Here is a 60,948-nt window from a genome sequence, read left to right on the forward strand (position 1 = left end):
TTCAGAATGCACCATGCATTTCATTAGCTGTGGATGAATCAACAGATAACACTGATAATGCACAGCTTCTGGTGTTTGTCAGATTTTATAATGAAACAAAGGAATTATGTGAGGAGCTGTTGGGCTTAACACATCCAGAAGCACACACGCGGGGAGAGGATATCCATGAGGTCATCAAAGGGATGCTGACAAAAAGGGGGAGAGATCTGAAGTCAGGAGTCTCCATCACCACAGATGGCACTCCAGCCATGACAGGAAGAGGGAGGGGACTGGTTGCACATTTGAAAGAGGACCACTCTGACCTGACATCATATATCAGCATCATCCATCAATCTGTCCTGGGTGCCAGTCTGGGAAAATTGTATTCTGAGGTCATGACAATGATGATGAAACTGACCAACCTTTTGAGAGCTACATCATCCCCACAACCCCGGCTGCTACGATGCATTCTCACAGAGGCCAATGATGATGAAACTGACCAACCTTTTGAGAGCTACATCATCCCCACAACCCCGGCTGCTACGATGCATTCTCACAGAGTCCAATGATGATGAAACTGACCAACCTTTTGAGAGCTACATCATCCCCACAACCCCGGCTGCTACGATGCATTCTCACAGAGTCCAATGATGATGAAACTGACCAACCTTTTGAGAGCTACATCATCCCCACAACCCCGGCTGCTACGATGCATTCTCACAGAGTCCAATGATGATGAAACTGACCAACCTTTTGAGAGCTACATCATCCCCACAACCCCGGCTGCTACGATGCATTCTCACAGAGTCCAATACCAGTTTTGCTGAGTTACTACTGCACAACAACGTCAGATGGCTCAGCAAAGGCAGGGTTTTGGAACGCTTTTCGGCCATTCAGAAGCAAATCAAAGCTTTCTTATCAGAGCAAAAGAGTGACAAGGCAACTCGGTTTTCTGAGTTTTTGGAAGATGAGAAGATGGAAACAGTTGCATTATTGACATACATTCCATCACACCTTAATCAACTGAATGTTAAGCTGCAGGGACAGGACAAAATGATAACAGCAGTCCAGGCTTTCCAGAATACATTTTCGCTTTTCAAGAATGATCTCCAGGGAGAACTTGTCCACCTCCCCGATCTTCTGGTGCAAACGCAGGGAAACAAAGATGACAAAGTATTAAATACCAAAATATAGTTTTGGGTGGAATTTTCCTTTAAGTAATGCTATTAAATTAGATTGTTAGAGAGAGCATGGAGCATGCCTCTGTGTGTGGCTCTCTGCAAGAATGTGTGTTTGTGTCTCTTTACGTGTGAATGAGTTGGAGGCATGTTGTGTTTATAGTGTGATGAGCTATCAGTGCCTTATGACTATCAGACTGTGTATTTTGGCTTGTGGCTAGTCCCTTCCCTCCAGTCCCATGGGACGCTCTCCCTCCTGCTCATGCTTTCTGTCTCTCTGGCACTCTATGACATACAGTTGAAGTCCGAAGTTTACATACACCTTAGCTTAATACATTTAAACTCAGTTTTTCACAACTCCTGACATTTAGTAAAAATTCCCTGTCTTAGGTCAGTTAGGATCACTACTTTATTTTAAGAATGTGAAATTTCAGAATAATAGTAGAGAGAATGATTTATTTCAGCTTTTATTTCTTTCATTCAATTCCCAGTGGATCAGAAGTTTACATACACTCAATTAGTATTTGGTAGCATTGCCTTTAAATTGTTTAACTTGGGTCAAATGTTTCGGGTAGCCTTCCACAAGCTTCCCACAATAAGTTGGGTGAATTTTGGCCCATTCCTCCTGACAGAGCTGGTGCAACTGAATCAGGTTTGTAGGCCTCCTTGCTCACACACGCTTTTTCAGTTCTGCCCACACATTTTCTATAGGAATGAGGTCAGGGCTTTGTGGGCCACTCCAATACCTTGACTTTGTTGTCCTTAACTTGGGGTCATTGTCCATGTGGAAGACCCATTTACAACCAAGCTTTAATTTCCTGACTGATGTCTTGAGATGTTGCTTCAATATACCCACATAATTTTCCATCCTCATCATGCCATCTATTTTGTGAAGTACACCGGTCCCTCCTGCAGCAAAGCACCCCCACAACATGATGCTGCTTCACGGTTGGGATGGTGTTCTTCGGCTAACAAGCCTCCCCCTTTTTCCTCAAAACATAACGATGGTCATTATGGCCAAACAGTTATATTTTTGTTTCATCAGACCAGAGGACATTTCTCCAAAAAGTACGATCTTTGTCCCCATGTGCAGTTGCAAACCTTAGTCGGGCTTTTTTATGGCGGTTTTGGAGCATTGGCTTCTTCCTTGCTGAGCAGCCTTTCAGGTTATGTCGATATAGGACTCGTTTTACTGTGGTTAAAGATACTTTTGTACCTGTTTCCTCCAGCATCTTCACAAGGTCCTTTGCTGTTGTTCTGGGATTGATTTGCACTTTTCGCACCAAAGTACGTTCGTCTCTAGGAGACAAAACGCGTCTCCTTCCTGAGCGCTATGACAGCTGCGTGGTCCCAAGGTGTTTATACTTGCGTACTATTGTTTGTACAGATGAACGTGGTACCTTCAGGTCTTTGGAAATTGCTTATTTCTTTTGATTTTCCCATGAGGTCAAGCAAAGAGGCACTGAGTTTGAAGGTAGGCCTTGAAATACATCCACAGGTACACCTCCAATTGACTCAAATTATGTCAATTAGCCTATCAGGAGCTTCTAAAGCCATGACATAATATTCTGGAATTTTCCAAGCTGTTTAAAGGCTCAGTCAACTTAGTGTATGTCAACTTCTGACCCACTGGAATTGCGATACAGTGGATTATAAGTGAAATAATCTGTCTGTAAACAATTGTTGTAAAAATTACTTGTGTCATGCACAAAGTAGATGTCCTAACCGACTTGCCAAAACTGTAGTTTGTTAACATGAAATTTGTGCAGTGGTTGAAAAATGAGTTTTAATGACTCCAACCTAAGTGTATGTAAACTTCCGACTTCAACTGTATTTGGGGAAAGTATTGACTTATCGTCTCTGTAAAACTTTAGCCCAGAGGATGTGAAAGCTAAAAGGATGTTGAAACAAAATAAAAGATGCAGAATTCACCAACACAGACACCTATATATAGTACCCTGATAGAGCCTCCCATCACACACACACAGAGAGAGAGAGAGAGAGAGAGAGAGAGAGAGAGAGAGAGAGAGAGAGAGAGAGAGAGAGAGAGAGAGAGAGAGAGAGAGAGAGGATTGCAGATCTGAGTTAAAAGTCTGATTTTCTTTCATAATGTGTTCAAATACCAATACAAGTCTCAGTTAGTTTAACCACCAATCACGTTTCTGGTTCCTGACAGCTAAAAGTGAAATATCAGAACACTTTACATGTAAACCCTGAGCTAGCAGCCTTTAATATACTCCCCCAGAATCCTCAGCAGGCTGAGGGCAATCTGGGAGGTGAGTGGGAGAATCCTGATGAAGCTGTACTTGACTGAATCAATATGGAATGGAGAGAAGGAGGAGGAGCTTAAAGTGTGTGCGTGTGTTCGTGCGGGCATGTTCACAAAGATTGAACACGCTTAGAAAAACCTCATTGATTGTGGTCATGGCTGGCAGAGTTCTCCTATTTGGTTACTAATCTATTTCTGCTGTGTGCTGGGATCAAGAGTTTCTCTCCCTCCTTTCTCCTCCTTTTCTTTCAAATCTCATTGATGGCCGAGCCAGCTGCTGGAAACCCAACTCTCTACTGAGCCAGTGAACTAAGAAGTTCATGGAAACGTATAATTGCTCAGTTAGAACTTGTACAAGCAATGATCTGAATGTGCTCATACAAGAAACATCTTCAAGCCGCACAAAGTATAAACAGTAGAAGTATAAACAACGAAACATCACTATATCACTTTTGATTATCAGAAGCCCATTGAAGGAGGGGAGAAGTATAACATGATTAAACAGCTAGGAATGTGTTTCTGAGTGAAACTAGCCATTGAAGGAACATAGTAATTGATTCCACTCATCATTCAAAGTAAGTATACAAAGTTGAAGTGCACTAAAGTAAGAGGGCCTGGCTGATGTTTACTGTATGGCTTCCTAAAGTCATTCATCCAAAGCCCTGTATCCCTGTGTCAATGCCCTTACAGAAAAAACACATGATTTCACATGTGGAAAATCACATGATTTCACTTGTGGAATAATGTGAAAACATGTGTTTTGGAACACTTTCTCAGGTGTAGTTTCATGTTATCACATGTTGCTTTACATGTTGTCAGAGCTGAGGGAGACAGGGGGGAGGGAGACAGGGGGAGGGAGACAGGAAGGAGGGAGACGGATGAGGGAGACAGGGGGGAGGGAGACAGGGGGGAGGGAGACAGGAAGGAGTGAGACGGAGGAGGGAGACAGGGGGGAGGGAGACAGGAAGGAGGGAGACAGGAAGGAGGGAGACGAATGAGGGAGACATGGATGAGGGAGACAGAGCTGAGGAGGACAGGGCTGAGGGAGACAGGGAGGAGGGAGACAGGGAGGAGGGAGACAGGAAGGAGGGAGACAGGAAGGAGGGAGACGGATGAGGGAGACATGGATGAGGGAGACAGAGCTGAGGAGGACAGGGCTGAGGGAGACAGGGAGGAGGGAGACAGGGAGGAGGGAGACAGGGGGGAGGGAGACAGGAAGGAGGGAGACAGGAAGGAGGGAGACGGATGAGGGAGACATGGATGAGGGAGACAGAGCTGAGGAGGACAGGGCTGAGGGAGACAGGGAGGAGGGAGACAGGGAGGAGGGAGACAGGGGGGAGGGAGACAGGAAGGAGGGAGACAGGAAGGAGGGAGACGAATGAGGGAGACATGGATGAGGGAGACAGAGCTGAGGAGGACAGGGCTGAGGGAGACAGGGAGGAGGGAGACAGGGAGGAGGGAGACGGAGGAGGGAGACAGCAGGGAGGGAGACAGGGCGGAGGGAGACAGGGCGGAGGGAGACATGGAAGGATAAACAAAGACAGAAAAGAAAGAGATAGAAAGATAGACAGCGAGAGAGTGAAATGTATTGGCTGACAAGCTTGTGAACCATGTCAAAATCCAATACTGCAATTTCAGTTGAGGTATGTGAGAGATGAGAAAAAGTAGATTTAGGTTTTATTGCAAAAGAAAATTGAAGTGGCAGCTATTGAGCTCCATCAATTATAGATACCATCACGGCTTGTCAAGGTTGAGTTATCACTGTTATATAGACACGCACACACATGCACAACACACACAACTCACCCTTGTTACTCAACCGCTTCCCTTTCCCTCTATCCCCCCTTTCATTCTCTTTGGGTAAAAGGTATTTGATGCTAACTGAATGGATGTTTACAGTGAATTTGGAAAGTTTTCAGACCCCTTGACTTTTTCAATTTTTGTTACGTTACAGCCTTATTCTAAAATTGATTACATATTTTTTCCCCTCATCAATCTACACACAATACCCAACAATGACAAAGCGAAAACAGGTTTTTGATATTATTTACATAAGTATTGCTATGAGTATTGAAATTGAGCTCAGGTGCGTCCTGTTTCCATTGATCATCCTTGAGATGTTTTTACAACTTCATTGGAGTCCACCTGTGGTTAATTCAACTGATTGGACAGTGCCTTCAGAAAGTGTTCAGATCCCTTGACTTTTCCACATTTTGTTACGTTACAGCCTTATTCTAAAATTGATTTAATAGAAATCCTCAGCAATCTACACACAATATCCCATAATGACAAAGCGAAAACAGGTTTTTAGAAATCTTTGCAACTTTATTAAAAATCTAAATCAGAAATACCTTATTTACATAAGTATTCAGACCCTTTGCTATAAGACTCGAAATTGAGCTCAGGTGCATCCTGTTTCCATTTATCCTCCTTAAGATGTTTCTACAACTTCATTGTAGTCCACCTTGGTAAATTCAATTGATTGGACATGATTTGGAATGGCATACAGCTGTCTATATAAGATCCCACAGTTCACATTGCATGTCAGAGCAACATCCAAGCCATGAGGTTGAAGGAATTGTCCGTAGAGCTCCGATACAGGATTGTGTCGAGGCACAGATCTGGGGAAGGGTACCAAAAAATGTCTGCAGTAGAACACTGTGGCTTCCATCATTCTTAAATGGAAGAAGTTTGGAACCACCAAGACTCTGGCCGCCCGGCCAAACTGCGCAATCGGTGGAGAAGGGCCTTGGTCAGGGAACTGACCAAGAACCAATGTTCACTCTGACAGAGCTCTAGAGTTCCTCTGTGGAGATGGGAGAACCTTCCAGAAGGACAACCATCTCTGCAGCACTCTACCAATCAGGTCTTTAAGGTAGAGTGGCCATATTGAAGACACTCCTCAGTAAAAGGCACATGACAGCCCGCTTGGAGTTTGCCAAAAGGCACCTAAAGACTCTCATACCATGAGAAACAAGATTCTCTGGTCTGGTGAAACCAAGATTGAATTCTTTGGCCTGAATGCCAAGTATCACGTCTGGAGGACACCTTGCACCATCCCTACGGTGAAGCATGGTGGTGGAAGCATCATGCTGTGGGGATGTTTTTCATCTAGTCAGGGTGGAGGAAAAGATGAACGGAGCAAAGTACAGAGAGATCCTTGATGAAAACCTGCTACAGAGCACCTCAGACTGGGGCGAAGGTTCACCTTCCAACAGGACAACAACCCTAAGCACACAGCCAAGATAACACAGGAGTGGCTTTGGGACAAGTCTCTGAATGTCCTTGAATGGTCCAGCCAGAGCTTGGACTTGAACCCGATCGAACATATCTCAAGAGACCTGAAAATAGCTGTGCAGCAACGCTCCCCATCCAACCTGACAGAGCTTGAGGATCTGCAGAGAAGAATGTAAATGTCATATTTCAGTTTCTTTGCTTTGTCATTATGGGGTATTGTGTGTAGAGTGATGAGGGAAAAAAACAATGTAATACATTTTAGAATAAGGCTCTATCGTAACAACGAAAAGGTCAAGGGGTCTGAATATTTTCCGAATGCAACAGCAAATGCTAGTTGGGTTCTGAAAATCATCATCCTATTTTGAAATGTTCAGCGTTTGTATTTCTTTTGATTGGTATTGCCAACCTGTTCTACTCATCACCCCTGTCACTGTGAACTGGCCACATGGTGGAGTGTGTGCCGGTAAATTCATGGCTTTAACACGATTGCATGCGTGCCTCTCATTAGGGCAAGTCCTTTTTAGGATGTCCGTTCTCCTCATTTAGGAAGTGCTGTTGTGAGGCAATTTTATAATTTGTTCAAGTGAAGTATTTTTGCCTTCATTTTTCATCATGTGTACATTTGGTAAATGTACGGTCCCGTGTGGCTCAGTTGGTAAAGCATGGTGTTTGCAACGCCAGGGTTGTGGGTTTGATTCCCACGGGGGACCAATACGGAAAAAAAAAAATATATATGTATGAAATGTATGCATTCACTACTGTAAGTCGCTCTGGATAAGAGCATCTGCTAAATGACTAAAATGTAAAAATGTAAATAACCTCTTGATCCTATCTTCTTATCACCTGTACTGTTTATAATAAATAAGACCTACTGCTGCCTCAGTCTCAACAGTTGCTTCTCTACTCCATCTAACTAGGCTGCTGGGTCATCTATCTCCACACTCTCTCAGATGCTGCCTCATAACTGTGGAGAAAGTGCAGGCCTGTGGAAGTGTGTCTATGTGCATGCTTGTAGAACATTGGTTGCAGCGCTGACCTGGGTGTGTTTGCACTGGTCATACAGAGGTTTCAAAGGTTTTTATCGCAGCACATTAGCAGAGCTTGTAGCAGTTATCACTGCACTGACTGCAGTGGGTCCACCATTAAGTGTCGATAAGAGACAATACAGCTAGTATGTGTTTATGTACTGTGACATACCAGTGTACAGCCGACAGTTAGGAAAGGGGGAGGGCGGAGGGGTGAGGGAGAGGGCGTCAAAATTCCCTATCCCAGCAATGTCAACTATTTCATTCAATTCTCTAGAGAGCTGAGCCATCTGTCAAATGGAGTACTCAGCTGTCTCCTTCCTCAGGCATTCCCACAGCCGTATCACAGAGCCCCGCTTAACACTAATGCAACACTATCACTTACACCCACACACGCAAGCTCGCACACACGTCCCTACACACACAGAACATGTTTATAGTATGGGAGTGATGTAAGGTTAGATGGATATTTCACTATTAGGACCTAGAGTCTAGGTGTTCCTAACGGCAGCAGCACCAGATGTGCAGTATTATCTGCTAGTCATGTTTAGACATGCATGTCCAACATCACCTCATGTGTAATCCCAATTCATCAGTGATATTGCTGTGCTGTGTATAACTATGTGAAGGGTGTTATGTCTCATAATGCTGATTTGTTATGATGTGACAGTAAACTTTAAGAGGACAGAAGGGGTGGATGGGAGATGGGTGAGACGAGGGGGCCTCCTTGGGGAAGACAGAGGGGAGAGAGAGAGAGCGAGAGAGAGAGAGAGAGAGTGTGTGCGTGTGTGCTCGCGTACGTGTGTACGTGCGTGCGTGTGTGTGTGGGCGCATGTGTTCGTGCGTGTGCGTGCGTGTGTGTGTGTGTGTGTGTGTGTGTGTGTGACTCATTATCAGCAGACCTGGGTGGAGACTCCTCCAGGAGATTTGTGAGTGAGCCACGGGAGGTGATGACTTCATTACCACCGGAAAGGTAGATGAAAACATTGAATCCTCCCTCCCTCCTCCTCTCATCCCTCCTCCTCTCATCTCTCCATCCGTAAAACAACCTTAAAGTCAAGCCCCAAATCTCTCCAGAGGCAGAGAAGAAAAACAAGGTAAAGAACATTCAATAATAGCAATCATAAAACAACATTATTTGGCCTGCTCCCTAGCCTCTCTAGCCTTCACCTCATTCTTTGTTTTGCTGCACCTTTGATTTACTTTCATTATTCTTCTTCCCCTTGGCAGCGAGAGAGCATGAGGAATAACACAGAAACATATTCATAATCATAATTTAAAATAGCACTATGGATTTCTGGTGTGAAGCTAGACAAGGCCTAGGTGGTGTATCGATTTTAACTCCAGTACTCCTGTATTCCCTGCTGCCTGGCTGCTGTCACAACAGAAACACAGCCACAGACGTTATTTACTGTTGAGACCGCCATGTCATGCTGAGCCACTTCTCCCTCTGTTGTTCTCTTCTTACTTCTCCCTCTCTCGCTCCGCAAACCCCCCACCCCCCAACCGCTCTTTCATTCTACATCTCTTCCTCCCTCCTGTTCCCCACCTGGTCCTGCTGTCCTTGTGTCTCCATAGAAGAATGAAATCAAGGTGTCTCCCAGCTGGCTTTCTGTGTTTCTCCTCTGCATGATAAAGGTTACCCACAGTAGGAGCTGAGAGAGATTCAATTTGCAATCTGTACCTCTGACAGGGGAGCACCAGTCGTGTGTGTTTGTGTGTGTGTCCTAGTCATCCAAACAGAGAGACACACACACATGCACACACAAACCCTGAATGGCGACACATGTCACTGTACACTGAGATCATATCATAGTTGCAGGCTAACATAACCACACCAATACATTCAATATACATAACGACCTGAATCAACACACACAAACACACCCAGGACACCGAGTGGCGCCATGCTAGACCAGGTAGCGCCCAGAGAGAGCCGTGTTAAGACCATTTTATGTTCGGTCCCTGGGCCTGCAGGGATTCTCTTCCCCAGCCAGGAACCCGCTGACAAAGACAGGAAGTGGAACCCTGCCGCCTTGCAGAGCCCCAGGGGAATAATTTCAGCGTGACCCACGTGATGGATAAGCTGCTATTCCAGAACTGCTGTTGACCTTCGCTCAATCAGTGGCCATGCAGGCAGGTAGATAGACGGTCTGGTGGGGACTCAGGTCCACACAATGGAACAGAACAAACAAGGTAATGGAGCCAAGCAAGGCCACACTTCAGGAAGACTGCATGGCTTCTAGAGAAAGTTGTGTTCTACAGAAGGAACGTGAGGACGTGAGTTAAAAAGTCATCATTCACGAGATGTGGTTACAGGTGACATACTGAGAAGAACCCTTTCCTCTCCTCAAAGAGGACCATGCACGCTACTGTACATGCCTCTTTCCATCTCAGACGGATTCATATGAATCAGAAAAGCCTGTATCTTTCATTCCAATCCATTCCATTCTGTGGGAGATTCTCAATTGCATTCTCCTCACATCCCCTCTCCTCGCCTCCTTCTCAAACCCCATTGGAGGAGACGATCAGAGGGGAGGGGATGGGAGGAGTATACAATTTGGATTCTCCATCTGTCTACGTGACTGCTCCAGAACTGCTCTCTCACACAATGTCTACTTCTCTCTCTTTCACTCTCTACCTCCCTTCTTGATCTCTCCCTTCTCTCTCCCTCTCTCTCAGCCCTATGCTGTACAGTGTAGAGGTCTCTCCAGGGAGTAGTGATTGTGTCCTAGGGATCAGAGACTCACAGACAGACCTGACCTATTTTACCACTGAGGCAGACTCTTCTCCATCTCTCTCTGCTTCTCTCCCTCTCTATATCTGCCTCTTCCTCTCTGTCTGTCTCTGTCCGTCTCTCTCTCTAGAAGGATAGCTTCTATAATTTGCATTCTGAGTTCATCACACACACACAGAGAGAGAGAGACAGAAATGCTCAGAAACAGACACACATATTCAATAAATATTTGTAGCAGAGAGTGCTGCTGTGTGTGTTGTGATGGATCGCTAGCTGAATTAGCTCTTGACAGAGCAACGCAGCAGTAATGACCAAACTCAATTAGCTCAGCTCTGTCTCTCTGGGATAAGACTGTCCCTTAAAGCAGATAGACACCCATAAATCCAGATTATTTTAGCTAACAAGCACCCACACCAGCCCCAATAAATCACACACATACACACACACACACAAATGGATGCATGGATCCATGTATAGCGCACACACACACACACACACACACACACACACACACACACACACACACACACACACACACACACACACACACACACACACACTCACACACACACATTGTCCAGTAGCGAGCTCTCACAGGGTCCCTCATCTCGGGGTGTTTGTTTAAGTAAAAGTTTAATAACGACTCACATCTGAGAAAACACAGCAGGGTTTGGTCTAGACACTGACAGACTGGACACACAGAGTCTTTGGTTCTGAATTAGCTGACCCTTAGTCTGACACACACACACTTCTAGGCCCAATCCTTCACTGATGTCCCCTTGAGCTCTCTAAGAATATCACATTTCTTTGTTTGGCAGACAGGTTTGTGTTTTCTACATCACGGTACTGCTAAATACTGTAAATGCAGATACAGTGCATTCAGAAAGTATTCAGACCTCTAGACTTTTTCAACATTTTGTTAAGTTACAGCCTTATTCTAAAATTGATTAAATGTTTTTTTTCCTCATCAATCTACACACAATACCCATTAATGACAAAGGAAAAACAGGTTTTTATAAATGTATGCAAATGTATTAAAAACAAAAAACGTAAATATTACATTTACATAAGTATTCAGACCCTTTACTCAGTACTTTGTTGAAGCACCTTTGGCAGCGATTACAGCCTCCGTTCATCTTTTCCTCGATCCTGACTAGTCTCCCAGTCCCTGCCGCTGAAAAACATCCCCACAGCATGATGCTTCCACAACCATGCTTCACCGTAGGGATGGTGTAAGGTGTCCCTCAGACGTGATGCTTGGCATTGAGGCCAATGTGTTCAATCTTGGTTTCATCAGACCAGAGAATCTTGTTTCTCATGGTATGAGAGATCTTAGGTGCCTTTTGGCAAACTCCAAGCAGTCTGTCATGTGCCTTTTACTGAGGAGTGGCTTCAATCTGGCCACTCTACCTTAAAGGCCTGATTGGTGGAGTGCTGCAGAGATGGTTGTTCTTCTGGAAGGTTCTCCCATCTCCACAGAGGAACTCTAGAGCTCTGTCAAAGTGAACATTGGGTCCCTAATGAAAATCTGTCAGTTTAAACTGGAGATATCGTTTTTTTTGCTTTGGAAGTTGGCCGAGCTACAGCAATGTTTGTCTGACTATGAGACATCCAGAAAATCAGTCTTCTCACAAAAACATCTGTAGTGTCCGGTTTGGCCTACAAAATGGTCGATGGCCCCAACAAGTGTCACGGGACTAGTCTGAAGTTAACAAATACAAACTAATGGGAGTATTGAGGTAGTTTTGTGCTCCAAAGCATAAGGGGTTAAATATGTGTGTGTGTGTGTGTGTGTGTGTGTGTGTGTGTGTGTGTGTGTGTCCCAAAAATATATACAGTTGAAGTCGGAAGTTTACATACACTTTGGTTGGAGTCATTAAAACTTGTTTTTCAACCACTCCACAAATTTCTTGTTAACAAACTACAGTTCTGGAAAGTCGGTTAGGACATCTACTTAGTGCATGACACAAGTAATTTTTCAAACAATTCTTTACAGACACATTATTTCAATTCTTATTATTCACAGTATCACAATTACAATGGGTCAGAAGTTTACATACACTAAGTTGACTGTGCCTTTAAACTGCTTGGAAAAATCCAGAAAATTATGCAATGGCTTTAGAAGCTTCTGGTAAACTAATTGACATAATTTGAGTCAATTGGAGGTGTACCTGTGGATGTATTTCAAGGCCTACCTTCAAACTCAGTGCCTCTTTGCTTGACATCATGGGAAAGTCAAAAGAAATCAGCCAAGACCTCAGTAAAAAATTGTAGACCTCCACAAGTCTGGTTCATCCTTGGGAGCAATTTCCAAAGACCTGAAGGTACCACGTTCATCTGTACAAACAATAGTACGCAAGTGTAAACACCATGGGACCACGCAGCCGTCATACCGCTCAGGAAGGAAACGCGTTCTGTCTCTTAGAGATTAATGTGCTTTGGTGTGAAAAGTGCAAATCAATCCCAGAACAACAGCAAAGGACATTGTGAAGATGCTGGAGGAAACAGGTACAAAAGTATCTATATCCACAGTAAAACGAGTCCTCTATTGACATAACCTGAAAGGCCACTCGGCAAGGAAGAAGCCACTGATCCAAAACCACCATAAAAAAGCCTGACTACAGTTTGCAACTGCACATGGGGACAAAGGTCATACTTTTTTGAGAAATGTCCTGTGGTCTGATGAAACAAAAATAGAACTGTTTGGCAATAATGACCATAGTTATGTTTGGAAGAAAAAGGGGGAGGCTTGCAAGCCGAAGAACACCATACCAACCGTGAAGCACGGGGGTGGCAGCATCATGTTGTGGGGGTGCTTCACAAAATAGATGGCATCATGAGGAAGGACAATGATGTGGATATATTGAAGCAACATCTCAAGACATCAGTCAGGAAGTTAAAGCTTGGTGGCAAATGGGTCTTCCAAAAGGACAATGACCCCAAGCATACTTCCAAAGTTGTGGGAAATTGCTTAAGGACAACAAAGTCAAGGTATTGGAGTGGCCATCACAAAGCCCTGACCTCAGTGCTATAGAAAATGTGTGGACAGAACTGAAAAAGTGTGTGCGAGCAAGGAGGCCTACAAACCTGATTCAGTTATACCTGCTCAGTCAGGAGGAATGGTCCAAAACTCACCCAACTTATTGTGGGAAGCTTGTGTAAGGCTATCCGAAACGTTTGACCCATGTTAAACAATTTAAAGGCAATGCTACATAATACTAATTGAGAGTGAGTAAACTGCTGACCAACTGGGAATGTGATGAAAGAAATAAAAGCTGAAATAAATCATTCTCTCTACTATTATTCTAACATTTCACATTCTTAAAATAAAGTAGTGATCCTAACTGACCTAAGACAGGGAATTTTTACTAGGATTAAATGTCAGGAATTATGGAAAAACGAGTTTAAATGTCTTTGGCGTATGTAAACGTCCGACTTCAACTGTACCTCCAATCTTTAGTCTGTTCTAGCAGTGACTACCTCCACTCTTTAGTATGTTCTATCAGTGACTACCTCAACTATTTAGTCTGTTCTAGTAGTGACTACCTCCAGTCTGTCTGCTCTATCAGTGACTACCTCCAGTCTGTCTGCTCTATCAGTGACTACCTCCAGTCTGTCTGCTCTATCAGTGACTACCTCCAGTCTGTCTGCTCTATCAGTGACTACCTCCAGTCTTTAGTCTGTTCTAGTAGTGACTACCTCCACTCTTTAGTCTGTTCTAGCAGTGACTACCTCCACTCTTTGGTCTATTCTGGCAGTGACTACCTCCACTCTTTGGTCTATTCTGGCAGTGACTACCTCCACTCTTTGGTCTATTCTGGCAGTGACTACCTCCACTATTTGGTTTATTCTGGCAGTGACTACCTCCACTCTTTGGTCTATTCTAGCAGTGACTACCTCCACTCTTTGGTCTATTCTAGCAGTGACTACCTCCACTCTTTGGTTTATTCTAGCAGTGACTACCTCCACTCTTTGGTCTATTCTGGCAGTGACTACCTCCACTCTTTAGTCTGTTCTACATTTACATTACATTTTAGTCATTTAGCAGACGCTCTTATCCAGAGCGACTTACAGTAGTGAATGCATACATTTCAATTCATTTCATACATTTTTTCCCCCCTCGGACTGGCCCCCCGTGGGAATCGAACCCACAACCCTGGCGTTGCAAACACCATGCTCTACCAACTGAGCCACTACCTCGACTCTTTAGTCTGTTCTAGTAGTGACTACCTCCACTCTTTAGTCTGTTCTAGCAGTGACTACCTCCACTCTTTAGTCTGTTCTAGCAGTGACTACCTCCACTCTTTAGTCTGTTCTATCAGTGACTACCTCCACTCTTTAGTCTGTTCTAGTAGTGACTACCTCCACTCTTTAGTCTGTTCTAGCAGTGACTACCTCCACTCTTTAGTCTGTTCTAGCAGAGACTACCTCCACTCTTTAGTCTGTTCTAGCAGTGACTACCTCCACTCTTTAGTCTGTTCTAGCAGTGACTACCTCCACTTTCCACCTTTTCCTCTATGGCTGTCTCTCAGCTCCATCCTGTCAATAGACCCTTTTCAAACCCTGTACTTCTCCACATTATGATATCAATCTCTCTTCCTCCTTCTCTCTGCTGTTCCCACACCTGTGACTATAACTGTGGTTGGGAGGGTGGGAGTAGGCAGCTTCCTTTTTGCCATAAACACAACCTCTCCCTCCCTCCTCCCTCATTTCTGTCTTTCTTTCTTACACTCAAAACTCCTCCTCTCTCTCCTCCTCCCTCCCTCTGTCTGCAACATAAATCACTCCCTCCCTTTACTAGCTATGTTTGGGCATCTACATTCATGATTTGTTGGCTATGTTTAAAGGGAAAATAAGTCATGGTTTGGGCTCTGACAAACAAGCCAAGTAGCTAACATACTTTCAGACTCAAAGGCACACACGCGTACACGCACACACATACACACAGCTTGTCGGGGCCGCAGGCAGCACAACACATTAAAGTTTGAGCTAGACCCGCTCCAGCTCTCGGGTTGTGGGAGGAAATTGCTGCTCTGCCCTGCTATACAGTATGACATCAGAGAGAGTGTATGGTAGTGTATGGGTGTCAGACAGATGCTGGAGGGCATGGAGAAACTGGCAGGGTGAGAGGGGAACAGCCTTGTTCAGGAGAGGAGAGGTTCTATCAATAACAGCGATGTCAGTGCAGGACCAAGAGAAGAGGTCAACAAGACAGTATAGAAATCATATACTAGAAAATCTGCTTTGATAAAAATATACCCCAATAATGGACTAAAGGAGCCTAACGTCACTCCTTAGTCCAAGGACCTGACGTTCTGTTAAAAGGCGAATTTGCTCTGGAAGCCCAAAACAGCCAAATACTCCGTGTAAACGTGAACTAATTCTTAGTTGCGGTAAGGTTCTAGAAACATAAATCCCTCTACCTTCATATCACATCAAAATAACTGTTCACTGTTTTAACCGGCTTTATCACAGTTGCAGCCAACAGTATTTTTCAGTGACAACACGTTTGTGACGTTCATCTTCCTTTACAAGCAGGTGTTTGGAGACGACAATAGATAATTATCAGGTAGTCCACTCAGTATTCTGTCTGTAAGTGTAACGGCCGTCGTCAGAATTAGACCAAGGTGCAGCAGAGGATGTGTTCATCATTAGAATTTTAATACAACAAAGAGAACACTACAAAAATAACAACTACACGACAGCAGAACAGTCCTGTTGGAAATTACTCTAAACAGAAACAATTACACACAAAATCCAAAGGAAAAACATGCTCCTTATGTGTGACTCCCAATCAGCAACAACGAGCTTCAGCTGTGCCTGATCGGGAGCCACACATGGCCCAAAACATAGAAATACAAAAACATAGAAAAAGGAACACAGAACGCCCACCCAATGTAACACCCTGGCCTAACCAAAATAAAGAACAAAAACCCCTCTCTATGGCCAGGGCGTTACAGTAAGATGGAAATATGGCCTTGTGGGAACCCTAACCCTATAAAGGTGTGTATCAAAACCTTTTGTTTTTTGAAAATGATTTCTCTCTGATATGAAAGATAACGTCCTTATGCTTCCAGAATGGTATCACAAGTGATGCCTATATGAATGCTCAGACCAAGCATTGGGGCTCTTAAAAAACTCCCTATAGAGAAGACGTCTTAATTCAATGTCTAATGTAATGGAAGGGCTAGAAAAAACACAGGCAGTTAGTGCACAGTGTTACTGCCCCGGCACTAAGGATGACAATTAGCTTTAATAGCCAAAACCTGCACTTTTATATTGATGTCAAAACTGAAATGTTGTTAGTATCCGTGTCAATGCATTCCATAAATAGAACACATGCATGATTCATACTACTTCAGACAATATCTGTCTGTTTTAGAAGGGTAGGGGCAAAATTCATTCATTACATTCCCTATTCCCCAATTTGTCAAGAAAACCCCAATGTTGATGTTGATGGCAACCCTGCCATGTTATTGCATTTTGCAATCAATATTGTTATTTTTCTGAGAGTTCTGGAAGTGGAAAGTTAGACAGGCTTATGAGGGCACTTTAGAAAATAAGCCTGCGGAATTGATGTTTTGTCATCGTCGGATTATGTTATTTATCGAGATGACACATTACTGGTCTGGGCTAGGGCCTAAGAGGGAGTAAGCGCTTTAGTTTTTATACATATATAAAATATATTGATTGTGCGTTAAGCCCTGTGGCACTCATGATAAACTATTTCTGTGATACTGGTGGATGGGGCACCGGGGCAGGCAGAGTGATGGTGGCTTCTATCAGTGACGTTATACTGCCATCTAGTGATAGAGATGTAAATGAACATGAAATGAGTCTTGGGAAGGCCATAGGCTTAGATAAACAACAAATCTTTGTATCATTCAAATTATGGCGTCTCTGGGAGCACAGGAAGCGCCATTGAGGCCATCTCCATTAAGATGTACATTGTCTTCTTCTACTACTTCTAAGAGTTGGTAATCAAACTGAAAGGGTGCATACTGCCACATGGAGTGTGTTGTCTGAAAAGGTATGAAGCCAAGGTTGATGATGTGATTTATTGCTACCTGCAGTTATGGAATGTTTGCTCAAGCGACCTGATTCAATACGCCCCCGAAATCCAGCTCAGATCACATAAAAAATTGCGATAGGAAAGTTTTGAACAACGTATTTGTTATTCAAATTAAAAGCCCAATGAATACTCACCTTTGTGTAATGATTTAACTCCCACCGCTTGTGGGACATTTTATTTTGAAGGCACGTGTAAATAACAACTGCACGAGGACAGACAGTGACTGACAGGCTGACACACAAGTCACAGTTACAAATAGTAGCTAGCTAGAAATTGCGCAAACATTTGTTTTTCAAAGATTTCAAAGAAGAGGAAAGTAGACAATGAATGCAGGGTGTTCCAGCTAGAGTGGACATCAACATTTTTCTTTATTGAGGTATCAGGGAAAGCTGTGTGTGTAACCAGTGTGAAATGTCTAGCTAGTTAGCGGGGAGTGATAGGAAATTATTCTTCGAGGATGACTGCTGTTGATGTGTGCAGAGAGTCCCTGGTTCGAGCCCAGGTGGGGGTGAGGAGAGGGACGGAAGCAATACTGTTACATTGATGCTGTTGACCCGGACTGGTTGCTGTGGAAAAGGAGGAGGTCCAAAGGGGGATGAGCATAACCGGTGTGAAATGGCTAGTTAGTTAGCAGGGTGCGTGCTAATAGCGTTTCAATCAGTGACGTCACTCACTCTGAGACCTTGAAGTTGTTGTTCCCCTTGCACTGCAAGGGCTGTGGCTTTTGTGGAGCAATAGGTAACGATTCTTCAAGGGTGACTGTTGTTCATGTGTGCAGATGGTCCCTGGTTCGAGGCGAGGAGAGGGACGGAAGCTATACTGTTACATGTGCTTAGTGTACAAAGAGAGCATCGCTGTCTTAAAAGACTACAATTTGTCCTGACACTTCCAGACGAAGCATGCAGAGAAATATAGGAATATGTCTTCTGAGCAGAGGACAAGTGCATCGAAAGAGTTTCTCAGTTGCAAAAGCAGCAAGGATTTTTTACAAAACTGCATTCAGCAAATGACGGAATTGCGAGAGCTAGCTATGTATTGTCCCACAAAATTGCTAAACATAGCAAGCCATTTGCTGAGGGCGAATTCATTAAAGAATGTTTAATTGACTCTGCAGCAATTATTTGCCCCGACAAGAAAGAGCTGTTTGAAAATGTTTCCCTGTCAAGACGATCAGTAACACGGCGTGTTGAGGACATCACAGAGAATATGGATCAACAGTTGAAAGACAAGGTGAAGGATTTCACCTATTTCTCCTTGGCCCTGGATGAGAGCAGTGATGCACGTGACACAGAGCAGTTGTTGATATTCTTACGAGGCATAACCCCAGACTTTGAAATTACAGAGGAGCTTGGTTCAGTGCAGTCAATGAAGAGCTAAACCACAGGGAAAGATTTATTGGAGGAGGTTAATACGTGTGTGCAAAGCAAGGACTGAGTTTGAAAAGTTATCCAATGTGACCACAATTGGGTGTCCAAACTTGACAAGAAAAAACATTGGCCTTTTGAAAAGGATACAAGATCAGATTATTTTTTTTCTCCTGCATTGCATTATTCATCAGGAGGTGCTCTGAAAATGTGTTCTGAAAATGAGCCATGTTGTGGATACAGTCACTAAAGTGGTAAACTTCATAAGAGCTAAATCTTTAAACCACAGGCAGTTTGTCTCACTGTTGGAAGAGACAGAGCTGGGTCATGCAGATCTCCCCTACCACACAAATGTGAGATGGCTGAGTTTGGGGAAGGTGCTTAAATGCTTGTGGGACCTGAAGTCGGAGATTGCTGAGTTTTTGTATATCAAAGGAAAATATGTGGATTTCCCTCAACTGCAAGATAAAGAATGGTTGGCTGATTTTGCCTTCACCGTGGACATCATGGTGAAGACTGAATTCCAAACTACAAGCCTTTTTGTACATCAGATGTACAGCCTTGTCATAACCTTCAAGGGAAAATGTTTCCTGACCCGCCAAGTAGAAGCCAACAATCTCACCCACCTTCCGACACTACTAGTGTTTTCCCTGTCAGATGACCAGCGGGAGAAGTATACATCACTGCCCCGTGCTTTGAGTGGTGAGTTTTCTCCTCGTTTTGAGGATTTCAAAGTGTTGGAAAATGACATGCTGTTGGTTTCCTCTCCTTTCATCTTCAATGTGGATAAAGCTCTCACTGACCTGCGAGTTGAGCTTATCCATCTTCAGTCTGATGCAGTGATTGGAGAACTATTCAAAACAATGTCACTGACGAGATTCTATGCATCTCTTGATGAACAAAACCTTCCAAAGATTAGTAGTCATGCGCAGATGTTTGTACTGTTTGGGTCAATCTATGTATGTGAACAGACATTTTTAGTGATGAAATATGTGACTGACGAGCTCAAATCGGTCTTATGTAGCAAAATTTGAAATCGTTTTATTTTTATTGGATTAAAGTAGAGACTACAAAATGGTAAATCATACACTACAGTTGAGGAACAATGGGAAAGTAATTCTGCTTTGAAAGTTGATACACTTGTAAACTCACTTTTGAGAAAAGGGCTTTTGAAAGTTTTGGTACCTACTGGAGTGCTCTCTGTTGTCTACACCCATTCAGCATTGTTCACACCCTTTTAAGCCAGCCCCACCCATCTCTTTAAGGATTCACATGTGAGGTCATGTGCTAAACAGTGAGTCGTGTGGTAAAAGTAGTAGCCTACAATAAGGAACAATTCCAGGATAACAGTGTCCAGATAAAAATGTTATAAATATTAGACACTTACCCAAACACACTTGTCTAAATTGATGGTCATGTGAAATAAATGTTATAACCCCCAGCCACATCCAGTGGTGGAAAAAAGTATAATTCATTTCAAATTCCTTATTAAACCAGATGGCACAATTATTTTTTTATTGACAATAGCCAGGGGCACACTCCAACAAATTTACCAACGAAGCATTTGTGTTTAGTGAGTCAGCCAGATCAGAGACAGTATGGATGACCAGGGTTGTTTTATTGATAAGTGTGTGAATTGGACAATTTTCCTGTACTTTTGGGTGTCAAGGAAAATGTATTGGTTAAAAAGTACATTATTTTTCTTAACGAATGTAGTGAAGTAAAAGCAGCCAAAAATATAAAATAGTAAAGTAATGTACAGATACCACAAAAAAACTACTTAAGTAGTACTTGCAAGTATTTTTACACCACTGCCCAAATGCCTTCACACCAGCACACTTTAAATGCTGTTACATATGCACTTATCACAATATCCCATACATAGGTTTCAGCTCAAGTTAAGGCCATGCAACCTGAGTGAGGTGCACATGTACAGTACATAAATATATGGCGCATGCATCTGTTTATGTGGTGGACACTTGATACAGTCACATGATATTGTTGTGGTATGTTACAAAAATCATGTTACGACCATACATCAATATTCATTATATATCAATATTTTGCTAAGTGGATGGTCTCTACAGAAGGTGTAAACGGTACAGCCAATTGGTTACTTGCATAGTAGCAATATCATTACATGTACATTTAAGTCATTTAGCAGACACTCTTATCCAGAGCGACTTACAAATTGGTGCATTCACCTTATGATATCCAGTGGAACAACCACTTTACAATAGTGCATCTAAATATTTTAAGGGGGGGGTAGAAGGATTACTTTATGCTATCCTAGGTATTCCTTGAAGAGGTGGGGTTTCAGGTGTCTCCGGAAATAGATAGTGTCAATATAAATAACATGTACAGTACAGTACACACACTTTTTACATGTACAGTAAATACAAGAATAATATCAATAACAATATCAGTGATAGACGAGGTAGTTATATGTCTACACTCAGGGGTAAAGTGGCTGAGCAGCAGGATAAATAAAAATGTAGCAGCAACATATGGCGTGTGTGGTAGGAGAAAGTCATGTGAATAGAGGCACTGCAGATAGTGCTGATGACTGGTCTGTCCAAACCACGCATGAACAAGGGAATCTATATTCGGAGAGCCTGTTTCTGTCCTGCCCTTGACTTTGGTGCAGGGCATATGATGTCCATAGCCTCTTCGTTGCAAAACTCCCATATCTTGTCAAAAAGATAGTTTGTCTAGCTGTGTCCAGTCCAGGTGGTGCTTTTACAGGCAGACCATCTATGGGAGGAAGGATGCGCAGCAGCTGAAACCTGGTCCCGACAGTCCGAACGCTCCTTGGCGACAACACCAGGCTCCAGAGCATGGAAGCTGTAAAACAGGGAATAACAAAAAATTCAGAAGACATTACAACCCTGAAGAAAACATCAATTCACCTCCCAAGTTTAGATAAGAATAACCTCATACAATGAAAATTATGTTTTACCTGAAGTGCTGGTACTGCTTGATCTGTGGCAGCGGCCTGAAGTACAGAGTCAGGTGTTGTTGCCAGCCATCGCTTTCCACCAGCACCGTACCATCCTCCAGTCCAACCAGCTGTGGGATGTTGACCCCTGTCACAGTGCTGTTCTTCACAACACCAGCAATCTCAGACAAAGTGTTCACTCTGGTCTTTCTGAAGTGCTGCTTGATGAGGCCGAAAGCACCAGTCATGGGCAAACTTGGTGTTGCCTGTGATCAGGAAGTGAAGGTCCAGATTGTGGTGGAGCTTGTGCATAGTCCACCAGGGACAATACCAAAGCACAAACTTGTTCTTGTTTTGGCCATTGCAGTTATCACAATTCAGGGCCACAGGTGTTTTCCCAACTCTATAGTTGGTAAAGAAATGGTGCATGTAGTTAATGACTGCGCTGCTGCATTTGCTTGCTTAGGCCTGCTCTCTTTTTGATGACTGTATGCCTAGTTGATTAGAGTGAGGCGTATTCTACTGATTATCTGGAATTTGTCTTTCAGCATCAAATATTTTAGCATTATTATACAATAGATGCGAATTGGCATTCTGATATCACTACATAGTTCATACAGGGAATGTTAGCTACTGTAGCTAGTGTTTAACGTCAGCTGGCTAACTAACAGCAAGCTTTAACTAGCAATACACACAGATTGTCATAGCTAAAGTTAACCAATATGTTAGCTAACTAACATTAGGCTATAACTAGCAATGCGAAATGGCATTCTGAGAAAACTACAACGTTACACACACTTTTTACACAAGTTAATGTTAGCTAGCAAGCCAGCCACCTAACCTCGGCTGACGTTAGCTAGCCAACTTGGGGTCTTTTGTTAAAACATGTCAGACTAACGTTAGTTAACTAAATTATGAAATATAATCCCAATCCATAGAGTAACGTTACTATCAATACAAACCGATAGCAAGCTATCATAGCAAGCTATCATAGCAAGCTATCATAGCAAGCTATCATAGCAAGCTATCATAGCAAGCTATCATAGCAAGCTATCATAGCAAGCTATCATAGCAAGCTATCATAGCAAGCTATCATAGCAAGCTATCATAGCAAGCTATCATAGCAAGCTAAAGCCATCGAACGCCAGCTGACTAGCTAACAGCAAGCTTTAGCTTGCAATGAAAACAATTTTCTGACAAAATTAGAAACGTATAATGTCTGAATCTGTAGCTAGATTCTTACCTGTATACATGGATGAAAGCTTCACGGCAGACTGCAACCCTTTTAATAAGACATCCTGTGTTTCTGTTTATTTTGCACAGATTGTTTGGCCCGTTGTATTCCACTGATTTCAAAACGTGTTATTTTCAGAGTGAGAGAGTCAGCATTGCATGGCATGATCGTCAAGAAAGTAGTCCATCACAACTTTTTCCCACTGACCTTTGTCGATAGTGTCACGTCAGTATGAATGAGTCGGGAGACAGAAGAAGGAATGCGTAATAGTTTTTTTTATTGCCCCCAAATTACGGCGTGCAGTGTAAAGGCACGGGGACGAAGACCAAACTAACACGTAACAAAACACAGGGTAGAAACCCAAAACAAAAGAGCAAGGAGTACCTCGAATAAATACAGTGAGGGAAAAAAGTATTTGATCCCCTGCTGATTTTATACGTTTGCCCAGTCACAAAGAAATGATCAGTCTATAATTGTAATGGTAGGTTTATTTGAACAGTGAGAGACAGAATAACAACAAAAAAATCCAGAAAAACGCATGTCAAAAATGTTCTAAAATGATTTGCATTTTAATGAGGGAAATAAGTATTTGACCCCTCTGCAAAACATGACTTAGTACTTGGTGGCAAAACCCTTGTTGCCAGAGGTCAGACGTTTCTTGTAGTAGGCCACCAGGTTTGCACACATCTCAGGAGGGATTTTGTCCCACTCCTCTTTGCAGATCTTCTCCAAGTCATTAAGGTTTCGAGGCTGACATTTGGCAACTCGAACCTTCAGCTCACTCCACAGATTTTCTATGGGATTAAGGTCTGGAGACTGGCTAGGCCACTCCAGGACCTTAATGTGCTTCTTCTTGAGCCACTCCTTTGTTGCCTTTAGCCGTGTGTTTTGGGTCATTGTCATGCTGGAATACCCATCCACCACCCATTTTCAATGCTCTGGCTGAGGGAAGGAGGTTCTCACCCAACATTTGACAGTACATGGCCCCGTCCATCGTCCCTTTGATGCGGTGAAGTTGTCCTGTCCCCTTAGCAGAAAAACACCCCCAAAGCATAATGTTTCCACCTCCATGTTTGACGGTGGGGATGGTGTTCTTGGTGTCATAGGCAGCATTCCTCCTCCTCCAAACACGGCGAGTTGAGTTGATGCCAAATAGCTCCATTTTGGTCTCATCTGACCACAACACTTTCACCCAGTTGTCCTCTGAATCATTCAGATGTTCATTGGCAAACTTCAGACAGGCATGTATATGTGCTTTCTTGAGCAGGGGGACCTTGCGGGCGCTGCAGGATTTCAGTCCTTCATGGCGTAGTGTGTTACCAATTGTTTTCTTGGTGACTATGGTCCCAGCTGCCTTGAGATCATTGACAAGATCCTCCCGTGTAGGTCTGGGCTGATTCCTCACCGTTCTCATGATCATTGCAACTCCACGAGGTGAGATCTGCATGGAGCCCCAGGCCGAGGGAGATTGACAGTTATTTTGTGTTTCTTCCATTTGCGAATAATTGCACCAACTGTTGTCACCGTCTCACCAAGCTGCTTGGCTATGGTCTTGTAGCCCATTCCAGCCTTGTGTAGGTCTACAATCTTGTCCCTGACATCCTTGGAGAGCTCTTTGGTCTTGGCCATGGTGGAGAGTTTGGAATCTGATTGATTGATTGCTTCTGTGGACAGGTGTCTTTTATACAGGTAACAAACTGAGATTAGGAGCACTCCCTTTATGTGTGCTCCTAATCTCAGCTTGTTACCTGTATAAAAGACACCTGGGAGCCAGAAATGTTTCTGATTGAGAGGGGGTCAAATACTTATTTCCCTCATTAAAATGCAAATCAATTTATAACATTTTTGACATGTGTTTTTCTGGATTTTTGTTGTTGTTATTCTGTCTCTCAATGTTCAAATAAACCTACCATTAAAATTATAGACTGATCATTTCTTTGTCAGTGGGCAAACGTACAAAATCAGCAGGGGATCAAATACTTTTTTCCCTCACTGTAACACACGTGCAAAATGATTAACACACAGGACGAGACCCGTAATCATCTGCGCAATCCATAATGGCACAAAAGCCAAAACACACAGCACAGGTACTCACACGCACCAACGGACATTGTAACAATAATCGACAGCCCAATGGAAACCAAAGGGCACGCTTATACAAGTACTAATCAGTGGGAATAGGGGACAGGTGTGCGTAATGAATGTTCCGGAGGGATCCGTGACAGATAGCGCCTGATAAATTCAGGGCAGAAATGTTATTGAGAGCAGTAGCAACATATTCACAGTTCTCCATGGCTAAAAACGCATTTTGATAAAAAAAATTAAAATTATGTTCAAAAGGCTCTCCTGTGAAGTTATTACTTGCGACATATGCCTAGTTTCCTGAATTGGGTCACAAATAACAAGTCAAGGCACAGATCATCTCTTACTGACTCTCACCTCTCAGCAATCCTGCGCATAGCGACGTCAGAAACTATACCTGACTTCACTGTTCTAGCCAATGCCCATCAGACTTCACTCCTCACACTGATTGAGTAGTTTAAATGTAATGTTGAGCTCTCTCTCTTCCTTGTGTTTTTGTGCATACCCATTAACTTCTCTGGGCTAGGTGGGACGTGACCGTCCCACACTATTCAACAGCCAGTGAAATAGCATGGCGCGAAATACAAAACAGCAAAAATCTCATAATTTCATTTTCTCAAACAATCAACTATTTTACACCATTTTAAAGATAAGACTCGTTAATCTAACCACATTCTCTGATTTCAAAAAGGCTTTACGGCGAAAGCATAAAATTAGATAATGTTAGGACATAAACTTCACAAGAAAATCCACACAGCCATTTTCCAAGCAAGGACATGCATCATAAAAACCAAAAGTACAGCTAAAATATTCACTAACCTTTGATGATCTTCATCAGATTTCATGTTATACAATACATGTATGTTTTGCTCGATAAAGTTCATATTTATATCCAAAAACAGCATTTTACATTGGCGCGTGATGTTCAGAAAATGTATTCCCACAAAAACTTCCGGTGAATGTGCACATCAATTTACAAAAATACTCATCATAAACGTTGATAAAATTTACAACAGTTATTGATAGAATTATAGATACACTACTCCTTGACGCAACCGCTTTGTCAGATTTCAAAATAACTTTACAGAGAATGCACATTGTTCAATATTCTGAGTACATAGCTCAGCCATCGAAGCAAGCTATACAGCTACCCGCCAAGTTCTGGCATCAACACAACTCTGAATAAGTATTATAAATATTCTCTTACCTTTGCTGATCTTCGTCAGAATGCACTCCGAGGACTCCTACTTCCACAAGAAATAAATGTTCTTTTTGTTTGAAATACTCCATATTTATGTCCAAATACCTCCGTTTTGTTCGTGCGTTCAGATCACTATCCAAAGGCATAACGCGCGAGCGCAGTACCAGAGACAAAAAGTCAAATAGTTCCATTACCGTTCGTAGAAACATGTGAAACGTTGTTTACAATCAATCTTTAGGGTATTTTTAACATAAAAATGTGATAATATTCCAACCGGACAATAGCGTATTCATTCCAGGAGAAAAAGAAGGAGGGGAGCGCCAAACATGCCCACGCAGTAAACAACTCACTGGTCCCAGGCAATCCACTCATTGACTGAGCTACTATTTTCTGCCCAGTAACAGGAGAATGATGGAAAAACTTTCTGAAGGCTGTTGACAGCCAATAGAAGCCTTAGGAAGTGCAACGTGACACCACAGACACTGTAGTTTCGATAGGGATTCAAAAGAAGAACTACAATTCTCAGATTTCCACACTTCATGGTTGGATTTTTCTCAGGTTTTTGCCTGCCATATGAGTGGGCACGCTTTTCATCCGAAATCGAAAATACTGCCCCCTATACCTTGACAGGTTAAGAGGAGTTCTGTCCGTGGTGCTGAATGCACAGTGTACTTTTCCCTCCGTGTAGTTCATTGCATGTTTAATAATTAAAATACCTACCAAAAGGAGAACATGTATGTGGTTTATTTCTGTGCATGTTAAAAAAGTAAAATAAGTAGCATATCTGTACGTGATTAACAGTAGATATATCTGTCAACAGTCATACACATGATGTATAATCCTGTAATATGATTCTGGCCCACGATGGCAAAAATATATTATATTCTGTGGCCCTCCATCAAAAATAATTGCCCAGGCCTGACCTAGATGGAATTATGTGATCCTTCCTTAACCCACAGGAAGTCCCACCCAGTTGACTTCATCAAAGTTGCGCTGCCAATGCTAAAACGGGCTTTTGGGTATTAAAGTTGTCTATCTAAGCTTATGGTCTAGACCAGGGGTATTCGATTCTGACCATATGAGGTCCGGAGCCTGCTGGTTTTCTGTTTTACCTGATAATTAATTGCACAAAGCTGGTGTCCCTGGTCTGAATAAGTCCCTGATTAGAGGGGAACAATTACAAAAAGCAATGGAAGATGGCTTGGAGGTCCAGGGTTGAGTTTGAGGGGTCTAGACACTGCTGTGTAGAGGAATGATACTCCATCTCCACCTAATAAAGTTAAACGGCAATGATAGCCAAGTATTGTGTTCTCTGTGTGGAAATAGTTGTTTGATGGTACAGGAGCTATATTTAAGTAGGTACGGGCAACTCTGTTGCACTACAGAAGATCTTCTCAACTCAAGTTGTCGAGCACTATGATAACTAATGTATTCATCCTGGCATTGTAACCTGCTAGATGGCCAAGAGTAGGGGAGACTGGACATCAATGACTAAAATTGAGCTGAATACAAGTAGACACTGTGTTGATAGACATTGGACCTCAGGATCTTGAGTCCCAGTGGCTGTAGCAGCCTATACCAGACATAACTTCTCACGACTAGGGGGCATAGTTTCCTTCTTATCTGAAAGTTGAGAACCCAGAAATATCAATATTCAAAATCAATGTTGATTTCTATGTACAGTGCCTATATAAAGTCTACAGCCCCTTGAACTTTTTTCACATTTTTCTGCCTTAAAATTAAATCTATAAAGGATTACATTTTTTATATACAGATCTACACAACCTACACATTTTCAAAGTAAAATAAAGTTGTAGAAAAATCATAATTGTATAAGTCTCCACCCCCCTGTGTTATTACTTGGTAGAAGCACATTTGGCAGCCATTACAGCTGTGAATAATGTTCATTAAGATTCTACCAACTTAGGACAACTCATAGGGCAACATATTGTTTTTGTCAAAATTGCTCAAGCTCATTCAATTTGGTTGGGAATCATTGATGGACAGCAATATTCAAAACTTGTTTGATTTTCAAGAAAATTGAAGTCAGGACTGAGACTAGACCGATACGGTCCTAGGAATATCTATATCCTGCATGATTTTGTGCTAGAATTGGTCCTGCATGAATTGATATATCCTGCAGAAATATCAAAATCCTGCAGGATTCTGTTCTGCAGGATTCATGCTGGGATTTACTTGGCCCTGCAGGAATTGCCATATCCTGCAGGAATATCAAAATTATTCCGGTTTCGGTCCTGCAGGAATTGTCATGGTCCTACAGGAATTGCTAGAGGAATTGTTCTGCAGGATTCGTGCTGGGATTTAGTTGGTCTTGCAGGAATATCAACATCCTGCAGGTTTTGGTCCTGCAGGATTCCTGAAGGAATTGTCATGTTTGTGCAGGATTTCTGCAGCACTAGTCATCGTGGACGTTTTCTGCAGGATTTTGTCAAGCCTACAGGATTCCTGCAGGACACCTGCACAATTCCTTCACAAAGGTTTGAATTCCTGCAGGATTCCTGTAGGACTTTTTTGTTAAACGCTCACCCATCCATCCCGATGAAGCACCTTTTGTTTTAGCCTAAGTAACCTTCTATCTCATGTAACCATATCAAACATAACACATCATACTCATTTGATTGTCCTGAATGTATGTTTACTATATTACGTCTAGTCTATGAGACTTGGGGGATTCAGAACAGTAATATGTTAGCTCATATGTTTTCACACAATACAGAGACAGTTGTGAGGAAACAAGTTTTATTACTTCTTTGCAGACTGTGCAATGTGCTTTACAGTAAAAAGTATAATTATTCAAAAGTATGAACATCATTAATAAAAATAGTCCCAACTGGAAAATGGCCACTGAAAAATGGTTGCCTTCATATAGTGGAAAAATTTACAATTACTGATGACATATTTATTAACTGTTATTACCATCTTACAGCAGCAGTGAAATCTAAGTACCATTAAAAACTAGCCTTTACTAAGGTGTGGAATATTTTCATTATTGAGTAAACATTGAGTGTAAATTGTTGGGATGACTCAATTCTTAACATTGAAATCAGCCTGAAAGTATGTGGCTGAGCTCTTTTTTTTAGCAGTAAACTCAAAATAATTAATTATACAGCAAAACCGACCCTAATTCTATTGGTCTCCAGCACCATTTTAATCAAAATGTCAGAACAATATCAAGACAAATTATAAATGGCAGTTTCAACATTTTATATGAACTAATCCAGCGTTCGTGTTTCCCTTTCTATGCAGGAATTTGGGAAAAGCAGAATCTCAACATGCCCAGTTGGAATGCAGGAATGTGTGAATAAAGTGTCTGAGTCCTTAACTTTCACCCCAGAATGTCTTTCCCTTACAAACATTTCAAAAACTTAAAAATGGTAGAAAGGTCAACGTTCAAATGTGTATATTTGCAGGTTAAGTATCTGGGTGTGATTGTCAACACCACAAGGCTGTCAGTTTAGAAGTCCAACTTCATTGACAAAGACATCTGATCAAGAAGGCATGAAGAGTGTGTATATAGCATATGTGTTTGTGTATAGGAATTTGTTGGTGAAAATATGTATTTTTGCAGTGTGTTTGTGTTTAGGAATTTGTTGGTGAAAATATGTATTTTTGCAGTGTGTTTGTGTGCATGACATGTATGATCAGAATCTATGCTTTCTAGGAATGTTTTTTTGACTTTAGAAAAATGTCAAAGTTCTAAGACATTAAAATAGTTCAATAGGGCACTACCATCAAAGTGGGAAAAGAGCTATTAACAAATTCCAAAATCAGCTAAATGATTCGCTTCCTCTCCTCCTTTTCTCTCTCCATCTCTCTGTCAGTCAGCCTGTCCGTCGGTAGCAGGCGTCGTGGTAGGACGTTGCGTTGAGGACATTGAACATGTCTTTCCTGACGAAAGACAGGAAGTTACCCAGGGGGCATAGCGGTTGTGTGGCATGGCTGTCATGTGAGCGACAGAAGGTGGTATGGAATGTTACGTCCTCTCCGTTGTACAGAACCCTCACAAACATGTCCCCCCCGTTACCACCTTTTGACCTGTCCCCTTTCACCCCAGAAGCCTTATTCTGGCTCTGCCGTTGCCCCTTACGTTGTCCCTGCGTTGCGTGCGGACTCTTCCACAACTCAAACACAACCCTTGCTGCAAACCTCGGGAACAATGCCTCCTCCAAGCCCAGGGCGCTTAGTAACGGCGCCACGGTGACGTCGTGAGCCGAGGACAGGGTGAACACCTCCTCTCCTCCAGCGCGGGGTTTTCGGCCTGGAGCGTAGGCCTTGGCGACGCGCTCCAACCTGTTGGCGGTGCGGTTGAGGTAGGGGTGCGTGGCGAGCACGGCGTAGCAGCGATACAGTCCCACCCTCCTCCTGTCCACCTCATCCTCTAACTGCTGCCTCCGGATCACAGCGAACTGGGCCAGAGTCAGACAGCCCCCACTGCCGAGAGCACTTCCTGCTGCCACACAGGGGAAGGACAGGCCGTGGCACAGGTGGCACAGCAGAGAGTCTATAGGGTTGGCAGCTCTGAGCTGGCGCGGGGGCAGACCTAGCGTACGGGCCATGTCTGCGTAGGTCCTCTCCAGTTCAGTGTCTGCCACTCTAAGACGGTACTGTCTCCTCTGCTCCTCCTCCAGATAGCGGTTCCTAGCAGGACAGTCGCAGGCTGAGCCACAGAACAACGTGCTCCACTGGTGGTGGACTGTCAGACGGCTCCAGTCAAAGTCTGGCAGGAACCCATACAGAAGAGCCATCCCGCTCTGGAGGGTGCGGCTCCTGCCCGTAGTCTCCACCCACACTTGCTTGGTCGACCAATCGGGCGGGAGGAGTTTGTGGCGCTTGTAGGCTTGGCGAAGGAGCTGGCCATTGCGTAAATGCTGCACTACACCTAAAGAGGGGAAAGGCAGAGATTGGTTGCACATTTGAGATATAAAACCAGCCTGTTTGGGTGGTTCTTTACACATCTTTAATGTGATTGATTGGTTGGTTACCTGTCTGAGTGAGCTCGCCCATCTCACAAGCGCTGTGGTTAGGGAGACGGGGCAACGAGCTGAGAGTCCCCTCCCAGCGGCCATGCCCCCCCTGGGCCATGTGACCAATGAAAGATTTTAGCTGGGGGTGGGAGGGCTTCCTGGAAGGGGGGGAGAGATGAAGGGAGGGGGGGTAAGTGACATGATTAATATGTGACATGTGGAAGGAAAGAACCCTTCGTATGGGGTGAAAACTGGAGTTGAAGTAGTATGCAGTCTTGTACTGTTATGTCTCTACCACCAGGGAGCTGTCTAACACAACACTGACTGAGCCTAGTTCAATGTGCGGTAGATAGAGTATGAGGGCTATATAAACACAATCAGCAGAGACATGGCTACAGAGACAAGAGCATCATCTTTACCTCACAATGAGGTCAGTGTACAGTCAGGGCAGGGGATGATCAGTCAAAGATCTAAACGATTAGAGATGATAGAGGATTACAGTTTATTACATCAAATCTGGGATCTGCAGCTCAACCGCACCATAGTTTTACAGATTAAAGATTATTTATTGGTGGCAGAGGTTCAACGGTACACACAAGCACGCACACACACACATACATGAGCATGCACACACACACATACATGAGCATGCACACATACAATGTGGCACACATACACACAGGGACACTGGTTTCCATAGCAATCTAGTTCTGAGACATCATCCAAAACCACATCACATCCTATCATTAGTCTCAGATTCGACAAGGTTTGTCATGATTGGTTGAAACATTGACTCTAAATCTATGCCTTCCACCACAGAATAGTATTACATCATGAAATCCCGTTCACCAAGCAGCCCGTCTCTAATTAACGTTGGCCAGGCAGCTTCAGTCTCTAACTAACATTCGGCAGGCAGCTCCAGTCTCTAACTAATGTTTGCCAGGCAGCTCCAGTCTCTAACAAACATTCGGCAGGCAGCTCCAGTCTCTAACTAACGTTTCCCAGGCAGCTCCAGTCTCTAACTAACATTTGCCAGGCAGCTCCAGTCTCTAACTAACATTTGCCAGGCAGCTCCAGTCTCTAACTAACATTGGCCAGGCAGCTCCAGTCTCCAACTAACATTGGCCAGGCAGCTCCAGTCTCTAATTAACATTTGGCAGGCAGCTCCAGTCTCTAACTAACGTTTGCCAGGCAGCTCCAGTCTCTAACTAACGTTGGCCAGGCAGGTCCAGTCTCTAACTAACATTTGCCAGGCAGCTCCAGTCTCTAACTAACATTCGGCTGGCAGCTCCAGTCTCTAACTAACATTGGCCAGGCAGCTCCAGTCTCCAACTAACATTGGCCAGGCAGCTCCAGTCTCTAATTAACATTTGGCAGGCAGCTCCAGTCTCTAACTAACGTTTGCCAGGCAGCTCCAGTCTCTAACTAACGTTGGCCAGGCAGGTCCAGTCTCTAACAAACATTCGGCAGGCAGCTCCAGTCTCTAACTAACGTTTCCCAGGCAGCTCCAGTCTCTAACTAACATTTGCCAGGCAGCTCCAGTCTCTAACTAACATTTGCCAGGCAGCTCCAGTCTCTAACTAACATTGGCCAGGCAGCTCCAGTCTCCAACTAACATTGGCCAGGCAGCTCCAGTCTCTAATTAACATTTGGCAGGCAGCTCCAGTCTCTAACTAACATTTGCCAGGCAGCTCCAGTCTCTAACTAACGTTTGCCAGGCAGCTCCAGTCTCTAACTAACGTTGGCCAGGCAGGTCCAGTCTCTAACTAACATTTGCCAGGCAGCTCCAGTCTCTAACTAACGTTGGCCAGGCAGCTCCAGTCTCTAATTAACATTTGGCAGGCAGCTCCAGTCTCTAACTAATGTTGGCCAGGCAGCTCCAGTCTCTAATTAACATTTGCCAGGCAGCTCCAGTCTCTAACTAACGTTGGCCAGGCAGCTCCAGTCTCTAATTAAGATTTGGCAGGCAGCTCCAGTCTCTAACTAACATTGGCCAGGCAGCTCCAGTCTCCAACTAACGTTTGCCAGGCAGCTCCAGTCTCTAATTAACAAATTTTCAGGCAGCTCCAGTCTCTAACTAACGTTGGCCAGGCAGCTCCAGTCTCTAACTAATGTTTGCCAGGCAGCTCCAGTCTCTAACTAACGTTTGCCAGGCAGCTCCAGTCTCTAACTAATGTTGGCCAGGCAGCTCCAGTCTCTAACGTTGGCCAGGCAGCTCCAGTCTCTAATTAACATTGGCCAGGCAGCTCCAGTCTCTAACTAACGTTGGCCAGGCAGCTCCAGTCTCTAACTAACGTTGGCTAGGCAGCTCCAGTCTCTAATTAACGTTGGCCAGGCAGCTCCAGTCTCTAACTAACGTTTGCCAGGCAGCTCCAGTCTCTAACTAACGTTTGCCAGGCAGCTCCAGTCTCTAACTAACGTTTCCCAGGCAGCTTCAGTCTCTAACTAAAGGATCATGCATTATGCTGGTGTTAGATTTAACATTCTTCTATTCTATTGACTTGCTCACTCAATATCTATCTCACTGGTGGTCAAATCCCTTTGAATTGTCAAGCAAGACAGAGCAGGAAAGGGAAAGAAAGAGAGAGAAAAAGAGAGACAGAGTGAGAGTGAGAGAGAGAGAGGCAGGCTAAAGAGGGGGAATAGTTTCCAGCTGGAGAGACCGCAGACAGACAGAGACAGTGGGTCGACTTGGCATGCCAGTGACAGCTATGGGGAATTACATGCACAGACACACACAGACACACACAGACACACACTCCAACAGTCCCCTAGGATCCTGCCTATAACCCATATGCTAGTGCAGAATAGATCGCCATAATTACACACTGGTCAAAATAAAAACAGACCCAGATTGTAGACCTTTATAAATAAGACCTTTATAAATGTAAATCTCTCTCTCCCAAGCACACACACATAATCCACACACATCCCAGAGAAAAAACAGCCTGCTCAAACACATGTCTGCTATATCTATTGAGGGAACTTGGAATGTGGTGTCAGGAAAACAACCTCTCACTCAACGTCAACAAAACAAAGGAGATGATCATGGACTTCAGGAAACAGCAGAGGGAGCACCCTCCTATCCACCACGAAGGGACAGCAGTGGAGAACGTGGAAAGTTTTAAGTTACTCGGAGTACACATCACAGACAAACTGAAATGGTCCACCAACACAGACAGTGTGATAAAGACGGAGGAGGCTGAAGAAATTTGGCTTGTCACCTAAAACCCTGACAAACTTTTACAGCCTGTTGGGCTGTATCGCCGCCGGGTACAGCAACTGCACCGCCCTCAACCGCAAGGCTCTCCAGACGGTGGTGCGGTCTGCAGAACGCAATACCGGGGGCAAATTACCTGCCCTCCAGGACACCTACAGCACCCGATGTCACAGGAAGGCAAAAAAAGCATCAAGGACAACAACCACCCGAGCCGGTGAGGTGAGATAAGGGAGGTAAAGGCAAAAACGGCCATGGTGGCGAAGTAAATACAATATAGCAAGTAAAACACTGGAATGGTAGATTTGCAGTGGAAGAAAGTGCAAAGTAGAAATATAAATAATGGGGTGCAAAGGAGCAAAATAAATAAATACAGTAGGGGAAGAGGTAGTTGTTTGGGCTAAATTATAGATGGGCTATGTACAGGTGCAGTAATCTGTGAGCTGCTCTGACAGCTGGTGCTTAAAGCTAGTGAGGGAGATAAGTGTTTCCAATTTTAGAGATTTTTGTAGTTCGTTCCAGTCATTGGCAGCAAAGAACTGGAAGGAGAGGCGGCCGAAGGAGGAATTGGCTTTGGGGGTGACCAGAGAGATATACCTGCTGGAGCGCGTGCTACAGGTGGGTGCTGCTATGGTGACCAGCGAACTGAGATAAGGGGGAACTTTACCTAGCAGGGTCTTGTAGATGACCTGGAGCCAGTGGGTTTGGCGACGAGTATGAAGCGAGGGCAAGCCAACGAGAGCGTACAGGTCACAGTGATGGGTAGTATATAGGGCTTTGGTGACAAAACGGATGGCACTGTGATAGACTGCATCCAATTAATTGAGTAGGGTATTGGAGGCTATTTTGTAAATGACATCGCCAAAGTCGAGGATCGGTAGGATGGTCAGTTTTAGAGAGGGTATGTTTGGCAGCATGAGTGAAAGATGCTTTGTTGCGAAATAGGAAGCCAATTCTAGATTTAACTTTGGATTGGAGATGTTTGATGTGAGTCTGGAAGGAGAGTTTACAGTCTAACCAGACACCTAGGTATTTGTAGTTGTCCACATATTCTAAGTCAGAACCGTCCAGAGTAGTGATGCTGGACGGGCGGGCAGGTGCAGGCAGCGATCGATTGAAGAGCATGCATTTAGTTTTACTTATATTTAAGAGCAGTTGGAGGCCACGGAAGGAGAGTTGTATGGCATTGAAGCTCGTCTGGAGGGTAGTTAACACAGTGTCCAAAGAAGGGCCAGAAGTATGCAGAATGGTGTTGTCTGCGTAGAGGTGGATCAGAGACTCACCAGCAGCAAGAGCGACATCATTGATATATACAGAGAAAAGAGTCGGCCCAAGAATTGAACCCTGTGGCACCCCCATAGAGACTGCCAGAGGCCCGGACAACAGGCCCTCCGATTTGACACACTGAACTCTATCAGAGAAGTAGTTGGTGAACCAGACAAGGCAATCATTTGAGAAACCAAGGCTATTGAGTCTGCCGATGAGGATTTGGTGATTGAGTCGAAAGCCTTGGCCAGGTCAATGAATACGACTGCACAGTATTGTTTCTTATCGATGGCGGTTAAGATATCGTTTAGGACCTTGAGCATGGCTGAGGTGCACCCATGACCAGCTCTGAAACCAGATTGCATAGAGAAGGTAAGGTGGGATTCGAAATGGTCGGTAATCTGTTTGTTGACTTGGCTTTTGAAGACTTTAGAAAGGCAGGGTAGGATAGATATAGGTCTGTAGCAGTTTGGGTCAAGACTGTCCCCCCCTGCAGCTGCTTTCCAATCTTTGGGAATCTTAGACGACACGAAAGAGAGATTGAACAGGCTAGTAATAGGGGTTGCGACAATTTCGTCAGATCATTTTAGAAAGAAAGGGTCCAAATTGTCTAGCCCGGCTGATTTGTAGGGGTCCAGATTTTGCAGCTCTTTCAGAACATCAGCTGACTGGATTTGGGAGAAGGAGAAATGGGGAAGGCTTGGGCGAGTTGCTGTGGGGGGTGCAGTGCTGTTGACCGGGGTAGGGGTAGCCAGGTGGAAAGCATGGCCAGCCGTAGAAAAATGCTTATTGAAATTCTCAATTATAGTGGGCTTATCGGTGGTGACAGAGTTTCCTATCCTCAGTGCAGTGGGCAGCTGGGAGGAGGTGCTCTTATTCTCCAAGGACTTTACAGTGTCCCAGAACTTTTTTGAGTTTGTGTTGTAGGAAGTAAATTTCTGCTTGAAAAAGCTAGCCTTTGCTTTTCTACCTGCCTGTGTATATTGGTTTCTAACTTCCCTGAAAGTTACATATCACGGGGGCTGTTTGATGCTAATGCAGAACGCCACAGGATGTTTTTGTGTTGGTTAAGGGCAGTGAGGTCTGGAGAGAACCAAGAGCTATATCTGTTCCTGGTTCTAAATTTCTTGAATGGGGCATGCTTATTTAAGATGGTGAGGAAGGCATTTAAAAAAAATAACCAGGCATCCTCTACTGATGAGGTCAATATCCTTCCAGGATACCCGGGCCAGGTCGATTAGTAAGGCCTGCTCGCTGAAGTGTTTCAGGGAGCGTTTGACAGTGATGAGTGGAGGTCGTTTGACCGCTGACCCATTACGGATGCAGGCAATGAGGCAGTGATCGCTAAGATCTTGGTTGAAAACGGCAGAGTTGTATTTAGAGGGCAAGTTGGTTAGGATGATATCTATGAGGGTGCCCGTGTTTACGGCTTTGGGGTGGTACCTGGTAGGTTCATTGATAATTTGTGTGAGATTGAGGGCATCAAGCTTAGATTGTAGGGAGGCTGGGGTGTTAAGCATGTCCCAGTTTAGGTCACCTAGCAGCACGAGCTCTGAAGATAGATGGGGGGCAATCAGTTCACATATGGTGTCCAGAGCACAGCTGGGGGCAGAGGGTGGTCTATAGCAGGCGGCAACGGTGAGAGACTTGTTTTTAGAATGGTGGATTTTTAAAAGTAGAAGTTCAAATTGTTTGGGTACAGACCTGGATAGTAGGACAGAACTCTGCAGGCTATCTCTGCAGTAGATTGCAACACCGCCCCCTTTGGCCGTTCTATCTTGTCTGAAAATGTTGTAGTTAGGGATGGAGATCTCAGAGTTTTTGGTGGTCTTCCTAAGCCAGGATTCAGACACGGCTAGGACATCCGGGTTGGCAGAGTGTGCTAAAGCAGTGAATAAAACAAACTTAGGGAGGAGGCTTCTAATGTTAACATGCATGAAACCAAGGCTATTACGGTTACAGAAGTCATCAAAAGAGAGTGCCTGGGGAATAGGAGTGGAGCTAGGCACTGCAGGGCCTGTATTCACCTCTACATCGCCAGAGGAACAGAGGAGGGCTGGGATAAGGGTACGGCGACAAGCTATGAGAATTGGTCGTCTAGGACGTCCGGAACAGAGAGCAAAAAGAGCAGGTTTTTGGGGGCGATAAAATAGCTTCAAGGTATAATGTACAGACAAAGGTATTTGTAGGACGTGAATACAGTGGAGGTAAACCTAGACATTGAGTGATGATGAGAGAGATATTGTCTCTAGAAACATCATTGAAACCAGGTGATGTCATCGCATGTGTGGGTGGTGGAACTGAAGGGTTGGATAAGGTATAAGGAGCAGGGCTAGAGGCTCTACAGTGAAATAACCCAATAAACACTAACCAGAACAGAAATGGACAAGGCATATTGACATTAAGGAGAGGCATGCTTAGCTGAGTGATCATAAGGGTCCAGTGAGTAGTGAGGTTGGTTGGGGTCACGGCGATTCAGACAGCTAGCCGGGCCATGGGTAGCAAGTTGGCAGAAGATGGTCTGTTTTTAGCCACCTCGTGCGTTTCCGTCGGTAGATTAGTGGGGTTCCGTGTGGTAGAGGGGACCAATCCAATTGGCAAAATAGTTATAATTATAGTGGCCCAAGAAAATTGGCCGATCGACCTATTCAGATAGCAGCCGATAAGACAGCTAACGATTAGCTGGCCGCAGATGGGCGTTCAGGTTACGTCGCGACGGAGGGGCCAGTAATGATCAATTAGCCTTTTAAAATGATAAATTTGGATTAGCTAACACAATATGTCATTGGAAGACAGGAGTGATGGTTGCTGATAATGAGCCTCTATATGCCTATGTAGATATTCCACTAAGAATCAGCCGTTTCCAGCTACAATAGTCATTTTCAACATTAACAATGTCTACACTGTATTTCTGATCAATTTGATGTTATTTTAATGGACAAAAAAATGTGATTTTCTTTCAAAAACAAGGACATTTCTAAGTGACCCCAAACCTTTGAACGGTGGTGTATATGTACAAATTCTTATTCCTCCCTTTAGATTTGTGTGTATTAGGTAGTTGTTGGGGAATTGTTAGACATTACTGCACTGTCAGAACTAGAACCACAAGCATTTCGCTACACTCACATTAACATCTGCTAACCATGTGTATGTGACCAATAAAATTTGATTTGATTTATTGCAGCTCCAGCAAAACAAAGATCTTCTCTCAGGAGGTCCACATTTCAACCTCCCCAAGTCTACCTTCATCCCTCACTCTCTCTCTCTCTATGTCTCACAATCTTGTTTTCTCTCCGTGGATCCTTTCCACTCTCTCCGCTTGGCTGTGTCGCCTTGCATCTATCATTTCTCTCTCTCTCCTCCCTCTCTCCCTCGCTCCTTTCAGCTCTAACTTGGAGTGGAATGTCGGTGCTGAGAGCCAGATGGCATTGAATACTGGTCAGAGAGAGGGAGAGAGAGGTGCACTGGGGGAAAGAGGGAGAGAGAGAGACAAGGCAGAGAGAGAGAGTTGCACTGTGGGAAAGAGGGAGAGAGACAGAAAGGCAGAGAGAGAGAGGTGCACTGTGGGAAAGAGGGAGAGAGACAGAAAGGCAGAGAGAGAGAGGTGCACTGGGGGAAAGAGGGAGAGAGACAGAAAGGCAGAGAGAGAGGTGCACTGTGGGAAAGAAAGAGAGAGACAGAAAGGCAGAGAGAGAGAGGTGCACTGTGGGAAAGAGAGAAAGAGACAGAAAGGCAGAGAGAGAGAGGTGCACTGTGGGAAAGAGGGAGAGAGACAGAAAGGCAGAGAGAGAGGTGCACTGTGGGAAAGAGGGAGCGAGACAGAAAGGCAGAGAGAGAGAGGTGCACTGGGGAAAAGAGGGCGAGAGACAGAAATGCAGAGAGAGAGGTGCACTGTGGGAAAGAGGGAGAGAGACAGAAAGGCAGAGAGAGAGAGGTGCACTGTGGGAAAGAGGGAGAGAGACAGAAAGGCAGAGAGAGAGAGGTGCACTGTGGGAAAGAGGGAGAGAGACAGAAAGGCAGAGAGAGAGAGGTGCACTGTGGGAAAGAGGGAGAGAGACAGAAAGGCAGAGAGAGAGAGGTGCACTGGGGGAAAGAGGGAGAGAGACAGAAAGGCAGAGAGAGAGAGGTGCACTGTGGGAAAAAGGGAGAGAGACGGAAAGGCAGAGAGAGAGAGGTGCACTGTGGGGAAAAAGGGAGAGAGACAGAAAGGCAGAGAGAGAGAGGTGCACTGTGGGAAAGAGGGAGAGAGACAGAAAGGCAGAGAGAGAGAGGTGCACTGTGGGAAAGAGGGAGAGAGACAGAAAGGCAGAGAGAGAGAGGTGCACTGTGGGAAAAAGGGAGAGAGACAGAAAGGCAGAGAGAGAGAGGTGCACTGTGGGGAAAAAGGGAGAGAGACAGAAAGGCAGAGAGAGAGAGAGAGAGAGGTGCACTGTGGGAAAAAGGGAGAGAGACAGAAAGGCAGAGAGAGAGAGAGAGGTGCACTGTGGGAAAAAGGGAGAGAGACAGAAAGGCAGAGAGAGAGAGCGAGTACAGACACAAACTCAGAATGCATGAGCGCTCATGTGGGTTTGAGTCACAGGAGGCTGCTGAGGGGAGGACGGCTCATAATAATGTCCAGAACAGAGTAAATGGAATGGCATCAAACACATGGAAACCTTGTGTTTGATGTATTTGATACCATTCCACTGATTCCCCTCCAGCCATTACCACGAGCCCGTCCTCCCCAATTAAGGTGCCACCAACCTCCTGTGATTTAGGTTATGCCTTTTTGTGACATGCCAAACATTAGTGAAGATGTGTAATTATCTTCTAGCCAAAGTTTGGCTTCATAGCAGACATTCACCAGTCCTCTCAGCTCTGTGAAGGCCAGGCCCAGTGGTCACAGATGACTCAGATTACTGACTCTTCCTCTGCAAGACCCATCAGCTCAGAATGAAATGCCCATGTTGAATTTGCAAATGGCCAGAGACTAAGATATCCCAAAAAGAGGATTGGGGAGGAATTTATCAGCCATCTGTTTAGAATGACATGTCAAGATCCAAGGTTATGCAAGTCACCGGGGATCACTCTGTTGTGCCAATCAAAGTAGATAGAACCCAAGTGCCCTCACACACACAAACACTCTCTCACACACACACTCTTTTCACACACACTTTTGACTGAGGGAAGCCAAGTCTGAAAGACCTCTTCCTGCCCTGATCTTTGCTTTTGAGAATGTGCAGCAAGAGCCACAGCAATGACTTCCCGTTCTATAAATAATATCTTATCAGAAACTGCCATCTGCATGATGAGAGGCAGAGCAGAGCAGTGGGATGAGACAGGATGACAGATGAATGAGAGGGGGAGGTGAACACAAGAGACAGTTATACACAGAGACAGAAAAGGATATGAGAAGATGAGAACATGAAAAAGAGAGAGGATATCAAATATCAAAATGTGTGTGTGTGTGTGTGTGTGTGTGTGTGTGCGTGCATCCATCTGCACCAGAGAGTAGCAGCAGAACAGCAATCACAACACCACAGTGACAGTCTGGAGGGAAAACAAGTGGGAGAAAATGAGAGTGATAAAAGTCAAATGGAGAGACAGAATGACTGTTGGACAGTCAACATTGTCACACTTTGAAATAAGGAATGTCTCTGTGTTAGAGCTCAACGTGTAGTCGGATCACTCTGATGCTCCTAGGTGCCAGTGAAAGTGAACCTGTGGCCCCAGGCAGGACATGCACCTCCCTGACACTCTTGATAATTACCCAGCAGACAGGTCTCAGCTCTAACCCCGGAGGGAGCACGACATCTAACACAGTCAGACTGAACATCTTGTAGCTCCAAATCACACACTGCATAACCACGGCTAATCACTTTGACTAACAACAACAGCTCGTTTTCTCTTCTCACATTCCTCTCTTCTTCATAGCAATTATTGCTTAAGTTTCCCACCGACATGCTAACCAGAAACTCTTCAAAAGACTGGGGGGGTAAGAGAGGGGAGAGGGGTAATTTCACAAGACAAAGTGGTATCATTTTCTGGCTGCAGTCAAAACTGCATTTGATCTAATCTAATGGTCTAATGGTCTAATGATGTAATTATCTAATGATCAAATGATGTCATGGAAACTGTGGAGCTGGAGGGAATAGCTAACATTTACAGTAGACTCCAGTTGATTCAGGAGGCCATCTTTATTTAACAGAAGGCCTTAATGAATGAATAATGAACAATCGGAGACGAGAGACTATTTGTTGCATCATCATTGGATGTTCAGTCAGTGGGTATTGCTCTTACCTCTTTGGGGACAGGGTGCAGTCGATGGCAGGCCGCTTGGTTTTGGGGATGGCGTAAAGGGGGTAACGGTCGCCATGGCGAATCATCACCTGGACAGACAGCAGCTTGTAGTCCACAGGGCTGTGTCCTGGGAGGGGAGAGAACCACACATTCATCCTCACCATCATCACCATCACCATCACCATCATCACCACTATCACCATCAACATCACCGTCATCATCAACATCACCATCAACATCATCACCACCATCACTATCACTATCACCATCATCACCATCAACCCCATCATCATCATCAACATCATCACCACTGTCATGACTGTCCTGATCAGGTCAGGGTACAGGAGACCACCACCCTACAGATTATCTCCCAAACCCCCAACAGAGGAGGAGAGATCTAGGGGTCTGAAGATGTGGGGGTTTTATGACACCTCACGCCCATAATAAAACTTAGGCCACAGAGAAATTCCTTTGTCCTAACAATGGAGAACTGGCCTCAGAACATTAAACATGCAATAAAGGGACTTTGGAACAATGGTTTCCGTCAGCCACAATGGTGGTTATGACGAAAAGTGGAATATTAAAATGTATGTAACTTTTGTATTTGTTTTTAAAGGTTAAGAGATGACGTTATTATGAAAACATTGTACCTTTAAGAGTTTTCCCAGTATATGCCTGATGTTTATACATTGTACGCTGTTTGGAAAATATCCAAATCAAACAGAATGTTTTGGTAAAGATGAAATGTGAAGTTAGTGTCTAAAATCGGATTTTTAGCCAAATCTAAGCCTTGCCCCTTTACTTGGTCCGCCCAGAGAATTGCCCTAAAGGCGGTTACACCCACTTCTGACCCGAGGGTATAAGACAGGAGAGTGAAGAATTAACATAGGAGACTATTGACCCCAAGCTGCAGCTAAGGTCTAACAAAGTCGACGAACCCCAAAACGAAACACAAGGTTGAAGACAAAGAAATATTTTTCTACACGAGCTACGGACGAGTAGCTGTGTCTAAGCGGGTGAATTCAAGCCGAACCACCCAGCCTCCACTCTCCATTGAATCGTGGTATCGACACCATTCGAGCCGAAGCTGTGAGCTCTGAGCTACAGAGCTGTCTGTCCTCAGAAGACCCCTTTCCGATCAAGGGTGAGGATCAGACCACTTAGCCAAGAAGGACACTGACATCGTGAGGACAACCAGAGAGTTGCGCCGGAGAACTGCGTCATTTAGAAGCCTAAACGACCCACGCGGAGCTTCCCACCTGAGAACTCCAACACGTAATTACATCATTATATTCTGACCCATAAGAGCGGCAGTTCGGGGCAAGGCTAATTTTAAATAAGCATGGCTGACAAATGAACCCAAATGTATATTTCTCTCGTGTACTTCCTTTATTTCTCTCTCTTTAAAATCCCCATTTTGGGTAACAAGCGCCATAGTGTGTTGGCCCGTTATACTAAGTCCTAATCAATAGCTAGACTGTGTTTTGTGTATGTGTATTTTTATCATCATTTTAGCTTGCTAGTAAATAAATAATCAACTAAGATTGGTGTGGTAAATTCAGTGGTAAAGCCCGGGTCCGTGCAGATTCCCGGATTATACGACGTTCAGATTATGAGGCTGTAGAGGAAATTGATTAATTTAGCGACTGTTGTAATCGATATTCTGATATCCTTTGAGTTAATTTGGGAAATAGAAACTCAATCAAAACAATGTTCCCATGGTGCCCCAGGTTAATGAGTTAATAATTGCTTGATTCATTGCTTAATTCATTTAATCACGCAATTATAAACCGTTAATCATTCGATGAGCAGCAGTCGTCACATTAACTAATACAACGTCACGACACCACCATCACTATCACCATCATCACCATCATCATCACCACCATCATCAGCATCATCACCACCATCATCACCATCAACCCCATCATCATCATCATCACCACCATCATGAACATCAACATCACCACCATCATGACCATCATCATCAAGATCATCACCACCATCAACACCACCATCACCAACACCACCATCACCACCATCATCATCAACATCATCACCATCAACACCACCATCATCATCATCACCACCATCATCATCACCACCATCATTACCACCATCACCACCATCATCACTACCATCATCACCATCAACATCATCACCATCATCATCAACATCATCACCACCATCACTATCACCATCATCACATCAACCCCATCATCATCATCATCATCATCATAATCACCACCATCACCATCAACCCCATCATCATCACCACCATCATCAGCATTATCACCACCATCATCACCATCAACCCCATCATCATCATCATCACCACCATCAACCCCATCATCATCACCACCATCAACATCATCACCATCATCACCATCATGAACATCAACATCACCACCATCATGACCATCATCATCAACATCATCACCACCATCAACAACACCACAATCACCACCATCATCATCACCACCATCATCATCACCATCAACATCATCACCATCAACACCACCATCATCATCATCACCACCATCATCATCACCACCATCATTACCACCATCATCAACATCATCACCATCATCATCATCACCCCCACCATCATCACTACCATCATCACCATCATCATCACCACCACCATCATCATCATCATAGAAGTAGTAGTGGTTGTAGCTGTCATAGTAAGGCTAGTTACGGTAGTAATAGTGATGATTTATAATAAAATACATTCTTGGCTTGTTCTTGGTGTATTACACCAACACAACATCAGAGGAAGTGGTTTACAGATAACCTTGTAGTAGTATGTGATACAAGTAACTCCAATCCTTATTGATATAAAGTGTTGCTGTCAAGAGTTTGTGAGAGTGCATGGTTTGAATAAAGACTATAGTACTGTGTTGACTATAGTACTGTATCCTCTCTATCCTCTAACCCTGACCCTCTATCCTCTAACCCTGACCCTCTATCCTCTAACCCTCTATCCTCTATCCTCTAACCCTGACCCTCTATCCTATAACCCTGACCCTCTATCCTATAACCATGACCCTCTATCCTCTAACCATGACCCTCTATCCTCTAACCCTGACCCTCTATCCTATAACCATGACCCTCTATCCTCTATCCTCTAACCATGACCCTCTATCCTCTATCCTCTAACCCTTTATCCTCTATCCTCTAACCCTGACCCTCTATCCCTCTATCCTCTATCCTCTAACCATGACCCTCTATCCTCTATCCTCTAACCATGACCCTCTATCCTCTATCCTCTAACCCTTTATCCTCTATCCTCTAACCCTGACCCTCTATCCCTCTATCCTCTATCCTCTAACCATGACCCTCTATCCTCTATCCTCTAACCATGACCCTCTATCCTCTATCCTCTAACCCTTTATCCTCTATCCTCTAACCATGACCCTTTATCCTCTATCCTCTAACCATGACCCTCTATCCTCTATCCTCTAACCCTTTATCCTCTATCCTCTAACCCTGACCCTTTATCCTCTATCCTCTAACCATGACCCTCTATCCTCTATCCTCTAACCCTTTATCCTCTATCCTCTAACCCTTTATCCTCTATCCTCTAACCCTAACCCTTTATCCTCTATCCTCTAACCATGACCCTTTATCCTCTATCCTCTAACCATGACCCTCTATCCTCTCTATCCTCTAACCCTGACCCTCTATCCTCTCTATCTAGTTAACCATGACCCTTTATCCTCTATCCTCTAACCATGACCCTTTATCCTCTATCCTCTAACCATGACCCTCTATCCTCTCTATCCTCTAACCATGACCCTCTATCCTCTCTATCCTCTAACCCTGACCCTTTATCCTCTCTATCCTCTAACCATGACCCTTTATCCTCTATCCTCTAACCATGACCCTCTATCCTCTCTATCCTCTAACCCTGATCCTCTATCCTCTCTATCCTCTAACCCTGACCCTTTATCCTCTCTATCCTCTAACCATGACCCTCTATCCTCTCTATCCTCTAACCATGACCCTCTATCCTCTCTATCCTCTAACCCTGACCCTCTATCCTCTATCCTCTAACCCTTTATCCTCTCTATCCTCTAACCCTGACCCTCTATCCTCTAACCATGACCCTCTATCCTCTCTATCCTCTAACCTGGACCCTTTATCCTCTCTATCCTCTAACCTGGACACTTTATCCTCTCTATCCTCTAACCCTGACCCTCTATCCTCTCTATCCTCTAACCTGGACACTTTATCCTCTCTATCCTCTAACCCTGACCCTCTATCCTCTCTATCCTCTAACCCTGACCCTCTATCCTCTCTATCTAGTTAACCATGACCCTCTATCATCTCTATCCTCTAACCTGGACCCTTTATCCTCTCTATCCTCTAACCTGACCCTCTATCCTCTCTATCCTCTAACCATGACCCTTTATCCTCTCTATCCTCTAACCTGGACACTTTATCCTCTCTATCCTCTAACCATGACCCTCTATCATCTCTATCCTCTAACCATGACACTTTATCCTCTCTATCCTCTAACCATGACCCTTTATCCTCTCTATCCTCTAACCATGACCCTTTATCCTCTCTATCCTCTAACCTGGACCCTTTATCCTCTCTATCCTCTAACCATGACCCTCTATCCTCTCTATCCTCTAACCATGACCCTCTATCCTCTCTATCCTCTAACCCTGACCCTCTATCCTCTCTATCCTCTAACCATGACCCTCTATCCTCTCTATCCTCTAACCCTGACCCTCTATCCTCTCTATCTAGTTAACCATGACCCTCTATCATCTCTATCCTCTAACCTGGACCCTTTATCCTCTCTATCCTCTAACCCTGACCCTCTATCCTCTCTATCCTCTAACCATGACCCTTTATCCTCTCTATCCTCTAACCTGGACACTTTATCCTCTCTATCCTCTAACCATGACCCTCTATCCTCTCTATCCTCTAACCATGACCCTCTATCCTCTCTATCCTCTAACCCTGACCCTCTATCCTCTCTATCCTCTAACCATGACCCTCTATCCTCTCTATCCTCTAACCATGACCCTCTATCCTCTCTATCCTCTAACCCTGACCCTCTATCCTCTCTATCTAGTTAACCATGACCGTATCAACCAAAATATGTCTATGTGCCCTTGAGCAAGACACTTAACCCTACTTTTATCCAGGGGTACTGTACTACTATGGCTGACTCTGTAAAACAACACATTTCACTGTAACCTAAACCAACCCCATTCCGTATAATGTGCACAACCTTGACATTCAAACAAGGCTGCAAAGAAAACTAATGGGACTGTAGCGACTGTGTTGACTTCAAAATCTGGGGTGTGAACTATGTTTCTATTCAAGAGTTGTTCGACATTGTAATGGCTCTATAGTATTGGAGAAAAGTAGAGAAAACTGATCCTCCGTTACATCGTGACGTGTCATACCGTAACGTACAGCATAAAGCAACTATTTCTGTCTTACAATCTCTCTCCACCAGGTGTAGCACTTCTCTCATCGTTTAAAAACAAGAAAGGGACAGTGACGGGGGTAAGGGGGGATACCTAGTCATTTTTTGCGTCATCACTGCAAGCGATCCTGACTCTCAAAAAACAATGTTTACGTCTGAAGATCACTTTAGCACCGCCCTAAAAATCTGATTCAAATTCGACACAAACCTTCAAATAGGTATGTAATGACACATTATATAAACTCTTTAGTGTTTTATTTACATTTTAGAGGCGATAAGGTGATAAGTTGGACAGATTGAGTGAAAAAAAGCCGTTTCCCCACACGACATCTCTCATTCTCACTATCACGCATTAGTTTCGCTTCCCCACCCACCATTTTTAAAAAGACCCAACGGAGCTCATTGCCTTCTTGAATCATGTAGAAACGGGGAGCGTGGAGGTCACGTTATGGATTTTGTTGGAAAGGGGAGAAATTGTGCTTTACAATGGTATTGACATTACAGTTGATCTGGAAGTATTACGGTTTTTGGGCGCTAAAATAAGGTCAATTGTACGGACCAAGGCGATGTACAAAAGTGAGTGAGTTTACGTTACCTATCCAGTGTATGGGACAATAAAACGTTATTTTTTTATTAACCCTCTCTATACTCTAGCTAACCATGACCCAACACCAGTCTATCAATTCTCTTTACATGACACAACACATCTAAATGTTGTGTATTTCTCCACATGGCTAAGCCTTCCTTGTTAGTGACTGACTGACTCCATTTGGTTCTGTTCTAAACCCTGAGCTTTGACCTGTGTTCACTGATTGGTTGAGCAAATGGCTAACACGCTAGCAGACTGCAGAGGACTGAAACATTGCTTTCTTCCCACTTACCAATGGAACAGCAGATTAGATTGTGTGTGCGTGTGTGTGTGTCTCACCCTCCCAGGCCTGTTCAGAGCGGTTGGGGGTGTTGCAGTAGCCATAAGCCTCAGAGATGGGGTCTGGATCAGGATCCTCTGTGTGGGGGACAGGGATCACTCTCTTCCTGCTCTTCCCCTGGCCCTGAACTTGACCCTGGGAGGGGCGCTCCTCACCCATGGGCGTAGTGGGGATTAGGTGCACTGGAGATAGAGGAGAAAGGGGGGGGGGTCAATTCCTCAATGTTCAAGAGATTGTCAGGAAGAGAGAGACTGAATGAAAGAGCAGAAGAGTGATTGAGTGAGAGAGAAGTATAGCGAGAGAGAGAGAAAGAGAGAGAATGCGAGAGAGGGAGGAAAGTTAGCAAAGAAACAACACCAAAGAAGACCTAACCATAGCAACAAACACCACTGACATCCATTGCTCAAAGGACTCTCTTGTATAAAGGTCTATAACATCTATTAGCCCCAGCCTCCCCTCAGCCCAGCCCTAGCCCAGCCTCAGCCCAGTCTTAGGCCCAGCCTCCCCTCAGCTCAGCCCTAGCCCAGCCTCAGCCCAGTCTTAGGCCCAGCCTCCCCTCAGCCCTAGCCCAGCCTCAGCCCAGTCTTAGGCCCAGCCTCCCCTCAGCCCAGCCCTAGCCCAGACTCAGCCCAGTCTTAAGCCCAGCCTCCCCTCAGCTCAGCCCTAGCCCAGCCTCAGCCTCAGCCCAGGCTTAGGCCCAGCCTCCCCTCAGCCCTTGCCACAGCCCAGCCTCTGCCCAGCCTCCCTTCAGCCCAGCCTTAGCCCAGCCTCCCCTCAGCCCAGCCTCAGCCCAGCTCATTTACATGTGAACAGCAGCAGAACCCTGTACAGAACCCCCTAACCACTACCACAGGGTTGCCTTGACAACCATTAACCTGTGACCCCTTGGCCAGGCGGCCCAATGGGAGAGAGCGGTGTGGGAACCACTGCAGTTCCATTCAGAAACACAGGATCCTGGGAATACCCACTACCACACACACACACATACACACACACACACACACACACACACACACACACACACACACACACACACACACACAAAACCTGGTTGTCCTGAAGCTGGGCAGTGGAGTAGGTAAATATTACATCACTTTGCAAAGAGAGACAGAACAAGACGCTTTCTAATCATCAAGGAGAGAGGCCCTTTCATTCCTATGACAACCTTTAAATAATCTCTCCCCAACAGACACACACACATACACTTGTACAGGAACATAGAAACACACACACACACACACACAGGCTCACATAACTCTCACCCTCTCATAGTCAAGCACACACACAGAGTTTCACCAACTCCCCCCTCCAAGCTCCAGCTGAGATCATAAAGTCAACAGTGTTGCTGGACAGAATTGCTGGGTGTTGGGAATGGCTGGGGAGGTAGGGGGTAGTGGTAGGAGGTAAGGGTGGGAGGTAGGGAGTAAGGGTAGGAAGGTAGGGGTAGGAAGGTATGGGTAGGAGATAAAGGTAGGACGTAGGAAGGTAGGTAGTAGTGGGTAGGAAGAAATAGGTACGAGGTAAGGGTAGGAGGTAGGAAGGTAGGGGTTAGGAGGTAAGGTTAGGAGGTAGGAAGGTAGGGAGTAGTGGGTAGGAAGATATAGGTACGAGGAAAGGGTAGGAGATAGGAAGGTAGGGGGTAGGAGGTGAGGTTAGGAGGTAGAAAGGTAGGGAGTAGTGGGTAGGAGGTAACGGTGGGAGATGGGGGGTAGGGAGTTGGGTTGGACCTCTTTCAGACTTCCTGAACACAGCAGACAGAGAGAGCAGAGGATGGAGACTAGTGCTGGAGATAGACGTTGGAGGCAGGGAATGACCTAACTGGTATTTCACTTCCTGTCATAAAATTTTTACATCATGTTTTACTATCTTACTAATAACTAACAGACTGTAGAAACACCACAGGCCTAGATCCAGCATTGGTCACACACCACCCTGAGATGATAAAGTTACTGTGGTAAAGTTCCATTGGTTATTAGATTTCTTTAGAAACAGACTACAGAGGAATTAGCCTAAATACAAACCACACTATCTTAAAGTGAGGGTATCCACATTAACCCACACTCCCCATGTGAGAGCTATTGATATGTTGAATGTACCGAGCTGTCTGATTGGTCTACTCAGCTCAGACACCCATGCATACCCCACAAGACATGCCACCAGAGGTCTCTTCAATGTCCCCAAGTCCATAACAGCCATGACTACAAGGAACTCTATTCTACATCAGGTAACTGATGCAAGCAGAAGAATCAGATTTAAAAAAATAGATAAAAGTACATCTTTGAAGCAACACAAACATAAGCACAGACACATGCATACAAACACACAATAACATACACACTATACACACACATACAAATGGATTTTATTCTGTAGATATGTGATTGTAGAGTAGGGGCCTGAGGGCACACACTTAAGGTGTTGGAAATGTATTGTAATGTTTAATAAATTGTATAACTGCCTTAATTTTGCTGGATCGCAGGAAGAGTAGCTAGAGCAGCTAATGGGGATCCATAATAAATACAAATACAAAATTCCACCTCCGGGGTACAGCAAAGCCACAGAGTGGAGTGGAAACGGGAAAGACATTTGAAGGTACAAAAACAGTGTAACCATGACCAGCTAAACTTGACATTTAGAATTATATCGCATACGTAGAAATCTAATCCTCTGGTAAAACTCTTGGTCATAGATTAAGGTTAGAATGTTATAAGCAAAAGTTCACATCAGTCAGTTAACACCGGTCAGTTAGCATCAGTATAGATGGTGAGTTAGCATCAGTATAGATGGTGAGTTAGCATCAGTATAGATGGTCAGTTAGCATCAGTATAGATGGTCAGTTAGCAGCAGTATAGATGGTCAGTTAGCATCAGTATAGATGGTCAGTTAACATCCGTATAGATGGTGAGTTAGCATCAGTATAGACGGTGAGTTAGCATCAGTATAGACGGTGAGTTAGCATCAGTATAGACGGTGAGTTAGCATCAGTATAGATGGTCAGTTAGCATCAGTATAGATGGTCAGTTAGCATCAGTATAGATGGTCAGTTAACATCCGTATAGATGGTGAGTTAGCATCAGTATAGACGGTGAGTTAGCATCAGTATAGACGGTGAGTTAGCATCAGTATAGACGGTGAGTTAGCATCAGTATAGACGGTCAGTTAACATCTGTATAGACGGTGAGAAAGCCTCAGTATAGATGGTGAATAAGCATCAGTATAGATGGTCAGTTAGCATCAGTATAGATGGTCAGTTAACATCCATATAGATGGTGAGTTAGCATCAGTATAGATGGTGAGTTAGCATCAGTATAGATGGTGAGTTAGCATCAGTATAGATGGTGAGTTAGCATCAGTATAGACGGTGAGTTAGCATCAGTATAAATGGTGAGTTAGCATCAGTATAGATGGTGAGTGAGCATTAGTATAGACAGTCAGTTAACATCAGTATACATGGTGAGTTAGCATCAGTATAGATGGTGAGTTAACATCAATTAACATCCGTATAGATGGTGAGAAAGCATCAGTATAGATGGTGAGTTAGCATCAGTATAGATGGTCAGTTAGCATCAGTATAGATGGTCAGTTAGCATCAGTATAGATGGTGAGTTAGCATCAGTATAGATGGTCAGTTAGCATCAGTATAGATGGTCAGTTAGCATCAGTATAGATGGTGAGTTAGCATCAGTATAGATGGTGAGTTAGCATCAGTATAGACGGTCAGTTAACATCAGTATAGATGGTGAGTTAGCATCAGTATAGATGGTGAGTTAGCATCAGTATAGATGGTGAGTTAGCATCAGTATAGACGGTCAGTTAGCATCAGTATAGATGGTGAGTTAGCATCAGTATAGATGGTCAGTTAGCATCAGTATAGATGGTGAGTTAGCATCAGTATAGATGGTGAGTTAGCATCAGTATAGATGGTCAGAAAGCATCAGTATAGATGGTGAGTTAACATCAGTATAGATGGTCAGTTAACATCAGTATAGATGGTGAGTTAGCATCAGTATAGATGGTCAGTTAACATCAGTATAGATGGTGAGTTAACATCAGTATAGATGGTGAGTTAGCATCAGTATAGATGGTCAGTTAGCATTAGTATAGATGGTGAGTTAACATCAGTATAGATGGTGAGTTGGCATCAGTATAGACGGTCAGTTAGCATCAGTATAGATGGTGAGTTAGCATCAGTATAGATGGTGAGTTAGCATCAGTATAGATGGTGAGTTAACATCAGTATAGATGGTGAGTTGGCATCAGTATAGACGGTCAGTTAACATCAGTATAGATGGTGAGATAGCATCAGTATAGATGGTGAGTTAGCATCAGTATAGATGGTGAGTTAACATCAGTATAGATGGTCAGTTAACATCAGTATAGATGGTAAGAAAGCATCAGTATAGATGGTGAGTTAGCATCAGTATAGATGGTGAGTTAGCATCAGTATAGATGGTGAGTTAGCATCAGTATAGATGGTGAGTTAGCATCAGTATAGATGTTGAGTTAACATCAGTATAGATGGTGAGTTGGCATCAGTATAGATGGTCAGTTAACATCAGTATAGATGGTAAGAAAGCATCAGTATAGATGGTGAGTTAGCATCAGTATAGATGGTGAGTTAGCATCAGTATAGATGGTGAGTTAGCATCAGTATAGATGGTGAGTTAGCATCAGTATAGATGGTGAGTTAGCATCAGTATAGATGGTGAGTTAGCATCAGTATAGATGTTGAGTTAGCATCAGTATAGATGGTCAGTTAACATCCATATAGATGGTAAGAAAGCATCAGTTATAGATGGTGAGTTAACATCAGTATAGATGGTGAGTTAACATCAGTATAGATGGTGAGTTAGCATCAGTATAGATGGTCAGTTAACATCAGTATAGATGGTGAGTTAACATCAGTATAGATGGTGAGTTAGCATCAGTATAGATGGTCAGTTAGCATTAGTATAGATGGTGAGTTAACATCAGTATAGATGGTGAGTTGGCATCAGTATAGATGGTCAGTTAACATCAGTATAGATGGTGAGTTAGCATCAGTATAGATGTTGAGTTAGCATCAGTATAGACGGTCAGTTAACATCCATATAGATGGGGAGTTAGCATCAGTATAGATGTTGAGTTAGCATCAGTATAGACGGTCAGTTAACATCCATATAGATGGGGAGTTAGCATCAGTATAGACAGTCAGTTAACATCCATAGAGATGGGGAGTTAGCATCAGTATAGACGGTCAGTTAGCATCAGTATAGACAGTCAGTTAACATCCGTATAGATGGTGAGTTAGCATAAGTATAGACGATCAGTTAGCATCAGTATAGACTCACCGGTCAGTTAGCTAGCATCAGTATAGACTCACCGGTGAAGAGGAAGAGGAGGATGAGGTGTGTGTGAGCGAAGGAGAGCATTCTGAGATCTGCTCACTGGATAGAGGGCCAGACACACACTGGAACCCATTCACTGAACTGGTCCCCCTCTCCCCGCACACACACTCACCGACAAACACACACACTGGAACCCATTCACTGAACTGGTCCCCCTCTCCCCGCACACACACTCACTGACAAACACACACACGCCTGCGTACTAGGCAGACCCAAGGCCCAATTGGAGGCCTGCTCACTGCCCTGGTCTGCCACAGTCGCCCACACAAAGGGCCTTTTGTAACAGACAACAGACTACCTCAGACTAGGAGCACACACACAGAAGAAACACACACATACACACACTGAAGAAACACACGCACGCACGCACGCACACACACACACACACACACTGAAGAAACACGCACGCACACACACACACACACACAGAAGAGAAGAAACACACACACAAGCCACACAAGCCCAGGGCATCAACGCCAACTCGCACACCCGCAAACACACAATTGTTTACATGCCTGGAGCATGAAGACACACACACACATGAACACACACACACACATAAACACAGGGCATACTACCAAAGCAATACACATGCAAGCCTAAGGCATCTTCCTACAGTTCACACACAACATCAATGGGCCAGGTCTACGCAACAACTAGCTGGCCTTAAGAAACGTACAGCAGAGCCAGTAATTAGGGGTTTAGCAGGTAGTTCTGACTGTATGCATTGGCTGAGAGTTGAAAAAGGTAAACCCATTACACTGATGAGGGCTTCTTTCCAGCCTTACGCCTCAGTGTTTTACACCGCCTGTACTGTGGTAAAGAGTCAGCTGCTACAGTAAACCTTAAACACAGGATGGACCACGACGGCTCTTCCTCCCTCCATCTCTCCCACCAGAGAATTAAAACAGGTCCACAACAAATACCACACACTACTGTCACGACCAATACCCCACACTACTGTCACGACCAATACCCCACACTACTGTCACGACCAATACCCCACACTACTGTCACGACCAATACCACACACTACTGTCACGACCAATACCCCACACTACTGTCACGACCAATACCCCACACTACTGTCACGACCAATACCCCACACTACTGTCACGACCAATACCACACACTACTGTCACGACCAATACCCCACACTACTGTCACGACCAATACCACACACTACTGTCACGACCAATACCCCACACTACTGTCACGACCAATACCCCACACTACTGTCACGACCAATACCCCACACTACTGTCACGACCAATACCCCACACTACTGTCACGACCAATACCCCACACTACTGTCACGACCAATACCCCACACTACTGTCACGACCAATACCCCACACTACTGTCACGACCAATACCACACACTACTGTCCCGACCAATACCCCACACTACTGTCACGACCAATACCCCACACTACTGTCACGACCAATACCCCACACTACTGTCACGACCAATACCACACACTACTGTCACGACCAATACCCCACACTACTGTCACGACCAATACCCCACACTACTGTCACGACCAATACCCCACACTACTGTCACGACCAATACCCCACACTACTGTCACGACCAATACCCCACACTACTGTCACGACCAATACCCCACACTACTGTCACGACCAATACCCCACACTACTGTCACGACCAATACCCCACACTACTGTCACGACCAATACCCCACACTACTGTCACGACCAATACCTCACACTACTGTCCCGACCAATACCCACACTACTGTCACGACCAATACCCCACACTACTGTCACGACCAATACCCCACACTACTGTCACGACCAATACCACACACTACTGTCACGACCAATACCCCACACTACTGTCACGACCAATACCACACACTACTGTCACGACCAATACCACACACTACTGTCCCGACCAATACCCCACACTACTGTCACGACCAATACCACACACTACTGTCCCGACCAATACCCCACACTACTGTCACGACCAATACCACACAGTACTGTCACGACCAATACCCCACACTACTGTCACGACCAATACCCCACACTACTGTCACGACCAATACCCCACACTACTGCAACGACCAATACCCCACACTACTGTCACGACCAACACCCCACACTACTGTCACGACCAATACCCCACACTACTGTCCCACACTACTGTCACGACCAATACCACACACTACTGTCACGACCAATACCCCACACTACTGTCACGACCAATACCCCACACTACTGTCACGACCAATACCACACACTACTGTCACGACCAATACCCCACACTACTGTCACGACCAATACCACACACTACTGTCACGACCAATAAAACACACTATCAATTAATTGCAGTCATTCTTGCACCACGCGATCAATTATCAGTTCTAAACATGTATGATATGTCTGTCTGCCTCTACTCCCGTGGTCTATCTGTCTGTCTGCCTCTACTCCCCATGGTCTATCTGTCTGTCTGCCTCTACTCCCCGTGGTCTATTTGTCTGTCTGCCTCTACTCCCCGTGGTCTATCTGTCTGTCTGCCTCTACTCCCCGTGGTCTATCTATCTGTCTGTCTGTCTCTACTCCCCGTGGTCTATCTGTCTGTCTGCCTCTACTCCCCGTGGTCTGTCTGTCTGTCTGCTTCTACTCCCCGTGGTCTATCTGTCTGTCTGTCTGTACTCCCCGTGGTCTGTCTGTCTCTACTCCCCGTGGTCTATCTGTCTGTCTGTCTCTACTCCCCGTGGTCTATCTGTCTGTCTGTCTCTACTCCCCGTGGTCTATCTGTCTGTCTGCCTCTACTCCCCGTGGTCTATCTGTCTGTCTGCCTCTACTCCCCGTGGTCTATCTGTCTGTCTGCCTCTAATCCCTGTGGTCTGTTTGTCTCCATGTCACTGACTCATAGCTATCCTCCAAAACACATCGCTGTTAGTTTGGCTTTCGTTCCTGTATTCTCTCTCTCCTTATTCCTTTCTCTCCCCCTCTCTCTATTACCTCTGATGTTATATCTCTCTTCATCTCTGTGGATTATTCTCTTCCTCTCTCTCTATTTCCACTGATGTTATATCTCTCTTCATCTCTGTGGATTATTCTCTCCCTCTCTCTATTTCCTCTGATGTTATATCTCTCTTCATCTCTGTGGATTATTCTCTTCCTCTCTCTATTTCCTCTGATGTTATATCTCTCTTCATCTCTGTGGATTATTCTCTTCCTCTCTCTATTTCCTCTGATGTTATATCTCTCTTCATCTCTGTGGATTATTCTCTTCCTCTCTCTATTTCCTCTGATGTTATATCTCTCTTCATCTCTGTGGATTATTCTCTCCCCTCTCTCTATTTCCTCTGATGTTATATCTCTCTTCATCTCTGTGGATTATTCTCTCCCCTCTCTATTTCCTCTGATGTTATATCTCTCTTCATCTCTGTGGATTATTCTCTTCCTCTCTCTATTTCCTCTGATGTTATATCTCTCTTCATCTCTGTGGATTATTCTCTCCCCTCTCTCTATTACCTCTGATGTTATATCTCTCTCCCTCTCCATTCTTCTCATTATATCCATGTATTTTCCTCCATCACGCTCTCTCTCTCTGCTCTCCTTTCATCTTTCTCTTCTTTCTTCCCTTCAATTCCTGTAGTCTATATTTTCCTGTATCGCTCTGTTGATGTTATTGCCTCCCCCTCTCTCCTCTTCCATTCCCTCTCCTGTCATCTCTCTCGGTCTCTCCTTTCCTTTATTCTATCTCTCTCGCCATATCTCTCCTCCTGTTTTCGTTTCCCTCCTTCTCCGTCCTCTGTTCCTCTAAGCTTCACACCTCTCTTACTGTGGGACTCCCGGTCGCTTGTCAAACAGGTGTCACGCCTCTGCTGCCATGGCGACCCCAGTCCAGATTTCAGAGAGGTCGTAGAGGCAGGCAGAGTGTCAGAGTCATGGCAAACCATCTGTTATTGCCTGTCTGGATCACACACCATAATCAATCAAGTTTCAGCAAACAAATTCAATACACTGGCTTGTTTTCCCAATGTTCAAAATAATCCGAAGGAAAAGAAAGATGGAGTGAGTGGGGGAGGGAGGGAGGGAGGGAAGGAAGGAAGGAGGGAGGAAGAGAGGAAAAGTGACAGAAGTAGCGTAAGAAAGAACAGACCAAAACAGGAAGATAACAGTCAGAGGCTGAAATAGAAAAAGAGAGAGATAACTTGAGCAGAAAACAGATAAGAGAGGGAGGGAAAGTGGAGGAGAAAGAAGGATGACAATCAACGGAACATGAAGTGCTGCTGTCCCACTGGGCCTTCCCCTGTAGTAGAGGATAATGACTTGCAGTCTGATGAATAAGTTATGACAGCCTCTCTCCAACACACAGACAACCTACCGATCACATGACAGGGAAGGAGAGGACGCTAACACACACCATACATTGGTTACATAAATCCCATGTTGCCTCAAGTGATCGAGAAATCAATCAAGAGTCAAGACACATTCTCAATGACAAATTAAGGAAACCATACGAGCCTAGGCATATGCATGTGTGTCGTGCACACGCATGCACGCACACACTCAACGGTAACAATTTACAGTGGGATTTCATTTAGCATAATCTTTTATTGCCTTTCGTCTTTGCTAAAGGAGAAGATTAGAGGGCAGAAGCAGAGAATGGTTTTAAGTAGTGCATTAAAAGTTACTTCAGCCTACAATCCCCCTCAGACAGACACACACCTCTGCTTTTGAGGGAGAGAGAGAGGGAGAGGAGTGATGGCAACAGGGTCACAGAGTTCACACATTCTCAATGCAGAGTTAAGACACACACTCACAGAATTGCAATCTCTTCTGGCGTCTGTAAAGACTTGAAGCAAGAGAGCAGGGTACAGAGAGAGAGAGAGAGAGAGAGAGAAAGGTATGCACTATACAGCATATTTCATACCCAACATAATCTGGGACTAGGATTTTTCATTCATATATGGATGCTATTTTTGCAGCTCAATAATATTCTCCAGTCTAGCCTTCTTTCTAATTATGTTATTTTCATATAAGAGCGAAAGGACTCTTCCATCCATCCACAGTAAGAGTCTTACGCATCAAATCGACTTGGCCTGTTTCCTTGTATTTATTACCATCGGGGACACTGAATTGTTTCTATGCACAGATGGGGCACAATGACCTAACGGTGGCAGAGGCCATTTTCTACCGACACATCATTGGGAGAACACTTAAGAGTATCTCAGGGCATCAGAGTGGATAGGACTGGTCTATATATAGAATGTCTCTAGAGGACCTGTCTTTGTTTCCATGTAAATGGGTCGCTTGGAGTGGAAAACACTAGTGGTCAGATATAATACACACACACACACACCGTGTGATCATACACAAACACACCTGGATATACACACCAAACAATCACACACAAATTCCAGCAACAAATAATGGCAGATGTAGACACTACAATACACTACACAAACACACAAACACATACACACACACACACACAGTTTACTTACAGAATTGGAGGCTGAGACTCACGATGGCCAGCACCGCCCCCACCACCACCAGGAGGATGAAGCGGTTCCGAGCCAGCATCCTGACAAGTGATTGGTCCGTCTCCCTGTCAGTCAACCACCCACACCTTGCCCCATTCCTGCTGTCTAAATTGACACAACGAAGACAACCAACATTATGAAACAAACATGCCTATAACAGCCTCTAAACCAATAGAAAGAAAAAACAATGAACCACACAAATGAAGTAAAGAAAGTAGCCAGCGGCAGTTTGTAGCATTTTCCACTACACATCCTGCCTTCTATGAATAGACCTATGAGAGAGCAGGGATATAGGAACAATCAGGGAGGGAAAGGCAGAAAGAACATGTAAAAAACCCACCATTTACGTCAGTTATACACAACGCAACCCTACTATTAGACAGACTAAAAATAAGAGCATGGCTAGATGAGGTAAAAAGGGTGCCTCAATCATTATCCTCAATCACCTCCCCTCAGAAACTGCCTACATGACTTGAGATGTTCTCTCAAAACATGTTCATGCAAATATGAAACAATTATAAGGTTTATAGTTGGACAAACTAAACTGTCTCAAAAATGTTTTTTTGCTTCTCAATGTATAAATGTTATTATATGTAGCTAACCTGTATGCATCTTAATGTGGTGACACTTCTGTGGAACTCCTGTAGTGATTAACGTTACTGAAACATTGTAGTAGGCTACCTGAGAGGAGATACTATTTCATGATGATTGCACTAATTAAAACAATGTTGAGGCTGCATTGTGACAGCTTGTCTGCTCGTCTCGGCTACAAAGCTATGCTGACCAGCTACAAGGGAAGGGATTATTTGTTAGCTAGCGAACTGGCTATCTAGATAACTTTCATATTGTTATATCTAACACATGCACTATAGAAGCATCAATGCTTCCGGTATAACATACATTTACAGCTTGTAAAGCTAAATATGTGGTAGTAAACTTGTCGGTTTTTTTGCAGAATCGAATGGTTTCGGTGAATTCGTAGCTACATTAATAACGACGTTATTACAAAACGCCAAGCCTTTGTTTACAATGTACCTATTCAGGACAAACTCGTGGGAAAATACGAAGTAGCTAAACTGCCGAATTAACATATTATCTCGGATAATCTTACCAAGTAGCGAGCCTCAATCAGACCTTGAGTCCACCCAGCGCCGTGCCGGCTTTCACTCCTCTGAACTCCCTATCGGTGTGGCTGTCCTGGGTCCTGCTTGCTGGCTCCACTTTGCTGTGCTAGCCTCCTACACCCCTTTTCATCTGCAACTGAAACGTAATGGCTCACTGCGCCGTCTCCTGGAAAACCTTCGCAATGCACCCCTCTACTTCTGTCTCGCATCTCACTATTCTGGTGTGAAACGTGGAGGATCGTCCTGTCATCACCATTATGCTATGGCCATCAACCGATATAATGTTGTGATAAAAGAAGTTATTCTAAACGATTGCATCAAAATAGGAATAATTTAGCAGAGAAACAGCTTGAAGGTTATTTTCCCCGGCCCATAGTTCTACGTATACTAGGCCTATAATCAGTAGATGCTTTTGACAGTGGTGGAAAAAGTACCCAAAAGTCATACTGTAGTAAAAGTAAA

The 60,948-nt window shown here is 44.3% G+C and overlaps 1 protein-coding gene across 2 annotated transcripts; it reads right to left on the reverse strand.

The window, feature by feature from the left end:
* Positions 1–29,059: 29,059 nt before the first annotated feature.
* On the reverse strand, positions 29,060–60,610 carry LOC115163640 (2-phosphoxylose phosphatase 1). 2 transcript variants are annotated; one of them, XM_029715683.1, is made up of 6 exons: positions 60,474–60,610; positions 59,324–59,467; positions 48,444–48,626; positions 42,064–42,190; positions 31,320–31,459; positions 29,060–31,216 (listed from the first exon to the last, which is right to left on the reverse strand). In XM_029715683.1, the coding sequence occupies exons 2-6, from the start codon at positions 59,400–59,402 to the stop codon at positions 30,159–30,161; spliced, it is 1,587 nt and encodes a 528-aa protein (XP_029571543.1). In that variant the 5' UTR covers positions 59,403–59,467; positions 60,474–60,610; the 3' UTR covers positions 29,060–30,158. The 2 variants fall into 2 exon arrangements, with proteins under 2 accessions (XP_029571543.1, XP_029571544.1); XM_029715684.1 differs by lacking the exons at positions 59,324–59,467; positions 60,474–60,610 and adding an exon at positions 53,807–53,898.
* Positions 60,611–60,948: the final 338 nt, after the last annotated feature.

The sequence above is a fragment of the Salmo trutta genome, chromosome 26 (genome assembly GCF_901001165.1).
Source record: "Salmo trutta chromosome 26, fSalTru1.1, whole genome shotgun sequence".
Taxonomy (NCBI): Eukaryota; Metazoa; Chordata; class Actinopteri; order Salmoniformes; family Salmonidae; genus Salmo; species Salmo trutta.

Excerpts from the sequence above, each read along its gene's own strand:
- LOC115163640 (XM_029715683.1), bottom strand. The coding sequence starts at position 59,402 with ATGCTGGCTCGGAACCGCTTCATCCTCCTGGTGGTGGTGGGGGCGGTG. Across the intron at positions 42,191-48,443 it reads CTCTGAACAGGCCTGGGAGG|GACACAGCCCTGTGGACTAC; the intron begins GTGAGACACACA and ends CTCCCCTCCCAG. Across the intron at positions 31,217-31,319 it reads GGGCGAGCTCACTCAGACAG|GTGTAGTGCAGCATTTACGC; the intron begins GTAACCAACCAA and ends TCCCCTCTTTAG.